Source organism: Salmo salar, chromosome ssa26 (genome assembly GCF_905237065.1).
Source record: "Salmo salar chromosome ssa26, Ssal_v3.1, whole genome shotgun sequence".
Classification (NCBI taxonomy): domain Eukaryota; kingdom Metazoa; phylum Chordata; class Actinopteri; order Salmoniformes; family Salmonidae; genus Salmo; species Salmo salar.
Genome location: NC_059467.1, coordinates 49,323,680 through 49,378,679, shown reverse-complemented (window position 1 = coordinate 49,378,679; position 55,000 = coordinate 49,323,680). Strand labels below are relative to the sequence as shown.

Sequence of the window (55,000 nt, the reverse complement as noted above, 5' to 3'; positions counted from 1 at the left end):
ATAGTAACAGTATAACTACAGTAGAGTTTACAGTTAGATGTATCAGCTACAGTAGAGTTTACAGTTAGATGTGTTATTTACAGTAGAGTTTACAGTTAGATGTATCAGCTACAGTAGAGTTTACAGTTAGATGTATCAGCTGCAGTAGAGTTTACAGTTAGATGTGTTATTTACAGTAGAGTTTACAGTTAGATGTGTTATTTACAGTAGAGTTTACAGTTAGATGTATCAGCTACAGTAGAGTTTACAGTTAGATGTATCAGCTGCAGTAGAGTTTACAGTTAGATGTGTTATTTACAGTAGAGTTTACAGTTAGATGTATCAGCTACAGTAGAGTTTACAGTTAGATGTGTTATTTACAGTAGAGTTTACAGTTAGATGTATCAGCTACAGTAGAGTTTACAGTTAGATGTATCAGCTGCAGTAGAGTTTACAGTTAGATGTGTTATTTACAGTAGAGTTTACAGTTAGATGTATCAGCTACAGTAGAGTTTACAGTTAGATGTATCAGCTACAGTAGAGTTTACAGTTAGATGTATCAGCTACAGTAAAGTTTACAGTTAGATGTATCAGCTACAGTAGAGTTTACAGTTAGATGTATCAGTTGCAGTAGAGTTTACAGTTAGATGTGTCAGTTGCAGTAGAGTTTACAGTTAGATGTGTGAGTTACAGTAGAGTTTACAGTTAGATATATCAGCTGCAGTAGAGTTTACAGTTAGATGTGTTATTTACAGTAGAGTTTACAGTTAGATGTATCAGCTACAGTAGAGTTTACAGTTAGATGTATCAGCTACAGTAGAGTTTACAGTTAGATGTATCAGCTACAGTAAAGTTTACAGTTAGATGTATCAGCTACAGTAGAGTTTACAGTTAGATGTATCAGTTGCAGTAGAGTTTACAGTTAGATGTGTCAGTTGCAGTAGAGTTTACAGTTAGATGTGTGAGTTACAGTAGAGTTTACAGTTAGATATATCAGCTACAGTAGAGTTTACAGTTAGATGTGTCAGTTGCAGTAGAGTTTACAGTTAGACGTATCAGCTACAGTAGAGTTTACAGTTAGATGTATCAGTAACAGTAGAGTTTACAGTTAGATGTATCAGCTACAGTAGAGTTTACAGTTAGATGTGTCAGCTACAGTAGAGTTTACAGTTAGATGTGTCAGTAACAGTAGAGTTTACAGTTAGATGTAACAGTATAGTTTACAGTTAGATGTGTCAGCTACAGTAGAGTTTACAGTTAGATGTATCAGCTACAGTAGAGTTTACAGTTAGATGTATCAGCTACAGTAGAGTTTACAGTTAGATGTGTCAGCTACAGTAGAGTTTACAGTTAGATGTGTGAGTTACAGTAGAGTTTACAGTTAGATGTATCAGCTACAGTAGAGTTTACAGTTAGATGTGTCATCTACAGTAGAGTTTACAGTTAGATGTGTCAGTAACAGTAGAGTTTACAGTTAGATGTAACAGTATAGTTTACAGTTAGATGTATCAGCTACAGTAGAGTTTACAGTTAGATGTATCAGCTACAGTAGAGTTTACAGTTAGATGTATCAGCTACAGTAGAGTTTACAGTTAGATGTGTCAGCTACAGTAGAGTTTACAGTTAGATGTGTCAGTTGCAGTAGAGTTTTAGATTTGGGAACAAAGCCTCAGTCTCAACATGAAGTCATTTCCTTGTTGTGTCTGCAGTATGTTCTTGTCTATTCTTCTGAGTTTATCCAAACTTCTTTACCAGAGGAATTTTTTAGTTTCCCGAAATGTTCAATTGACAAAGAGCGAGTCAGAAAAGTGATATTATTTAGAGACAGGCTGTGGACAGGATATCTTGTGAGACTGATGCCTATTTCCTGTGTAGGAGTTGGAGACAGGAGTAGTGGATCTCCTCATCCCCTCCCCCAACGCCACAGCTGAGGTGGGCTACAACAGAGACAGGTGAGGACTGGCTAGGACACCGACAGAGACACACAGTACCACATTACTGACCTGCTGTCTCATTAGCAGTCACCATATAGAGACAGTACCACATTACTGACCTGCTGTCTCATTACCAGTCACCATATAGAGACAGTACCACATTACCAGTCACCATATAGAGACAGTACCACATTACCAGTCACCATATAGAGACAGTACCACATTACTGACCTGCTGTCTCATTACCAGTCACCATATAGAGACAGTACCACATTACCAGTCACCATATAGAGACAGTACCACATTACCAGTCACCATATAGAGACAGTACCACATTACTGACCTGCTGTCTCTTTACCAGTCACCATATAGAGACAGTACCACATTACCAGTCACCATATAGAGACAGTACCACATTACCAGTCACCATATAGAGACAGTACCACATTACCAGTCACCATATAGAGACAGTACCACATTACTGACCTGCTGTCTCATTACCAGTCACCATATAGAGACAGTACCACATTACCAGTCACCATATAGAGACAGTACCACATTACCAGTCACCATATAGAGACAGTACCACATTACCAGTCACCATATAGAGACAGTACCACATTACCAGTCACCATATAGAGACAGTACCACGTTACCAGTCACCATATAGAGACAGCGCCACATTACTGACCTGCTGTCTCATTACCAGTCACCATATAGAGACAGTACCACATTACCAGTCACCATATAGAGACAGTAGCACATTACCAGTCACCATATAGAGACAGTACCACATTACCAGTCACCATATAGAGACAGTACCACATTACCAGTCACCATATAGAGACAGTACCACATTACTGACCTGCTGTCTCATTACCAGTCACCATATAGAGACAGTACCACATTACCAGTCACCTTATAGAGACAGTACCACATTACCAGTCACCATATAGAGACAGTACCACATTACTGACCTGCTGTCTCATTACCAGTCACCATATAGAGACAGTACCACATTACTGACCTGCTGTCTCATTACCAGTCACCATATAGAGACAGTATCACATTACCAGTCACCATATAGAGACAGTACCACATTACCAGTCACCATATAGAGACAGTACCACATTACCAGTCACCATATAGAGACAGTACCACATTACCAGTCACCATATAGAGACAGTACCACATTACTGACCTGCTGTCTCATTACCAGTCACCATATAGAGACAGTACCACATTTGACCTGCTGTCTCATTACCAGTCACCATATAGAGACAGTATCACATTACCAGTCACCATTTAGAGACAGTACCACATTACCAGTCACCATATAGAGACAGTACCACATTACCAGTCACCATATAGAGACAGTACCACATTACCAGTCACCATATAGAGACAGTACCACATTACTGACCTGCTGTCTCATTACCAGTCACCATATAGAGACAGTACCACATTACCAGTCACCATATAGAGACAGTACCACATTACCAGTCACCATATAGAGACAGTACCACATTACCAGTCACCATATAGAGACAGTACCACATTACTGACACGCTGTCTCATTACCAGTCACCATATAGAGACAGTACCACATTACCAGTCACCATATAGAGACAGTACCACATTACCAGTCACCATATAGAGACAGTACCACATTACCAGTCACCATATAGAGACAGTATCACATTACCAGTCACCATATAGAGACAGTACCACATTACCAGTCACCATATAGAGACAGTACCACATTACTGACACGCTGTCTCATTACCAGTCACCATATAGAGACAGTATCACATTACCAGTCACCATATAGAGACAGTACCACATTACCAGTCACCATATAGAGACAGTACCACATTACCAGTCACCATATAGAGACAGTACCACATTACCAGTCACCATATAGAGACAGTACCACATTACCAGTCACCATAGGGAGACAGTACCACATTACTGACCTGCTGTCTCATTACCAGTCACCATATAGAGACAGTACCACGTTACCAGTCACCATATAGAGACAGTACCACATTACTGACCTGCTGTCTCATTACCAGTCACCATATAGAGACAGTACCACATTACCAGTCACCATATAGAGACAGTACCACATTATGACCTGCTGTCTCATTACCAGTCACCATATAGAGACAGTACCACATTACCAGTCACCATATAGAGACAGTACCACATTACCAGTCACCATATAGAGACAGTACCACATTACCAGTCACCATATAGAGACAGTAGCACATTACTGACCTGCTGTCTCATTACCAGTCACCATATAGAGACAGTACCACATTACCAGTCACCATATAGAGACAGTACCACATTACCAGTCACCATATAGAGACAGTACCACATTACCAGTCACCATATAGAGACAGTACCACATTACTGACCTGCTGTCTCATTACCAGTCACCATATAGAGACAGTACCACATTACCAGTCACCATATAGAGACAGTACCACATTACCAGTCACCATATAGAGACAGTACCACATTACCAGTCACCATATAGAGACAGTACCACATTACTGACACGCTGTCTCATTACCAGTCACCATATAGAGACAGTATCACATTACCAGTCACCATATAGAGACAGTACCACATTACCAGTCACCATATAGAGACAGTACCACATTACCAGTCACCATATAGAGACAGTACCACATTACTGACCTGCTGTCTCATTACCAGTCACCATATAGAGACAGTACCACATTACCAGTCACCATATAGAGACAGTACCACATTACCAGTCACCATATAGAGACAGTACCACATTACCAGTCACCATATAGAGACAGTAGCACATTACTGACCTGCTGTCTCATTACCAGTCACCATATAGAGACAGTACCACATTACCAGTCACCATATAGAGACAGTACCACATTACCAGTCACCATATAGAGACAGTACCACATTACTGACCTGCTGTCTCATTACCAGTCACCATATAGAGACAGTACCACATTACCAGTCACCATATAGAGACAGTACCACATTACCAGTCACCATATAGAGACAGTACCACATTACCAGTCACCATATAGAGACAGTACCACGTTACCAGTCACCATATAGAGACAGTACCACATTACTGACCTGCTGTCTCATTACCAGTCACCATATAGAGACAGTATCACATTACCAGTCACCATATAGAGACAGTACCACATTACCAGTCACCATATAGAGACAGTACCACATTACTGACACGCTGTCTCATTACCAGTCACCATATAGAGACAGTATCACATTACCAGTCACCATATAGAGACAGTACCACATTACCAGTCACCATATAGAGACAGTACCACATTACCAGTCACCATATAGAGACAGTACCACATTACTGACCTGCTGTCTCATTACCAGTCACCATATAGAGACAGTACCACATTACCAGTCACCATATAGAGACAGTACCACATTACCAGTCACCATATAGAGACAGTACCACGTTACCAGTCACCATATAGAGACAGTACCACATTACTGACCTGCTGTCTCATTACCAGTCACCATAGAGACAGTATCACATTACCAGTCACCATATAGAGACAGTACCACATTACCAGTCACCATATAGAGACAGTACCACATTACTGACACGCTGTCTCATTACCAGTCACCATATAGAGACAGTATCACATTACCAGTCACCATATAGAGACAGTACCACATTACCAGTCACCATATAGAGACAGTACCACATTACCAGTCACCATATAGAGACAGTACCACATTACTGACCTGCTGTCTCATTACCAGTCACCATATAGAGACAGTACCACATTACCAGTCACCATATAGAGACAGTACCACATTACCAGTCACCATATAGAGACAGTACCACATTACTGACCTGCTGTCTCATTACCAGTCACCATATAGAGACAGTCCCACATTATGACTCTGTGTTATGGGCCACTACAGAGGTATAGTCTATGACTCTGTGTTATGGGCCACTACAGAGCTATAGTCTATGACTCTATGTTATAGGCCACTACAGAGGTATAGTCTATGACTCTGTGTTATGGGCCACTACAGAGCTATAGTCTATATGACTTTGTGTTATGGGCCACTACAGAGCTATAGTCTATATGACTCTATGTTATGGGCCACTACAGAGCTATAGTCTATGGCTCTGTGTTATGGGCCACTACAGAGCTGTGACTCTATGTTATGGGCCACTACAGAGCTATAGTCTATGACTCTGTGTTATGGGCCACTACAGAGGTATAGTCTATGACTCTGTGTTATGGGCCACTACAGAGCTATAGTCTATGACTCTGTGTTATGGGCCACTACAGAGCTATAGTCTATATGACTCTGTGTTATGGGCCACTACAGAGGTATAGTCTATGACTCTGTGTTATGGGCCACTACAGAGCTATAGTCTATGACTCTGTGTTATGGGCCACTACAGAGCTATAGTCTATGACTCTGTGTTATGGGCCACTACAGAGCTATAGTATATGACTCTATGTTATGGGCCACTACAGAGGTATAGTCTATATGACTCTGTGTTATGGGCCACTACAGAGCTATAGTCTATATGACTCTGTGTTATGGGCCACTACAGAGCTATAGTATATGACTCTGTGTTATGGGCCACTACAGAGCTATAGTCTGTGACTCTGTGTTATGGTCCACTACAGAGCTATAGTCTATATGACTCTGTGGTATGGGCCACTACAGAGCTATAGTATATGACTCTGTGTTATGGGCCACTACAGAGCTATAGTCTATATGACTCTGTGTTATGGGCCACTACAGAGCTATAGTCTATATGACTCTGTGTTATGGGCCACTACAGAGCTATAGTCTATGACTCTGTGTTATGGGCCACTACAGAGCTATAGTCTATGACTCTGTGTTATGGGCCACTACAGAGCTATAGTCTATGACTCTGTGTTATGGGCCACTACAGAGGTATAGTCTATATGACTCTGTGCTATGGGCCACTACAGAGCTATAGTCTATGACTCTGTGTTATGGGCCACTACACTCAGGTCAACCCTAAACCTCCCTCCTTCCCCCAGGTTCCTGCTGAGCCCGTCAGCCTGTCTGGATGAGCAGCTCCTCCAGTTTAAGTTCCTGGGCATCCTGATGGGGGTGGCTATCCGGACCAAGAAGCCCCTGGACCTGCACCTTGCCCCCCTGGTGTGGAAGCAGCTGTGTTGTATTCCTCTGGTCCTGGAGGATCTGGAGGAGGTGGACCTGCTCTATGTTCAGACACTCAACAGCATTCTTCACATTGAAGACAGCGGCATCACAGAGGATAATTTCCATGAGGTAATTGTTTTATTCAGTCTTTTTTTCTTCAACTAAAGGTCAGGAGCTATGATATTGGTATGAGGAGGAGAGGGAAAGAGACAGAAAGAGAGACAGAGAAGCTTGGAGGAGAGTGATGGTTCACATCCATTCAGTTTGGATTCAATACTGGAACTGACATAGATGGGGAGATTTGACTTGGACACTAGCCTAGAAAAGGTTAGGTCCCTCAGTGTGGTGATAATATGGTATGGTGGTAACATGGTATGGTGAGGTCCCTCAGTGTGATGATAATGTGGTATGGTGATAATATGGTATGGTGATAATATGGTATGGTGATAATATGGTATGGTGGTAATATGGTGTGGTGGTAATATAGTATGGTGATAATATGGTATGGTGATAATATGGTATGGTGAGGTCCCTCAGTATGGTGATAATATGGTGTGGTGATAATATAGTATGGTGATGGTATGGTGGTAATATGGTATGGTGATAATATGGTATGGTGGTAATATGGTATGGTGATAATATGGTATGGTGATAATATGGTATGGTGAGGTCCCTCAGTATGGTGATAATATGGTGTGGTGATAATATGGTATGGTGATAATATGGTATGGTGAGGTCCCTCAGTATGGTGATAATATGGTGTGGTGATAATATGGTATGGTGATAATATGGTGTGGTGATAATATGGTATGGTGATAATATGGTATGGTGGTAATATGGTATGGTGATAATGTGGTATGGTGAGGTCCCTCAGTATGGTGATAATATGGTGTGGTGATAATATGGTATGGTGAGGTCCCTCAGAATGGTGATAATATGGTGTGGTGATAATATGGTGATGGTATGGTGGTAATATGGTATGGTGGTAATATGGTATGGTGATAATATGGTATGGTGATAATATGGTATGGTGAGGTCCCTCAGTATGGTGATAATATGGTATGGTGGTAATATGCTATGGTGATAATATGGTATGGTGGTAATATAGTATGGTGATAATATGGTATGGTGTTAATATGGTATGGTGATAATATGGTATGGTGAGGTCCCTCAGTATGGTGATAACATGGTATGGTGGTAATATGGTATGGGGATAATATGGTATGGTGATAATATGGTATTGTGGTAATATGGTATGGTGAGGTCCCTCAGTATGGTGATAATATGGTATGGTGATAATATGGTATGGTGATAATATGGTATGGTGGTAATATGGTATGGGGATAATATGGTGTGGTGATAATATGGTATGGTGGTAATATGGTATGGTGAGGTCCCTCAGTATGGTGATAATATGGTATGGTGATGGTATGATGGTAATATGGTATGGTGGTAATATAGTATGGTGATAATATGGTATGGTGAGGTCCCTCAGTATGGTGATAATATGGTGTGGTGATAATATGGTATGGTGATAATATGGTATGGTGGTAATATGGTATGGTGATAATATGGTATGGTGAGGTCCCTCAGTATGGTGATAATATGGTGTGGTGATAATATGGTATGGTGAGGTCCCTCAGTATGGTGATAATATGGTGTGGTGATAATATGGTGTGGTGATAATATGGTATGGTGATGGTATGGTGGTAATATGGTATGGTGGTAATATGGTATGGTGATAATATGGTATGGTGATAATATGGTGTGGTGATAATATGGTATGGTGATAATATGGTATGGTGAGGTCCCTCAGTATGGTGATAATATGGTGTGGTGATAATATGGTATGGTGATAATATGGTATGGTGGTAATATGGTATGGTGATAATATGGTATGGTGAGGTCCCTCAGTATGGTGATAATATGGTGTGGTGATAATATGGTATGGTGAGGTCCCTCAGTATGGTGATAATATGGTGTGGTGATAATATGGTGTGGTGATAATATGGTATGGTGATGGTATGGTGGTAATATGGTATGGTGGTAATATGGTATGGTGATAATATGGTATGGTGATAATATGGTGTGGTGATAATATGGTATGGTGATAATATGGTATGGTGAGGTCCCTCAGTATGGTGATAATATGGTATGGTGATAATATGGTGTGGTGATAATATGGTATGGTGATGGTATGGTGGTAATATGGTATGGTGGTAATATGGTATGGTAATAATATGGTATGGTGGTAATATGGTATGGTGATAATATGGTATGGTGAGGTCCCTCAGTATGGTGATAATATGGTGTGGTGATAATATGGTATGGTGAGGTCCCTCAGTATGGTGATAATATGGTGTGGTGATAATATGGTGTGGTGATAATATGGTGTGGTGGTAATATAGTATGGTGATAATATGGTGTGGTGATAATATGGTATGGTGAGGTCCCTCAGTATGGTGATAATATGGTGTGGTGATAATATGGTGTGGTGATAATATGGTATGGTGATGGTATGGTGGTAATATGGTATGGTGGTAATATGGTATGGTGGTAATATGGTATGGTGATAATATGGTATGGTGATAATATGGTGTGGTGATAATATGGTATGGTGATAATATGGTATGGTGAGGTCCCTCAGTATGGTGATAATATGGTATGGTGATAATATGGTGTGGTGATAATATGGTATGGTGATAATATGGTATGGTGGTAATATAGTATGGTGGTAATATGGTATGGTGATAATATGGTATGGTGGTAATATGGTATGGTAATAATATGGTATGGTGGTAATATGGTATGGTGATAATATGGTATGGTGAGGTCCCTCAGTATGGTGATAATATGGTGTGGTGATAATATGGTATGGTGAGGTCCCTCAGTATGGTGATAATATGGTGTGGTGATAATATGGTGTGGTGGTAATATAGTATGGTGATAATATGGCATGGTGGTAATATGGTATGGTGATAATATGGTATGGTGGTAATATGGTATGGTGATAATATGGTATGGTGGTAATATGGTATGGTGATAATATGGTATGGTGAGGTCCCTCAGTATGGTGATAATATGGTGTGGTGATAATATGGTATGGTGATGGTATGGTGGTAATATGGTATGGTGATAATATGGTATGGTGATAATATGGTATGGTGGTAATATGGTATGGTGAGGTCCCTCAGTATGGTGATAACATGGTATGGTGGTAATATGGTATGGGGATAATATGGTATGGTGATAATATGGTATTGTGGTAATATGGTATGGTGAGGTCCCTCAGAATGGTGATAATATGGTATGGTGATAATATGGTATGGTGATAATATGGTATGGTGGTAATTTGGTATGGTGATAATTTGGTATGGTGATAATATGGTATAGTGAGGTCCCTCAGTATGTTGATAATATGGTATGGTGGTAATATGGTATGGGGATAATATGGTGTGGTGATAATATGGTATGGTGGTAATATGGTATGGGGATAATATGGTATGGTGGTAATATGATATGGTGATAATATGGTATGGTGAGGTCCCTCAGTATGGTGATAATATGGTGTGGTGATAATATGGTATGGTGAGGTCCCTCAGTATGGTGATAATATGGTATGGTGATGGTATGGTGGTAATATGGTATGGTGGTAATATAGTATGGTGATAATATGGTATGGTGGTAATATAGTATGGTGATAATATAGTATGGTGGTAATATGGTATGGTGATAATATGGTATGGTGATAATATGGTATGGTGAGGTCCCTCAGTATGGTGATAATATGGTGTGGTGATAATATGGTATGGTGATGGTATGGTGGTAATATGGTATAGTGATAATATGGTATGGTGATAATATGGTATGGTGATAATATGGTATGGTGAGGTCCCTCAGTATGGTAATAATATGGTGTGGTAATAATATGGTGTGGTGATAATATGGTATGGTGGTAATATAGTATGGTGATAATATGGCATGGTGATAATATGGAATGGTGGTAATATGGTATGGTGGTAATATGGTATGGTGGTAATATGGTATGGTGATAATATGGTATGGTGAGGTCCCTCAGTATGGTGATAATATGGTGTGGTGATAATATGGTATGTTGATGGTATGGTGGTAATATGGTATGGTGAGGTCCCTCAGTATGGTGATAATATGGTATGGTGAGGTCCCTCAGTATGGTGATAATATGGTGTGGTGATAATATGGTGTGGTGATAATATGGTGTGGTGATAATATGGTATGGTGAGGTCCCTCAGTATGGTGATAATATGGTGTGGTGATAATATGGTGTGGTGATAATATGGTATGGTGAGGTCCCTCAGTATGGTGATAATATGGTATGGTGATAATATGGTGTGGTGATAATATGGTATGGTGATAATATGGTATGGTGAGGTCCCTCAGTATGGTAATAATATAGTGTGGTGATAATATGGTGTGGTGATAATATGGTATGGTGGTAATATGGTAGGGTGAGGTCCCTCAGTATGGTGATAATATGGTATGGTGATAATATGGTGTGGTGATAATATGGTATGGTGATGATATGGTATTGTGGTAATATGGTATGGTGAGGTCCCTCAGTATGGTGGTAATATGGTGTGGTGATAATATGGTATGGTGGTAATATGGTATGGTGATAATATGGTAGAGTGATAATATGGTATGGTGATAATATGGTGTGGTGATAGTATGGTGTGGTGGTAATATGGTGTGGGGAGGTCCCTTGCAATTCCCAGGTCTAACTGGTACACTGTGTTTCTCTCGCTAACCCCCCCCCCTCCCCACCCACCCATCCTCACCATTCTGGCTCTTATTGATACACAATGGCCAACCTTGGTTCCCCCCGGCACACACACACACACACACACACACACACACACACACACATAACCACTGCACTGTGGCTCTACTGGGCTGGACCGAGCTCGCTCTCTCACACAGACACACACACACACACACACACACACACACACACATACTGGAATGCAAGGGTTCTGTTGATGCAGCACATCCTGTCTGGGGATTGGCCAATTGGCCTGCCTCCCAGGAAGGACCACAGCCAGGATAGATAGAGGGAGTTCAGAGAGGGGGAGGGGGGAAAGAGGGAGGGGGAGGGGGAAAGAGGGAGGGAGAGAGAGACATGGCCTCCCAGTCTTGTGGAAGGACCACAGCCAGGGAAAAGAGAGGAGTGATGGAGGAGAGGAGGGAGGGAGAGAGAGAGAGATGGCCTCTCAGGCCCACAGTCTCCTAGCCAAGAGAGGGAAAGATGGAGAGCGGGAGGAGAGAGAGAGAGAGAGAGAGAGAGAGAGAGAGAGAGAGAGAGGAGAGAGAGAGAGAGAGAGAGAGAGAGAGAGAGAGAGAGAGAGAGAGAGAGAGAGAGAGAGAGAGAGAGAGAGAGAGAGAGAGAGAGAGAGAGAGAGAGAGAGAGAGAGAGAGAGAGAGAGAGAGAGAGAATAAAGAGGAAGGGAATGTGTGTCTCCTGATCTGACAGGATTCTAAATCAACTCTCTACAAATAGAATTGACCCCAACTTGAGTTCAGATGATGTGATGTTTTACTGTTGTGTTCCCCCCTCTAGATGATTCCTCTGGATTCGTTCGTGGGTCAGAGTGCGAACGGTAAGATGGTTCCTATTATCCCCGGTGGAAACAGCATCCCTCTGACCTTCTCCAACAGGAAAGAGTATGTAGCCCGGGCCATCGAGTACCGCCTGCACGAGATAGACAGACAGGTACGACACACACACACACACACACACACACACACACACACACACACACACACACACACACAGGAGTATCGCCTGCACGAGGTAGACAGACAGGTACGACACAAACAACATCATTGGACTGGCAGCACGAGAGACAGACGGACGACACAGATAACACCATCGAGTATCGCCTGCACGAGGTAGACAGACAGGTACGACACAGATAACACCATCGACTACCGCCTGCACAAGATAGACAGACGGTTACGACACAGATAACATCATCGAGTACCGGCAGCACGAGATAGACAGACGGGTACGACACAGATAACACCATCGAGTACCGCCTGCACAAGATAGACAGACGGGTACGACACAGATAACACCATCGAGTACCGCCTGCACGAGATAGACAGACGGGTACGACACAGATAACACCATCGAGTACCGCCTGCACAAGATAGACAGACGGGTACGACACAGATAACACCATCGAGTACCGCCTGCACAAGATAGACAGACGGGTACGACACAGATAACACCATCGAGTACCGCCTGCACGAGATAGACAGACGGGTACGACACAGATAACACCATCGAGTACCGCCTGCACGAGATAGACAGACGGGTACGACACAGATAACACCATCGAGTACCGCCTGCACGAGATAGACAGACGGGTACGACACAGATAACACCATCGAGTACCGCCTGCACAAGATAGACAGACAGGTACGACACAGATAACACCATCGAGTACCGCCTGCACAAGATAGACAGACGGGTACGACACAGATAACACCATCGAGTACCGCCTGCACGAGATAGACAGACGGGTACGACACAGATAACACCATCGAGTACCGCCTGCACGAGATAGACAGACGGGTACGACACAGATAACACCATCGAGTACCGCCTGCACGAGATAGACAGACGGGTACGAGAGGCAGCACACCAGAGCGACTGACGGCTGATGATCGTCCTATCGCCTCGTGTTTTGTTAATTTCCCGTGGATTCTTCATGTTTGCCGCAGTTCATTAACTTCCAGCGGGTGATGACTAACACACCGTGGCCACCTGCTGCTTTTAGTACATTCCTCTCCGTGGTGTCTTCTCTACAAGACATTATCAAGCTCTCTGCCCTGCTGCTTTTAGACGTTCCTCTCCGTGGTGTCTTCTCTACAAGACATTATCAAGCTCTCTGCCCTGCTGCTTTTAGACGTTCCTCTCCGTGGTGTCTTCTCTACAAGACATTATCAAGCTCTCTGCCCTGCTGCTTTTAGACGTTCCTCTCCGTGGTGTCTTCTCTACAAGACATTATCAAGCTCTCTGCCCTGCTGCTTTTCATTTCAGAGAAACTCAGCAGGCCTCTCCTCCACTCTGAAACTTTAGATAGATAGATAGATAGATAGATAGATAGATAGATAGATAGATAGATAGATAGATAGATAGATAGATAGATAGATAGATAGATAGATAGATAGATAGATAGATAGATAGATAGATAGATAGATAGATAGATAGATAGATAGATAGATATTGAATTCTTGGATTAAGACGAGGCACTGCGCTCTTTTATAACAGAAACTCAATACTGAATTGGTTTTAAGATGAAGAATCATGCCTGGAATTTTTCTAAGAAATCTTAACACCCAGCTTGGTTGGCATGGGAACAACTATATTTATAATTGTAGAAACGTCATGGTTCAGTAAATAACTAGACTGGATTTATAATTGTAGAAACGTCATGGTTCAGTATATAACTAGACTGGATTTATAATTGTAGAAACGTCATGGTTCAGTAAATAACTAGACTGGATTTATAATTGTAGAAACATCATGGTTCTGTATATAACTAGACTGGATTTATAATTGTAGAAACGTCATGGTTCAGTACATAACTAGACTGGATTTATAATTGTAGAAACATCATGGTTCTGTATATAACTAGACTGGATTTATAATTGTAGAAACGTCATGGTTCAGTATATAACTAGACTGGATTTATAATTGTAGAAACGTCATGGTTCAGTACATAACTAGACTGGATTTATAATTGTAGAAACATCATGGTTCAGTATATAACTAGACTGGATTTATAATTGTAGAAACGTCATGGTTCAGTACATAACTAGACTGGATTTATAATTGTAGAAACATCATGGTTCAGTATATAACTAGACTGGATTTATAATTGTAGAAACATCATGGTTCAGTATATAACTAGACTGGATTTATAATTGTAGAAACGTCATGGTTCAGTACATAACTAGACTGGATTTATAATTGTAGAAACATCATGGTTCTGTATATAACTAGACTGGATTTATAATTGTAGAAACGTCATGGTTCAGTATATAACTAGACTGGATTTATAATTGTAGAAACATCATGGTTCAGTACATAACTAGACTGGATTTATAATTGGAGAAACATCATGGTTCAGTATATAACTAGACTGGATTTATAATTGTAGAAACATCATGGTTCAGTACATAACTAGACTGGATTTATAATTGTAGAAACGTCATGGTTCAGTATATAACTAGACTGGATTTATAATTGTAGAAACATCATGGTTCAGTACATAACTAGACTGGATTTATAATTGTAGAAACATCATGGTTCAGTACATAACTAGACTGGATTTATAATTGTAGAAACGTCATGGTTCAGTGTATAACTAGACTGGATTTATAATTGTAGAAACATCATGGTTCAGTATATAACTAGACTGGATTTATAATTGTAGAAACGTCATGGTTCAGTGTATAACTAGACTGGATTTATAATTGTAGAAACATCATGGTTCAGTACATAACTAGACTGGATTTATAATTGTTAGACTCTAAGGTGTTAGAGTACGGTACATTTCTCTGTTAGCTCACCTGTGTGTTTAACTCTCAACTGGAATCTCTTGTCCCCTCTCCCCCCCTCTCTCTCTCCTCCCTATCCCTCTCTCCCTCCCTATCCCTCTCTCCCTCCCTATCCCTCTCTCCCTCCCTATCCCTCTCTCCCTCCCTATCCCTCTCTCCTCCCCCTCCCTATCCCTCTCTCCCTCCCTATCCCTCTCTCCCTCCCTATCCCTCTCTCCTCCCCCTCCCTATCCCTCTCTCTTCCTCCCTATCCCGCTCTCCCTCTCCCCTATCCCTCTCCCTCCCTATCCCTCTCTCCCTCCCTATCCCTCTCTCCTCCCCTCCCTATCCCGCTCTCCCTCTCTCTCCTATCCCTCTCTCTCCCCCTATCCCTCTCTCCCTCCCTATCCCTCTCTCCTCCCCTCCCTATCCCTCTCTCCCTCTTTCCCTCCCTATCCCTCTCTCTCCCCCTATCCCTCTCTCCTCCCTATCCCTCTCTCCTCCCCTCCCTATCCCTCTCTCCCTCTTCCCTCCCTATCCCTCTCTCTCCCCTATCCCTCTCTCCCTCCCTATCCCTCTCTCCTCCCCCTCCCTATCCCTCTCTCCCTCTTTCCCTCCCTATCCCTCTCTCTCCCTCTATCCCTCTCTCTCTCCCTATCCCTCTCTCTCCCAATATCCCACTGTCTCTACCCTTATCCCTCTCTCTCTCCCCTTCCCTCTCGTTCCCCCTCTCTCTCTCTCTTTCCCTCCCCTCCCCTCTCTCCTTCCCCCTCCCTCCCTCCTCCTACCCCCCCTTCTCTCTCCCAGGTGGCGGTGGTGCGTGAGGGCATGTCCTGGATCGTCCCTGTCCCTCTCCTCTCCCTCCTCACAGCCAAACAACTGGAACAGATGGTTTGTGGGATGCCAGAGATCAGTGTGGACGTGCTCAAGAAGGTAGTCCTTTACTCTTTTGTCCTCCGTTTCTTTGCATCTCTTTCATTTCATTGTTTTGCTGTAAAGTGTTGTGATTTCAATATGCACTTTAAATAAAGATTGACTGACTGGCTGATTGACTGACTGATTGCTTGACTGATTGGCTGACTGATTGGCTGACTGATTGGCTGACTGATTGACTGACTGACTGACTGACTGACTGATTGACTGACTGATTGCTTGACTGATTGGCTGACTGGCTAACTGACTGATTGGCTGACTGACTGATTGGCTGACTGACTGACTGACTAACTTTTTGACTGACTGACTGATTGGCTGACTGATTGATTGACTGACTGATTGACTGAATTATTGACTGACTGATTGACTGAATTATTGACTGATTGACTGACTGTTGTATTGATGTCTGTATTAATGGCTGTATTAATTCCAGGTAGTGTGGTACCGTGAGGTAATGTCTGTATTAATTACAGGTAGTGTGGTACTGTGAGGTAATGTCTGTATTAATTACAGGTAGTGTGGTACCGTGAGGTAATGTCTGTATTAATTCCAGGTAGTGTGGTACCGTGAGGTAATGTCTGTATTAATTACAGGTAGTGTGGTACCGTGAGGTAATGTCTGTATTAATTCCAGGTAGTGTGGTACCGTGAGGTAATGTCTGTATTAATGGCTGTATTAGTTACAGGTAGTGTGGTACCGTGAGGTAATGTCTGTATTAATTACAGGTAGTGTGGTACCGTGAGGTAATGTCTGTATTAATTACAGGTAGTGTGGTACCGTGAGGTAATGTCTGTATTAATTACAGGTAGTGTGGTACTGTGAGGTAATGTCTGTATTAATGGCTGTATTAGTTACAGGTAGTGTGGTACCGTGAGGTAATGTCTGTATTAATTACAGGTAGTGTGGTACCGTGAGGTAATGTCTGTATTAATTACAGGTAGTGTGGTACCGTGAGGTAATGTCTGTATTAATTCCAGGTAGTGTGGTACCGTGAGGTAATGTCTGTATTAATGGCTGTATTAGTTACAGGTAGTGTGGTACTGTGAGGTAATGTCTGTATTAATTACAGGTAGTGTGGTACTGTGAGGTAATGTCTGTATTAATGGCTGTATTAGTTACAGGTAGTGTGGTACCGTGAGGTAATGTCTGTATTAAATTACAGGTAGTGTGGTACCGTGAGGTAATGTCTGTATTAATTACAGGTAGTGTGGTACCGTGAGGTAATGTCTGTATTAATTACAGGTAGTGTGGTACCGTGAGGTAATGTCTGTATTAATTACAGGTAGTGTGGTACCGTGAGGTAATGTCTGTATTAATGGCTGTATTAGTTACAGGTAGTGTGGTACTGTGAGGTAATGTCTGTATTAATTACAGGTAGTGTGGTACCGTGAGGTAATGTCTGTATTAATGGCTGTATTAGTTACAGGTAGTGTGGTACTGTGAGGTAATGTCTGTATTAATTCCAGGTAGTGTGGTACCGTGAGGTAATGTCTGTATTAATGGCTGTATTAGTTACAGGTAGTGTGGTACCGTGAGGTAATGTCTGTATTAATTACAGGTAGTGTGGTACCGTGAGGTAATGTCTGTATTAATTACAGGTAGTGTGGTACCGTGAGGTAATGTCTGTATTAATTACAGGTAGTGTGGTACTGTGAGGTAATGTCTGTATTAATGGCTGTATTAGTTACAGGTAGTGTGGTACCGTGAGGTAATGTCTGTATTAATTACAGGTAGTGTGGTACCGTGAGGTAATGTCTGTATTAATTACAGGTAGTGTGGTACCGTGAGGTAATGTCTGTATTAATTACAGGTAGTGTGGTACCGTGAGGTAATGTCTGTATTAATGGCTGTATTAGTTACAGGTAGTGTGGTACTGTGAGGTAATGTCTGTATTAATTACAGGTAGTGTGGTACTGTGAGGTAATGTCTGTATTAATGGCTGTATTAGTTACAGGTAGTGTGGTACCGTGAGGTAATGTCTGTATTAATTACAGGTAGTGTGGTACCGTGAGGTAATGTCTGTATTAATTACAGGTAGTGTGGTACCGTGAGGTAATGTCTGTATTAATTCCAGGTAGTGTGGTACCGTGAGGTAATGTCTGTATTAATGGCTGTATTAGTTACAGGTAGTGTGGTACCGTGAGGTAATGTCTGTATTAATTACAGGTAGTGTGGTACCGTGAGGTAATGTCTGTATTAATTACAGGTAGTGTGGTACCGTGAGGTAATGTCTGTATTAATTACAGGTAGTGTGGTACCGTGAGGTAATGTCTGTATTAATGGCTGTATTAGTTACAGGTAGTGTGGTACTGTGAGGTAATGTCTGTATTAATTACAGGTAGTGTGGTACCGTGAGGTAATGTCTGTATTAATGGCTGTATTAGTTACAGGTAGTGTGGTACTGTGAGGTAATGTCTGTATTAATTCCAGGTAGTGTGGTACCGTGAGGTAATGTCTGTATTAATGGCGTATTAGTTACAGGTAGTGTGGTACTGTGAGGTAATGTCTGTATTAATTACAGGTAGTGTGGTACCGTGAGGTAATGTCTGTATTAATGGCTGTATTAGTTACAGGTAGTGTGGTACCGTGAGGTAATGTCTGTATTAATTACAGGTAGTGTGGTACTGTGAGGTAATGTCTGTATTAGTTACAGGTAGTGTGGTACCGTGAGGTAATGTCTGTATTAATTACAGGTAGTGTGGTACCGTGAGGTAATGTCTGTATTAATTACAGGTAGTGTGGTACCGTGAGGTAATGTCTGTATTAATTACAGGTAGTGTGGTACCGTGAGGTAATGTCTGTATTAGTTACAGGTAGTGTGGTACCGTGAGGTAATGTCTGTATTAGTTACAGGTAGTGTGGTACCGTGAGGTAATGTCTGTATTAGTTACAGGTAGTGTGGTACTGTGAGGTAATGTCTGTATTAATTACAGGTAGTGTGGTACCGTGAGGTAATGTCTGTATTAATGGCTGTATTAGTTACAGGTAGTGTGGTACCGTGAGGTAATGTCTGTATTAATTACAGGTAGTGTGGTACCGTGAGGTAATGTCTGTATTAATTCCAGGTAGTGTGGTACCGTGAGGTAATGTCTGTATTAATTACAGGTAGTGTGGTACCGTGAGGTAATGTCTGTATTAATTCCAGGTTGTGCGGTACCGTGAGGTAGAAGAGCATCACACCCAGGTCCAGTGGTTCTGGCAGACCCTAGAGGACTTCTCCAACGAGGAGAGGGTGCTGTTCATGCGCTTTGTCTCAGGACGCTCCAGGCTCCCCGCCAACACCGCTGACATCTCCCAGAGGTTCCAGATTATGAAGGTGGACAGGGTAAGACAAACACCGCTGCCAGCGCGCACACACACACACACACACACACACACACACACACACTGGTGCGTTCCCCCAGGCTAAATGCCAATGAGCATCATTATGACTACATTAAACTCAGCCATAGAACAATCATGACTAGATCGGTTGGTGAAATAAAAGTTTAGGCTTTGAGAAATAAAGAAAAGGTGAGAAACAAGTTGGTGGGTTTTCATGTTGGTTTGAAGGGGTTATGACTGGCTGCTGACCTTTCAGAGGAGTTTCTACCAGCTGGGTCAGTCTCCTGACTACAGCCAGACCTGTACCTAGATCTTTATACTGACCCTCTCTCTCTGTCTGTTCCTTCCCCTCTCTCTGTCTCTCTGTTCCTTCCCCTCTCTCTGTGTTCCTCTCTCTGTGTTCCTCTCTCTCTGTTCCTTCCCCTCTCTCTGTGTTCCTCTCTCTGTCTCTCTCTCTCTGTTCCTTCCCCTCTCTGTGTTCCTCTCTCTGTGTTCCCCTCTCTGTGTTCCTCTCTCTGTGTTCCTCTCTCTGTCTCTCTCTCTCTCTGTTCCTTCCCCTCTCTGTGTTCCTCTCTCTGTGTTCCCCTCTCTGTGTTCCTCTCTCTGTGTTCCTCTCTCTGTCTCTCTCTCTGTCTGTTCCTTCCCCTCTCTCTGTGTTCCTCTCTCTGTCTCTCTCTCTCTGTTCCTTCCCCTCTCTCTGTGTTCCTCTCTCTGTCTCTGTTCCTTCCCCTCTCTGTGTTCCTCTCTCTGTCTCTGTCTCTCTCTGTTCCTTCCCCTCTCTGTCTCTCTGTCTCTGTCTCTGTCTGTTCCTTCCCCTCTCTCTGTGTTCCTCTCTCTCTCTCTGTCTATCTGTCTCTGTTCCTTCCCCTCTCTCTGTGTTCCTCTCTCTGTCTCTCTGTCTCTGTTCCTTCCCCTCTCTCTGTGTTCCTCTCTCTGTCTCTCTCTCTCTGTTCCTTCCCCTCTCTCTGTGTTCCTCTCTCTCTCTCTCTCTCTCTGTCTCTGTTCCTTCCCCTCTCTCTGTGTTCCTCTCTCTGTGTTCCTCTCTCTGTCTCTGTCTCTGTTCCTTCCCCTCTCTCTGTGTTCCTCTCTCTGTCTCTGTCTCTCTCTGTTCCTTCCCCTCTCTGTCTCTCTGTCTCTCTCTCTGTCTGTTCCTTCCCCTCTCTCTGTGTTCCTCTCTCTGTCTCTGTTCCTTCCCCTCTCTGTGTTCCTCTCTCTGTCTCTCTCTCTGTTCCTTCCCCCCTCTCTGTGTTCCTCTCTCTGTGTTCCTCTCTCTGTCTCTGTCTCTGTTCCTTCCCCTCTCTCTGTGTTCCTCTCTCTGTCTCTGTCTCTCTCTGTTCCTTCCCCTCTCTGTCTCTCTGTCTCTGTCTCTGTCTGTTCCTTCCCCTCTCTCTGTGTTCCTCTCTCTCTCTCTGTCTCTCTGTCTCTGTTCCTTCCCCTCTCTCTGTGTTCCTCTCTCTGTCTCTCTGTCTCTGTTCCTTCCCCTCTCTCTGTGTTCCTCTCTCTGTCTCTCTCTCTCTGTTCCTTCCCCTCTCTCTGTGTTCCTCTCTCTCTCTCTCTCTCTCTGTCTCTGTTCCTTCCCCTCTCTCTGTGTTCCTCTCTCTGTCTCTCTCTCTCTGTCTCTGTTCCTTCCCCTCTCTCTGTGTTCCTCTCTCTGTCTCTCTGTCTCTGTTCCTTCCCCTCTCTCTGTGTTCCTCTCTCTGTCTCTCTCTCTCTCTCTCTGTTCCTTCCCCTCTCTCTGTGTTCCTCTCTCTCTCTCTGTCTCTGTTCCTTCCCCTCTCTCTGTGTTCCTCTCTCTGTCTCTCTGTCTCTGTTCCTTCCCCTCTCTCTGTGTTCCTCTCTCTCTCTCTGTCTCTCTGTCTCTGTTCCTTCCCCTCTCTCTGTGTTCCTCTCTCTCTCTCTGTCTCTCTGTCTCTGTTCCTTCCCCTCTCTCTGTGTTCCTCTCTCTGTCTCTCTCTCTCTGTTCCTTCCCCTCTCTGTGTTCCTCTCTCTGTCTCTCTCTCTGTTCCTTCCCCTCTCTGTGTTCCTCTCTCTGTCTCTCTCTCTGTTCCTTCCCCTCTCTGTGTTCCTCTCTCTGTCTCTCTCTCTCTGTTCCTTCCCCTCTCTGTGTTCCTCTCTCTGTCTCTCTCTCTCTGTTCCTTCCCCTCTCTGTGTTCCTCTCTCTGTCTCTCTCTCTCTGTTCCTTCCCCTCTCTGTGTTCCTCTCTCTGTCTCTCTCTCTCTGTTCCTTCCCCTCTCTGTGTTCCTCTCTCTGTCTCTCTCTCTCTGTTCCTTCCCCTCTCTGTGTTCCTCTCTCTGTCTCTCTCTCTCTGTTCCTTCCCCTCTCTGTGTTCCTCTCTCTGTCTCTGTCTGTTCCTTCCTCTCTCTGTGTTCCTCTCTCTGTCTCTGCCCCTCCCCCGCTCTCTCTCTCTCTCTCTCTCTCTGCCCCCCCTTCTCTCTCTCTGTCCCCCCTTCTCTCTCTCTGTCCCCCCTTCTCTCTCTCTGTCCCCCCTTCTCTCTCTCTGTCCCCCTTCTCTCTCTCTGTCCCCCCTTCTCTCTCTCTGTCCCCCCTTCTCTCTCTCTGTCCCCCCTTCTCTCTCTCTGTCCCCCCCTTCTCTCTCTCTGTCCCCCCCCTTCTCTCTCTCTGTCCCCCCTTCTCTCTCTCTGTCCCCCTCCCCTCTCTCCCCCTCTCAGCCGTATGACAGCCTGCCGACCTCCCAGACGTGTTTTTTCCAGCTGCGCCTGCCTCCTTACTCCAGCCAGACGGTGATGTCAGAGAGACTCCGCTATGCCATCAACAACTGTCGCTCCATCGACATGGACAACTACATGCTGTCACGCAACGTAGACAACGCCGAGGGCTCGGACACGGACTACTGACCAACCACAGTCTACCCAGAACCAGATGCACCGTCAAAACAACACACTTTCACAGACCCTCACCACGCGCACACACACACACACACACACTGAGACCCAGGAAAGAGCGGGCCTGGATGGAATAAAGACTGTCCTCTCCTCTCACAGAGCGTCACACAGCAGAGACCCAGAAGGGAAGGTTGATCTACAGCAACAACAGAGAGCGTTAAGTGACCTGTACAGAAGGTCGGGTCACTACTAAACACACCATTATATTCCATGTTGCTCTACTACTCTCAACACATTAGACATAATGGATGGATTTGATTCAATGTTTTTATTTTTCATCTTGTGGTTTTATTAGTACGTTTTTTAAAGCAATCTAAAAACAGAAGCAGTTCATTGAGTATTATTATTATTATTTAGTTTATTTTTTCATCGCTTCATTTCTTTCTTTTTTAGCATGGAGGTACGTTTATTTAGGCTTTGGGAAAATGTGTATAGAGTATTCATTCACCCCAAGTGAACAAGAAAAAATGATGTTGTACATTGTGTATAATGTTTCATTAGGAAAATGTTTTACATAAATATCCATATTTATTTTTGTTTTCATTTTTAAATTGCCTATGCCGGGTTTCCTAAAGCAGGAAGAAGAAAAAAACTCAATAAAATGCTTCAGAACGGACTTGTTAGTTTATTCTGTGATCAATAGTGGGGTCTTGGAAGTGGTCGATTTAGAAATTACAAACCATTAAACCAACATGAAATCCTAATATTATAATACAAAACATTATGGAGAACACTTTGTTTCGCAGAAAACAAATATCATCACATGTCTTTTTATGAAGTATAACATGTCACAAAAGGCCACCTTTTAGGGAGGTAAAGTAAATAAACCTTGAACATTGTCCAAAAATATTTACACAAAGGAAAACTCCTTCCCATCGTTTGAGTCAGAAGACATTGTTCAACAATGTGTATGTTGTTCACACATGAACCAGTTTACAATCAGATATTGTTGTTTACATCGCATGGTATCTAGTATCTGGTGTGAAATCAGTTATTGTTGTTTACATCGCATGGTATCTAGTATCTGGTGTGAAATCAGATATTGTTGTTTACATCGCATGGTATCTAGTATCTGGTGTGAAATCAGTTATTGTTGTTTACATCGCATGGTATCTAGTATCTGGTGTGAAATCAGATATTGTTGTTTACATCGCATGGTATCTAGTATCTGGTGTGAAATCAGATATTGTTGTTTACATCACATGGTATCTAGTATCTGGTGTGAAATCAGATATTGTTGTTTATATCACATGGTATCTAGTATCTGGTGTGAAATCAGATATTGTTTACATCGCATGGTATCTAGTATCTGGTGTGAAATCAGATATTGTTGTTTACATCACATGGTATCTAGTATCTGGTGTGAAATCAGTTATTGTTGTTTACATCACATGGGATCTAGTATCTGGTGTGAAATCAGTTATTGTTGTTTACATCACATGGGATCTAGTATCTGGTGTGAAATCAGTTATTGTTGTTTACATCACATGGGATCTAGTATCTGGTGTGAAATCAGATATTGTTTACATCACATGGTATCTAGTATCTGGTGTGAAATCAGATATTGTTTACATCGCATGGGATCTAGTATCTGGTGTGAAATCAGTTATTGTTGTTTACATCACATGGTATCTAGTATCTGGTGTGAAATCAGTTATTGTTGTTTACATCACATGGTATCTGGTGTCAGCTATGATTCCCACATTGACTTCATCCCAGATGGCACCATTTGGGACCCAGTCATTATCTGGTGTGTAGAAGGATTATCAGAGGTAATGGTTAACTGGATAGAACAGGAAATGACTGGTAGGAGGTACTGGGGCTGTTGTATTTTCCCTCACACTGTAGCTAAGGCTCTCTGTGGAAGACTGTCTCTCTCTGTCTGTCTCTGTCTGTCTCTCTGTCTGTCTCTCGGGCTGTCTCTCTGTCTTCATAGTCTGTCTCTCTCTGTCTTCATAGTCTCTCTCTCTCTCTCTCTCTGTCTACATAGTCTCTCTCTGTCTTCATAGTCTCTCTCTCTCTGTCTACATAGTCTCTCTCTCTGTCTGTCTGTCCTCAAGATAACATGGAGACTGGTGTTCCTCTCCTTTACCCAACACCCTTTCTGTTTTACACCTCCCTCTCTCTCTCTCTCTCTCTGTCTCTGTCTCTCTCGTCTCTCTCGTTCTCTCTCTCTCTCTCGCTCTCTCTGTCTCTGTCTCTCTCGCTCTCTCTCTCTCTCTGTCTCTCTCTCTCTCTCTCTCTCTCTCTCTCTCTCTCTCTCTCTCTCTCTCTCTCTCTGTCTCTCTCTGTCTCTCTTCTCTGTCTCTCTCTCTCTCTCTCTCTCTCTCTCTCTCTCTCTGTCTCTGTCTCTCTCGCTCTCTCTCTGTCTCTCTGTCTCTCTCTCTCTCTCTCTCTCTCTCTCTCTCTCTCTCTCTCTCTCTCTCTCTCTCTCTCTCTCTCTCTCTCTCTCTCTCTCTCTCTCTGTCCTCAAGATAACAAACCAAATCAAGGTTAGTTTTGTTTGTTATTTTGAGGACAGACAGACTAACCTTGGTTTTGTTTGTTCTATCTCCTCTCGTCCATGTCTCAGTGTCTTACTGCAGATAGTATGATCACATGATGGATCACATGATGGATCACATGACACACAGCTCATAAAGGGACAGCCACTGTCGCGTCCCGCCCAGACAGCGACCTTTGCCCTCTGCTGTATTGGAGAGCCTGTTGTGGAAAGATACAGCTCTGTCTCTCCCGGGTTAACTCTGTTCCCAGATCAGTCCTTATCTTCTCCGTGGAACATGTCTGGGTCCAGCTGTTACGACCGGCTGCTCTCCACACCACCACCAGGACCATCACCTCCCGTGTTTCTGGGTCCAGCTGTTACGACCGGCTGCTCTCCTCACCACCACCAGGACCATCACCTCCCGTGTTTCTGGGTGCGATGATGCTCTCCTTGGACTGGAGCAGCCTCTCCAGGCAGGGCGAGCTGATCTTCCCCGACGGAGGCCCTCGTCGGTGGGCTCGGGGTCTGACTCTGTAGGGCTGGGTCTGGAGGTGGGGGTCCACAGGGCTCCCCTGGAGGTCAGTGCTGGAGGAGACGGCGTCGTCTTGGGTCTGTTCCTGGTCCTCGGCTGGGCGGTTGGATCCCAGGGAGCAGGCGGAGGAGGGTCTGCCCAGGCCTGGTGGCTCTTGCTGGGCTGTCTCTGTCTCTGTCTCTGTCTTGGCGGAGCAGATGGGGGCAGTGTGGAGACATTTGAGATGAGTGGCAGAGGAGTTGGGGAAGGCGCCAGGTAGAGGTCCGTCGGAGGCTCGCAGGGCTGGGTGGTGGTCACCCTCTGGGGGGGAGACGACGGGAGGAGAGGCTGGAGGTGGTGGGTGGGCTGGGGCATGGTATTGCTGTGGAGAGTCAGAATGGAATAGGTTGGGTTTGTATCCCTTTGTCCCCCATGAACAACTGACTACAAAGAAGAGTAGAATAGCATTCTGCCATTCTTCCTTAAGAGACGACATGACATCCTGACTGAGTATAATTCTGTCTCCTGCTTTCTAATGGAATTGTAGACCCCAGAGTATCTAGTGATTACATCATAACTTCAGTTGTCTAACATCTTCTGAGGGTGAGAACAGAACAAACAGAACACAGTCAGTCTGGCACGAGAGGGGAAAATGAGGAACCTTGTTTTTCCTTCTCTCCTACTTCTCCTCCTCCCTCTCCTCCCTTCTCTCTACTCCCTCTACTCCTCCTCCCTCTATTCCTCCTGCCTTCTCTCCTCCTCCCTTCTCTCCTCCTCCCTTCTCTCCTCCTCCCTCTACTCCTCCTCCCTCTACTCCTCTCTTCTCTCCTCCTCCCTTCTCTCCTCCTCCCTCTACTCCTCTCTTCTCTCCTCCTCCCTTCTCTCCTCCTCCCTTCTCTCCTCCTCCCTCTACTCCTCCTCCCTCTACTCTCTCCTCCTCCCTTCTCTCCGCCTCCCTCTACTCCTCCTCCCTCTATTGCCTTCTCTCCTCCTCCCTTCTCTCCTCCTCCCTTCTCTCCTCCTCCCTCTACTCCTCCTCCCTCTACTCCTCTCTTCTCTCCTCCTCCCTTCTCTCCTCCTCCCTTCTCTCCTCCTCCCTCTACTCCTCCTCCCTCTACTCCTCTCTTCTCTCCTCCTCCCTTCTCTCCTCCTCCCTCTACTCCTCCTCCCTTCTCTCCTCCACTTCCAGACCTCTACCTGTCCTCTACATTCCTCTGTTGTTCTCAGTCCATTGTCTTATGGAAAATGACACCTCTATAATTCCTCTCCTGTAGAGATAGATTGTAAAACCTGCTCTGCCTGCTATTCTCAGGATAATGGATGTTGGGCTCCTCTCCTCCCTTCCTCCCTTCCTCCCTCAACTCCTACCTGTAGGGCTGCGTTCCAAACTGCGCTGAAAGTGGCTGCTCTCCTGTCTTCCTACTAGCGTAGCTACCACATAGAATAAGTGATTGTTGTGGACATGCATTGTAAATGAATGGTAGTGTTGTACAGTGTAGCAGTGTTGTGGACATGCATTGTAAATGAATGGTAGTGTTGTACAGTGTAGCAGTGTTGTGGACATGCATTGTAAATGAATGGTAGTGTTGTACAGTGTTACAGTGTTGTGGACATGCATTGTAAATGAATGGTAGTGTTGTACAGTGTTACAGTGTTGTGGACATGCATTGTAAATGAATGGTAGTGTTGTACAGTGTAGCAGTGTTGTGGACATGCATTGTAAATGGAATGGTAGTGTTGTACAGTGTTACAGTGTTGTGGACATGCATTGTAAATGAATGGTAGTGTTGTACAGTGTAGCAGTGTTGTGGACATGCATTGTAAATGAATGGTAGTGTTGTACAGTGTAGCAGTGTTGTGGACATGCATTGTAAATGGAATGGTAGTGTTGTACAGTGTTACAGTGTTGTGGACATGCATTGTAAATGAATGGTAGTGTTGTACAGTGTAGCAGTGTTGTGGACATGCATTGTAAATGAATGGTAGTGTTGTACAGTGTAGCAGTGTTGTGGACATGCATTGTAAATGAATGGTAGTGTTGTACAGTGTAGCAGTGTTGTGGACATGCATTGTAAATGGAATGGTAGTGTTGTACAGTGTAGCGGACATGCATTGTACCATTCTAAGTGGTATGCTGGTGTGAATACTGGAACAGAGCTCCCAACAGTCTTTCATCACAGCTCACTGTTAAAGACCTTTACCTTGTGTCTCGTAGCTGGAGTGTGGTGCTCTTCCTGGCTGTCATTGTGCTGGTCTGGGTCTGGGTCTGGGTCTCGGCGGGCTCTGACTTGAGGAAACCAGCTATGGAGCATGGCTTCCATCTTCAGGATGACACTGACGTAGCGCTCACTACAAACACATAATAGAACAGGGTTTAGAACACAGAACAGACAACAGAACAGGGTTTAGAACACAGAAAAGAGAATAGAACAGGGTTTAGAACACGTAACAGAGAAGAGAACAGGGTTTAGAAGACAGAACAGAGAAGAGAACAGGGTTTAGAACACAGAACAGAGAAGAGAACAGGGTTTAGAACACAGAACAGAGAAGAGAACAGGGTTTAGAACACAGAACAGAGAAGAGAACAGGGTTTAGAACACAGAAAAGAGAATAGAACAGGGTTTAGAACACAGAACAGAGAAGAGAACAGGGTTTAGAACACAGAACACATAATAGAACAGGGTTTAGAACACATAACAGAACAGGGTTTAGAACACAGAACAGACAACAGAACAGGTTTCAGAACACAGAATAGAGAAGAGAACAGGGTTTAGAACACAGAACAGGGTTTAGAACAGAATAGAGAAGAGAACAGGGTTTAGAACACAGAACAGATAACAGAACAGGGTTTAGAACACAGAATAGAGAAGAGAACAGGGTTTAGAACACAGAACAGACAACAGAACAGGGTTCAGAACACAGAACAAAGAATAGAACAGGGTTCAGAACCCAAAACAGAGAATAGAATAGGGTTTAGAACACAGAACAGATAACAGAACAGGGTTTAGAACACAGAATAGAGAAGAGAACAGGGTTTAGAACACAGAACAGGGTTTAGAACACAGAATAGAGAAGAGAACAGGGTTCAGAACCCAAAACAGATAATAGAATAGGGTTTAGAACACAGAACAGATAACAGAACAGGGTTTAGAACACAGAACAGATAACAAAACAGGGTTTAGAACACAGAACAGATAATAGAACAGGGTTTAGAACACAGAACAGAGAAGAAAACAGGGTTTAGAACACAGAACAGATAACAGAACAGGGTTTAGAACACAGAATAGAGAAGAGAACAGGGTTTAGAACACAGAACAGATAACAGAACAGGGTTTAGAACACAGAATAGAGAAGAGAACAGGGTTTAGAACACAGAACAGACAACAGAACAGGGTTCAGAACACAGAACAAAGAATAGAACAGGGTTCAGAACCCAAAACAGAGAATAGAATAGGGTTTAGAACACAGAACAGATAACAGAACAGGGTTTAGAACACAGAATAGAGAAGAGAACAGGGTTTAGAACACAGAACAGGGTTTAGAACACAGAATAGAGAAGAGAACAGGGTTCAGAACCCAAAACAGAGAATAGAATAGGGTTTAGAACACAGAACAGATAATAGAACAGGGTTTAGAACACAGAACAGAGAAGAAAACAGGGTTTAGAACACAGAACAGATAACAGAACAGGGTTTATAACACAGAACAGAGAAGAGAACAAGGTTCAGAACACAGAACAGATAACAGAACAGGGTTTAGAACACAGAACAGAGAAGAGAACAGGGTTTAGAACACAGAACAAAAAATAGAACAAGGTTTAGAACAGAGAACAGGGTTTAGAACACGTAACAGAGAAGAGAACAGGGTTTAGAACACAGAACAGAGAAGAGAACAGGGTTTAGAACACAGAACAGAGAAGAGAACAGGGTTTAGAACACAGAACAGAGAAGAGAACAGGGTTTAGAACACAGAACAGACAACAGAACAGGGTTTAGAACACAGAATAGAGAAGAGAACAGGGTTTAGAACACAGAACAGACAACAGAACAGGGTTCAGAACACAGAACAAAGAATAGAACAGGGTTCAGAACCCAAAACAGAGAATAGAATAGGGTTTATAACACAGAACAGACAACAGAACAGGGTTTAGAACACAGAACAGACAACAGAACAGGGTTCAGAACACAGAACACATAATAGAACAGGGTTTAGAACACAGAACAGAGAAGAGAACAGGGTTCAGAACACAGAAAAGAGAATAGAACAGGGTTTAGAACACAGAACAGAGAAGAGAACAGGGTTTAGAACACAGAACAGATAACAAAACAGGGTTTAGAACACAGAACAGATAACAGAACAGGGTTTAGAACACAGAACAGATAATAGAATAGGGTTTAGAACACAGAACAGATAACAAAACAGGGTTTAGAACACAGAACAGATAATAGAACTGGGTTCTAGTACACTACTATAGACCAGAGGCCTATTCCCTATATAGTACACTACTATAGACCAGAGTCCTATTCCCTATATAGTGGTACTACTATAGACCAGAGCCCTATTCCCTATATAGTGGTACTACTATAGACCAGGGCCCTATTCCCTATATAGTGGTACTACTATAGACCAGAGCCCTATTCCCTATATAGGGCACTACTATAGACCAGGGCCCTATTCCCTATATAGGGCACTACTTTTGTCCAGGGTGCCATTTGGGAGGCAAACAGAGTGAGAGTTGGTGATGGCATAAAGTGGATAAATGTACCACAGGTTCAGCATATTGTTATGTCTGTGTACATTCCAAACCTCCACTGATCGTATCTGTACAGTGCATTCTGTCTCTGACCTGGGCATGTTTACCTCTACAGGACAAGACGTGATGCTGTGTGCTGCCTGCTTGCTGCCTGCTTGAGTGTCTGAGCAGCTATGCTGCTGTACAGTCAGTCACACACGCTACATGTCCACACGTGGCAGCGAGCGAGGGAGGGAGGGCCCTGTTCCTTCCATTCACCGCTATAAATAGCCAGTAAGCCCCGAGGCCATTCGACTGCCTATCCATCGCCCCGTAGTGTCCTCGCTCTGTGTGTGTGTGTGTGTGTGTGTGTGTGTGTGTGTGTGTGTGTGTGTGTGTGTGTGTGTGTGTGTGTGTGTGTGTGTGTGTGTGTGTGTGTGTGTGCTCTGCTGCTTTAAGCAGCCAGTGGAATTTAACACTGTTTCAGCAACACCTCCTCCCCCTATCTATCTCTTTCGTCTGCCTATTCATTTCTATTCATCCTTCTCCTCCCCCCTCTTCTCCTCTTCCTCCTCTCATCTGCCTCCCCTTCCCTCCTTCTCCTCCTCTTCCTCCTCTCATCTGCCTTCCCTCCTCCTCCTCCTCCTCCTCCTCTCATCTGCCTCCCCTTCCCCCCTCCTCCTCCTCCTCTCCTCCTCCTCCTCTCTATAGTGGGTTCAGATTATTCTGGGATCCATAATGAGTCACCTGTTGTGAGCTGCTCTGCATGTGGTCTGATTCCTCCTCACACACATACAGATTACACCCCTGCTAGCATTACACCCCTGTTAGCATCACATACAAATTACACCCCTACTAGCATTACACCCCTGTTAGCATCACATACAGATTACACCCCTGCTAGCATTACACCCCTGTTAGCATCACATACAAATTACACCCCTACTAGCATTACACCCCTGTTAGCATCACATACAGATTACACCCCTGCTAGCATTACACCCCTGTTAGCATCACATACAAATTACACCCCTACTAGCATTACACCCCTGTTAGCATCACATACAGATTACACCCCTGCTAGCATTACACCCCTGTTAGCATCACATACAAATTACACCCCTACTAGCATTACACCCCTGTTAGCATCACATACAGATTACACCCCTGCTAGCATTACACCCCTGTTAGCATCACATACAGATTACACCCCTGCTAGCATTACACCCCTGTTAGCATCACATACAGATTACACCCCTGCTAGCATTACACCCCTGTTAGCATCACATACAAATTACACCCCTACTAGCATTACACCCCTGTTAGCATCATACAGATTACACCCCTGCTAGCATTACACCCCTGTTAGCATCATACAGATTACACCCCTACTAGCATTACACCCCTGTTAGCATCATACAGATTACACCCCTGCTAGCATTACACCCCTGTTAGCATCATACAGATTACACCCCTACTAGCATTACACCCCTGTTAGCATCATACAGATTACACCCCTGCTAGCATTACACCCCTGTTAGCATCATACAGATTACACCCCTACTAGCATTACACCCCTGTTAGTATCATACAGATTACACCCCTACTAGCATTACACCCCTGTTAGCATCATACAGATTACACCCCTACTAGCATTACACCCCTGTTAGCATCACATACAGATTACACCCCTGTCCACATAACAGTGGGTTAAAGTCTCGTTAGCATCATACAGATTACACCCCTGTCCACATAACAGTGGGTTAAAGTCTCGTTAGCATCATACAGATTACACCCCTGACCACATAACAGTGGGTTAAAGTCTCGTTAGCATCATACAGATTACATCCCTGACCACATAACAGTGGGTTAAAGTCTCGTTAGCATCATACAGATTACATCCCTGACCACATAACAGTGGGTTAAAGTCTCGTTAGCATCATACAGATTACATCCCTGACCACATAACAGTGGGTTAAAGTCTCGTTAGCATCATACAGATTACATCCCTGACCACATAACAGTGGGTTAAAGTCCCGTTAGCATCATACAGATTACATCCCTGTCCACATAACAGTGGGTTAAAGTCTCGTTAGCATCATACAGATTACATCCCTGTCCACATAACAGTGGGTTAAAGTCCCGTTAGCATCATACAGATTACATCCCTGACCACATAACAGAGGGTTAAAGTCTCGTTAGCATCATTTACATTTTACATTTTAGTCATTTAGCAGACGCTCTTATCCAGAGCGATTTACAGTAGTGAATTCATACATTTCATTTAATCTAATTTCATACTTTTTTTTAATGTTTTTTTTCTTCTCCGTACTGCCCCCCCTGTGGGAATCGAACCCACAACTCTGGCGTTGCAAACACCATGCTCTACCAACTGAGCCACAGGGATGTGTTAATAGTTGATGGTGACTCCACCACAGGTACCACAGGTACCAGCCAGCTGACTAAAACCGAGACATGTCTGTAGCTGGTTCCTCTAGGTAACTAGTTTTCCCTAGCCATTGTGCTTCTGCATCGCTTTCTCTTTGGCCTTTCAGTCTGGGTATCTACCCGGAAAGCACTTTGTGACAATGTCAAAGGGGCTTTATAATACATTTGATAGAATTTGTAGTCTCCTATGGTAGAAGTTGAAGTATCTCATCCCAATATCTTCTGGGTGACCAGTGGTGTTCTGACAAAGGCTGGACTTTCTCTAATCTCACAGAATGTACAGTACTGATGGTTTTCACACCCGTCTCTTCCTCTGGTAACAGAGAATCAAGTCTTATCCAGCCAAACCAGCTTTGAGGTGCCAACTCCTTAGTTTCCACAGAACAGATCACACATAAAGATAACTAACTAACTGCCTGCTGTTTCCCAGTCACTATAACACACATAAAGATAACTAACTAACTAACTAACTAACTAACTGCTTGCTGTTTCCCAGTCACTATAACACACATAAAGATAACTAACTAACTAACTTACTAACTAACTAAATAACTCACTAACTGCTGTTTCCCAGTCACTATAACACATATAAAGATAACTAACTAACTAACTAACTAACTAACTAACTAACTAACTGCCTGCTGTTTCCCAGTCACTATAACACACATAAAGATAACTAACTAACTAACTAACTGCTTGCTGTTTCCCAGTCACTATAACACACATAAAGATAACTAACTAACTAACTAACTGCCTGCTGTTTCCCAGTCACTATAACACACATAAAGATAACTAACTAACTAACTAACTAACTAACTGCTTGCTGTTTCCCAGTCACTATAACACACATAAAGATAACTAACTAACTAACTAACTAAATAACTCACTAACTGCTGTTTCCCAGTCACTATAACACACATAAAGATAACTAACTAACTGCCTGCTGTTTCCCAGTCACTATAACACATATAAAGATAACTAACTAACTAACTAACTAACTAACTAACTAGCTAACTAACTAACTAACTAACTAACTAACTAACTGTCTGCTGTTTCCCAGTCACTATAACACACATAAAGATAACTAACTAACTAACTAACTGCTTGCTGTTTCCCAGTCACTATAACACACATAAAGATAACTAACTAACTAACTAAATAACTCACTAACTGCTGTTTCCCAGTCACTATAACACATATAAAGATAACTAACTAACTAACTAACTAACTAACTAACTAACAGCCTGCTGTTTCCCAGTCACTATAACACACATAAAGATAACTAACTAACTGCTTGCTGTTTCCCAGTCACTATAACACATATAAAGATAACTAACTAACTAACTAACTAACTAACTAACTGACTGCCTACTGTTTCCCAGTCACTATAACACACATAAAGATAACTAACTAACTAGCTAACTAACTAACTAACTAACTAACTGCCTGCTGTTTCCCAGTCACTATAACACACATAAAGATAACTAACTAACTAACTAACTAACTGCTTGCTGTTTCCCAGTCACTATAACACACATAAAGATAACTAACTAACTAACTAACTGCCTGCTGTTTCCCAGTCACTATAACACATATAAAGATAACTAACTAACTAACTGCCTGCTGTTTCCCAGTCACTATAACACACATAAAGATAACTAACTAACTAACTAACTAACTGCTTGCTGTTTCCCAGTCACTATAACACACATAAAGATAACTAACTAACTAACTAACTGCCTGCTGTTTCCCAGTCACTATAACACATATAAAGATAACTAACTAACTAACTGCCTGCTGTTTCCCAGTCACTATAACACACATAAAGATAACTAACTAACTAACTGCTTGCTGTTTCCCAGTCACTATAACACACATAAAGATAACTAACTAACTAACTAACTGCCTGCTGTTTCCCAGTCACTATAACACACATAAAGATAACTAACTAACTAACTAAATAACTCACTAACTGCTGTTTCCCAGTCACTATAACACACATAAAGATAACTAACTAACTAACTAACTAACTGCCTGCTGTTTCCCAGTCACTATAACACACATAAAGATAACTAACTAACTAACTAACTAATTAACTAACTAACTAACTGCTGTTTCCCAGTCACTATAACACATATAAAGATAACTAACTAACTAACTAACTGCTGTTTCCCAGTCACTATAACACACATAAAGATAATAACTAACTAACTAACTAATTAACTAACAGCCTGCTGTTTCCCAGTCACTATAACACACATAAAGATAAATAACTAACTAACGAACTAACTAACTAACTGCCTGCTGTTTCCCAGTCACTATAACACACATAAAGATAACTAACTAACTAACTAACTAACTAGCTAACTAACTAACTAACTAACTGCCTGCTGTTTCCCAGTCACTATAACACACATAAAGATAACTAACTAACTAACTAACTAACTAACTAACTAACTAACTAACTAACTAACTAACTAACTAACAGCCTGCTGTTTCCCAGTCACTATAACACACATAAAGATAACTAACTAACTAACTAACTAACTAACTAACTGCCTGCTGTTTCCCAGTCACTATAACACACATAAAGATAACTAACTAACTAACTAACCGCCTGGAAACGACTCTTCCACTGAATACTGAGACATGGAACAATAGGCTGTATCCCAAATAGCACCCTATTCCCTTATAGTGCACTACTTACGGAACCATTTTGGGGAGCCTTTCCCCTCCAATAGAAAGCTGACATGAACTACTGCAGGGAGGGAGAGGAGAACAGACAGGAACTACTGTAGGTAGGGAGAGGAGAACAGACAGGAACTACTGTAGGGAGGGAGAGGAGAACAGACAGGAACTACTGTAGGGAGGGAGAGGAGAACAGACAGGAACTACTGTAGAGGAGGGAGAGGAGAACAGACAGGAACTACTGTAGGGAGGGAGAGGAGAACAGACAGGAACTAATGCAGGGAGGGAGAGGAGAACAGACAGGAACTACTGTAGAGGAGGGAGAGGAGAACAGACAGGAACTACTGTAGGGAAGGAGAGGAGAACAGACAGGAACTACTGTAGAGGAAGGAGAGGAGAACAGACAGGAACTACTGTAGGGAAGGAGAGGAGAACAGACAGGAACTACTGTAGGGAAGGAGAGGAGAACAGACAGGAACTACTGTAGGGAGGGAGAGGAGAACAGACAGGAACTACTGTAGGTAGGGAGAGGAGAACAGACAGGAACTACTGTAGAGGAGGGAGAGGAGAACAGACAGGAACTACTGTAGAGGAGGGAGAGGAGAACAGACAGGAACTACTGTAGGGAGGGAGAGGAGAACAGACAGGAACTACTGTAGGAAGGAGAGGAGAACAGACAGGAACTACTGTAGGGAGGGAGAGGAGAACAGACAGGAACTACTGTAGGGAGGGAGAGGAGAACAGACAGGAACTACTGTAGGGAGGGAGAGGAGAACAGACAGGAACTACTGTAGGGAGGGAGAGGAGAACAGACAGGAACTACTGTAGGAAGGAGAGGAGAACAGACAGGAACTACTGTAGAGGAGGGAGAGGAGAACAGACAGGAACTACTGTAGGGAGGGAGAGGAGAACAGACAGGAACTACTGTAGAGGAAGGAGAGGAGAACAGACAGGAACTACTGTAGGGAGGGAGAGGAGAACAGACAGGAACTAATGCAGGGAGGGAGAGGAGAACAGACAGGAACTACTGTAGGGAGGGAGAGGAGAACAGACAGGAACTAATGCAGGGAGGGAGAGGAGAACAGACAGGAACTACTGTAGAGGAGGGAGAGGAGAACAGACAGGAACTACTGTAGGGAGGGAGAGGAGAACAGACAGGAACTACTGTAGAGGAAGGAGAGGAGAACAGACAGGAACTACTGTAGGGAAGGAGAGGAGAACAGACAGGAACTACTGTAGGGAGGGAGAGGAGAACAGACAGGAACTACTGTAGGGAGGGAGAGGGGAACAGACAGGAACTACTGTAGGGAGGGAGAGGAGAACAGACAGGAACTAATGCAGGGAGGGAGAGGAGAACAGGCAGGAACTACTGTAGGGAGGGAGAGGAGAACAGACAGGAACTACTGTAGGAAGGAGAGGAGAACAGACAGGAACTAATGCAGGGAGGGAGAGGGGAACAGACAGGAACTACTGTAGGGAGGGAGAGGAGAACAGACAGGAACTACTGTAGGGAGGGAGAGGAGAACAGACAGGAACTACTGTAGGGAGGGAGAGGAGAACAGACAGGAACTACTGTAGAGGAAGGAGAGGAGAACAGACAGGAACTACTGTAGGGAGGGAGAGGAGAACAGACAGGAACTACTGTAGAGGAAGGAGAGGAGAACAGACAGGAACTACTGTAGAGGAAGGAGAGGAGAACAGACAGGAACTACTGTAGGGAGGGAGAGGAGAACAGACAGGAACTACTGTAGGGAGGGAGAGGAGAACAGACAGGAACTACTGTAGGGAGGGAGAGGAGAACAGACAGGAACTACTGTAGGAAGGGAGAGGAGAACAGACAGGAACTACTGTAGAGGAAGGAGAGGAGAACAGACAGGAACTAATGCAGGGAGGGAGAGGAGAACAGACAGGAACTACTGTAGGGAGGGAGAGGAGAACAGACAGGAACTACTGCAGGGAGGGAGAGGAGAACAGACAGGAACTACTGTAGGGAGGGAGAGGAGAACAGACAGGAACTACTGTAGGGAGGGAGAGGAGAACAGACAGGAACTACTGTAGAGGAGAACAGACAGGAACTACTGTAGGGAGGGAGAGGAGAACAGACAGGAACTACTGTAGGGAGGGAGAGGAGAACAGACAGGAACTACTGTAGGAAGGAGAGGAGAACAGACAGGAACTACTGTAGGAAGGAGAGGAGAACAGACAGGAACTAATGCAGGGAGGGAGAGGAGAACAGACAGGAACTAATGCAGGGAGGGAGAGGAGAACAGACAGGAACTACTGCAGGGAGGGAGAGGAGAACAGACAGGAACTACTGTAGAGGAGAACAGGCAGGAACTACTGTAGGGAGGGAGAGGAGAACAGACAGGAACTACTGTAGGGAGGGAGAGGAGAACAGACAGGAACTACTGTAGAGGAAGGAGAGGAGAACAGACAGGAACTACTGCAGGGAGGGAGAGGAGAACAGACAGGAACTACTGTAGGGAGGGAGAGGAGAACAGACAGGAACTACTGTAGGGAGGGAGAGGAGAACAGACAGGAACTACTGTAGGGAGGGAGAGGAGAACAGACAGGAACTACTGTAGGGAGGGAGAGGAGAACAGACAGGAACTACTGTAGGGAGGGAGAGGAGAACAGACAGTAGAACAGAACTAATGTAGTCTGGCTGTAAACTCTGGGCTCTAGTTAATTTTCCTTGTGGTGAGAGTTGGGGACAGAGACGGAGAGAGGAGGAGATGGGATATTTACCCCATGTTTGGGTTCTGGAGGACTCCCATTATTCTCTGGATCCGGTCCATAGCAACGCTCTCCTGGAAACTGCTAAGACCTGGGAAACAGACGGACAGACGGACAGACAGGGAAAAGTTATCATGAGCAAGGCCACCAGAGAGAGAATATGAGTTTGAAAGAGCTGCTGGTTTTCTAAGCTTCCTATTTAAAATATCAGTCCTTGGTTCAAAAAAGAGGTTGAGAAACCCTGGTGTAACTGTGACGCCACTTCCTGATCTGATCCACTAACCCCTAGCACTCTGTAGCTCTACAATATCTACCTAACCTGGCCCACTAACCCCTAGCACTCTGTAGCTCTACAATATCTACCTAACCTGGCCCACTAACCCCTAGCACTCTGTAGCTCTACAATATCTACCTAACCTGGCCCACTAACCCCTAGCACTCTGTAGCTCCAACCTGGCCCACTAACCCCTAGCACTCTGTAGCTCTACAATATCTACCTAACCTGGCCCACTAACCCCTAGCACTCTGTAGCTCTACAATATCTACCTAACCTGGCCCACTAACCCCTAGCACTCTGTAGCTCCAACCTGGCCCACTAACCCCTAGCACTCTGTAGCTCTACAATATCTACCTAACCTGGCCCACTAACCCCTAGCACTCTGTAGCTCTACAATATCTACCTAACCTGGCCCACTAACCCCTAGCACTCTGTAGCTCTACAATATCTACCTAACCTGGCCCACTAACCCCTAGCACTCTGTAGCTCTACAATATCTACCTAACCTGGCCCACTAACCCCGAGCACTCTGCAGCTCTACAATATCTACCTAACCTGGCCCACTAACCCCTAGCACTCTGTAGCTCTACAATATCTACCTAACCTGGTCCACTAACCCCTAGCACTCTGTAGCTCTACAATATCTACCTAACCTGGCCCACTAACCCCTAGCACTCTGTAGCGCTACAATATCTACCTAACCTGGCCCACTAACCCCTAGCACTCTGTAGCTCTACAATATCTACCTAACCTGGCCCACTAACCCCTAGCACTCTGTAGCTCTACAATATCTACCTAACCTGGCCCACTAACCCCTAGCACTCTGTAGCTCTACAATATCTACCTAACCTGGCCCACTAACCCCTAGCACTCTGTAGCTCTACAATATCTACCTAACCTGGCCCACTAACCCCTAGCACTCTGTAGCTCTACAATATCTACCTAACCTGGTCCACTAACCCCTAGCACTCTGTAGCTCTACAATATCTACCTAACCTGGCCCACTAACCCCTAGCACTCTGTAGCTCTAACCTGGCCCACTAACCCCTAGCACTCTGTAGCTCTACAATATCTACCTAACCTGGCCCACTAACCCCTAGCACTCTGTAGCTCTACAATATCTACCTAACCTGGCCCACTAACCCCTAGCACTCTGTAGCTCTACAATATCTACCTAACCTGGCCCACTAATCCCTAGCACTCTGTAGCTCTACAATATCTACCTAACCTGGCCCACTAACCCCTAGCACTCTGTAGCTCTACAATATCTACCTAACCTGGTCCACTAACCCCTAGCACTCTGTAGCTCTACAATATCTACCTAACCTGGCCCACTAACCCCTAGCACTCTGTAGCTCTACAATATCTACCTAACCTGGTCCACTAACCCCTAGCACTCTGTAGCTCTACAATATCTACCTAACCTGGCCCAGTAACCCCTAGCACTCTGTAGCTCTACAATATCTACCTAACCTGGCCCACTAACCCCTAGCACTCTGTAGCTCTACAATATCTACGTAACCTGGCCCACTAACCCCTAGCACTCTGTAGCTCTACAATATCTACCTAACCTGGACCACTAACCCCTAGCACTCTGTAGCTCTACAATATCTACCTAAGCTGGCCCACTAACCCCTAGCACTCTGTAGCTCTACAATATCTACCTAACCTGGCCCACTAACCCCTAGCACTCTGTAGCTCTACAATATCTACCTAACCTGGCCCACTACCCCCTAGCACTCTGTAGCTCTACAATATCTACCTAACCTGGCCCACTACCCCCTAGCACTCTGTAGCTCTACAATATCTACCTGACCTGGCCCACTAACCCCTAGCACTCTGTAGCTCTACAATATCTACCTAACCTGGCCCACTAACCCCTAGCACTCTGTAGCTCTACAATATCTACCTAACCTGGCCCACTAACCCCTAGCACTCTGTAGCTCTACATTATCTACCTAACCTGGCCCACTAACCCCTAGCACTCTGTAGCGCTAACCTGGCCCACTAACCCCTAGCACTCTGTAGCTCTACAATATCTACCTAACCTGGCCCACTAACCCCTAGCACTCTGTAGCTCTACAATATCTACCTAACCTGGCCCACTAACCCCTAGCACTCTGTAGCTCTAACCTGGCCCACTAAACCCTAGCACTCTGTAGCTCTACAATATCTACCTAACCTGGCCCACTAACCCCTAGCACTCTGTAGCTCTACATTATCTACCTAACCTGGCCCACTAACCCCTAGCACTCTGTAGCTCTACAATATCTACCTAACCTGGCCCACTAACCCCTAGCACTCTGTAGCTCTACAATATCTACCTAACCTGGCCCACTAACCCCTAGCACTCTGTAGCTCTACAATATCTATGTAACCTGGCCCACGCAGCTCTACAACAGACACTCTGAAGCCACTGGGTACAGCATATCTGGATAATAGTGGGTGGAAACAGTCTTCCTGTGTCTGATCAAGTCTTTTATCTCTCTGTCTCTCTCTCTCTACATCTCTCTGTCTCTCTCTCTCTCTCTCTACATCTCTCTCTGTCTCTCTCTCTCTCTACATCTCTCTGTCTCTCTCTCTCTCTACATCTCTCTCTGTCTCTCTCTCTCTCTACCTCTCTCTCTCTCTCTACCTCTGTCTCTGTCTCTCTCTCTCTCTACATCTCTCTCTGTCTCTCTCTCTCTCTGTCTCTCTATCTCTCTACCTCTCTCTCTCTCTACATCTCTCTCTGTCTCTCTCTTTCTACATCTCTCTCTGTCTCTCTATCTCTTTACATCTCTCTGTCTCTCTCTCTCTCTCTCTACATGTCTCTCTCTCTACATCTCTCTCTCTACATCTCTCTCTGTCTCTACCTCTCTCTCTCTCTCTCTCTCTCTCTTTTACATCTCTCTCTGTCTCTCTACCTCTGTCTCTGTCTCTCTCTCTCTCTCTCTATCTCTACATCTCTCTCTACTCTCTCTCTCCCTCTCTCTCTTTCAATTCAATTCAAGGGGTTTTATTGGCATGGGAAACATATGTTTACATTGCCAAAACAAGTGAAGTAGATAATAAACAAAATTGAAATAAAAAATAAAAATGAACAGTAAACATTACACTCACAAAACGTCCAAAAGTATAAAGGCATTTCAAATGTCATATTATGTCTATATACAGTGTTGTAACGATGTACAAATGGTTAAAGTACAAAAGGGAAAATAAATAAGCATAAATATAGGTTGTATTTACAATGGTGTTTGTTCTTCACTGGTTGCCCTTTTCTTGTGGCAACAGGTCACACATCTTGCTGCTGTGATGGAACACTGTGGAATTTCACCCAGCAGATATGGGAGTTTATCAAAATTTGATTTGTTTTCTAATTCTTTGTGGATCTGTGTAATCTGAGGGAAATGTGTGTCTCTAATATGGTCATACATTGGGCAGGAGGTTAGGAAGTGCAGCTCAGTTTCCACCTCATATTGTGGGCAGTGTGCTCTCTACCTCCATCTGTCTCTCTCTCTCTCTCTCTCTCTCTCTCTCTCTCTCTCTCTCTCTCTCTCTGTCGGTCTGTCTCTTTCCCTCTCTCTCTCTCTCTCTCTCTCTCTCTCTCTCTCTCTCTCTCTCTCTCTCTCTCTCTCTCTCTCTCTCTCTCTCTCTCTCTCTACCTCTCTCTGTCTCTCTGTCGGTCTGTCTCTTTCCCTCTCTCTCTTTCTCTCTCTCTCTCTCTCTCTCTCTCTCTGTCTCTCTGTCTGTCTGTCTCTTTCCCTCTCTCTCTTTCTCTCTCTCGCTCTCTCTCTCTACCTCTCTCTGTCTCTCTGTCTGTCTCTCTCTCTCTCTCTCTCTCTCTCTCTCTCTCTACCTCTCTCTGTCTCTCTGTCGGTCTGTCTCTTTCCCTCTCTCTCTTCTCTCTCTCTCTCTCTCTCTCTCTCTCTCTACCTATCTCTGTCTGTCTGTCTCTTTCCTCTCTCTCTCTCTCTCTCTCTCTCTCTCTCTCTACCTCTCTCTGTCTCTCTGTCGGTCTGTCTCTTTCCCTCTCTCTCTCTCTCTCTCTCTCTCTCTCTCTCTCTCTCTCTCTCTCTCTCTCTCTCTCTCTCTCTCTCTCTCTCTCTCTAACTCTCTATGTCTCTCTGTCTGTCTGTCTCTTTCCCTCTCTCTCTCAGGTTAAAAGGACTGGAGATCAGATCACTGTCTCTGTTCTATGCTTTGATCCTTCCTCCTTATGCTTCCGCTGCTGCCCCTTTGTAATTTAACAATTGTACTGTGTACCTTATGAATTAAACTACATTTTATTCCTTCCTTATACTGATGTACTCCTGTAAAACAGAATAGCTTTACTCAATTGTATCGTAAATGACGGCTGCTATCGTGAAGCAACATGGCTGTAATGTGTTTATGTCACGTTACCAAGTATGTAAAGTGGCTCTTAGCCTATAGTGAAAGAATCAACGTGACTTGTATGAATAACACATGAGGGCATGACAACAGGATGTTTCCCATTCAGCAGCCTAGTCAGCATGACTGATGAGCCTTCGGCTATCTATAGTAGTGATCTGTAGTGACGCACCACACACACACACACCATTCAGAAAATCTGTGTGTGTGTGTGTGTGTGTGTGAGTGTGTGTGTGTGTGTGTGTGTGTGTGTGTGTGTGTGTGTGTGTGTGTGTGTGAGAGGGTGTGTGTGTGTGTGTGTGTGTGTGTGTGTGTGTGTGTGTGTGTGTGTGTGTGTGTGTGTGTGTGTGTGTGTGTGTGTGTGTGTGTGTAGGGTATAGCACGGGGAGGATTGAGGGGTTAAATGAGTTCTTGGAGATTAGAGGACTCACTCACGTTCTGAGTACCTCCCAGAGCGCAGGCCTCTCAGGATGGAAGACAGGGGATGGAGGTAACGCTGGAGCTCCACACACTGAGGACAACACAGGTATCGTTTGGTTATCACTACGGCAACAGCTTCCAGGAACAACAAAATATTTACATATGACAGTTATTCAGAAAATAAGGTCATGGAATAAAACAACAACATACACAGTGATGGGTTAGCATTAGCAACTAGTATTCTCTAGCTATATAACATGAATACTGGGGGGTTAGCATTAGCAACTAGTATTCTCTAGCTATATAACATGAATACTGGGGGTTAGCATTAGCAACTAGTATTCTCTAGCTATATAACATGAATACTGGGGGGTTAGCATTAGCAACTAGTATTCTCTAGCTATATAACATGAATACTGGGGGTTAGCATTAGCAACTAGTATTCTCTAGCTATATAACATGAATACTGGGGGTTAGCATTAGCAACTAGTATTCTCTAGCTATATAACATGAATACTGGGGTTAGCATTAGCAACTAGTATTCTCTAGCTATATAACGTGAATACTGGGGGGTTAGCATTAGCAACTAGTATTCTCTAGCTATATAACGTGAATACTGGGGGTTAGCATTAGCAACTAGTATTCTCTAGCTATATAACATGAATACTGGGGGTTAGCATTAGCAACTAGTATTCTCTAGCTATATAACATGAATACTGGGGGTTAGCATTAGCAACTAGTATTCTCTAGCTATATAACATGAATACTGGGGGTTAGCATTAGCAACTAGTATTCTCTAGCTATATAACATGAATACTGGGGGGTTAGCATTAGCAACTAGTATTCTCTAGCTATATAACATGAATACTGGGGGTTAGCATTAGCAACTAGTATTCTCTAGCTATATAACATGAATACTGGGGGGTTAGCATTAGCAACTAGTATTCTCTAGCTATATAACATGAATACTGGGGGTTAGCAACTAGTATTCTCTAGCTATATAACGTGAATACTGGGGGTTAGCATTAGCAACTAGTATTCTCTAGCTATATAACATGAATACTGGGGATTAGCAACTAGTATTCTCTAGCTATATAACGTGAATACTGGGGGGTTAGCATTAGCAACTAGTATTCTCTAGCTATATAACATGAATACTGGGGGTTAGCAACTAGTATTCTCTAGCTATATAACGTGAATACTGGGGGGTTAGCATTAGCAACTAGTATTCTCTAGCTATATAACATGAATACTGGGGGGTTAGCAACTAGTATTCTCTAGCTATATAACGTGAATACTGGGGGGTTAGCATTAGCAACTAGTATTCTCTAGCTATATAACATGAATACTGGGGGTTAGCATTAGCAACTAGTATTCTCTAGCTATATAACATGAATACTGGGGGGTTAGCATTAGCAACTAGTATTCTCTAGCTATATAACATGAATACTGGGGGTTAGCAACTAGTATTCTCTAGCTGTATAACGTGAATACTGGGGGTTAGCATTAGCAACTAGTATTCTCTAGCTATATAACATGAATACTGGGGATTAGCAACTAGTATTCTCTAGCTATATAACGTGAATACTGGGGGGTTAGCATTAGCAACTAGTATTCTCTAGCTATATAACATGAATACTGGGGGTTAGCAACTAGTATTCTCTAGCTATATAACGTGAATACTGGGGGGTTAGCATTAGCAACTAGTATTCTCTAGCTATATAACATGAATACTGGGGATTAGCAACTAGTATTCTCTAGCTATATTACGTGAATACTGGGGGGTTAGCATTAGCAACTAGTATTCTCTAGCTATATAACATGAATACTGGGGGGTTAGCATTAGCAACTAGTATTCTCTAGCTATATAACATGAATACTGGGGGGTTAGCATTAGCAACTAGTATTCTCTAGCTATATAACATGAATACTGGGGGGTTAGCATTAGCAACTAGTATTCTCTAGCCTTATAACATGAATACTGGGGGTTAGCAACTAGCATTATAGCCATATCTTCTGATTAAAACAACTAGTGTTGTCTAGCCATATCTTCTGATTAAAACAACTAGTGTTGTCTAGCCATATCTTCTGATTAAAACAACTAGTGTTGTCTAGCCATATCTTCTGATTAAAACAACTAGTGTTGTCTAGCCATATCTTCTGATTAAAACAACTAGTGTTGTCTAGCCATATCTTCTGATTAAAACAACTAGTGTTGTCTAGCCATATCTTCTGATTAAAACAACTAGTGTTGTCTAGCCATATCTTCTGATTAAAACAACTAGTGTTGTCTAGCCATATCTTCTGATTAAAACAACTAGTGTTGTCTAGCCATATCTTCTGATTAAAACAACTAGTGTTGTCTAGCCATATCTTCTGATTAAAACAACTAGTGTTGTCTAGCCATATCTTCTTCAATTAATGACACATTTTATTGCCATATATTCTACTTAAAGCTACACATTATCACCCTGTTCCATTCATAGTGCTCTTTGTTTTGTTTTGAGCGCCCATAGTAGTGTACTAGTGCACTACACCCTTACTAGTACACTACTTTTGACCAGGACCGATAGGGTGTAGTGCACTGTCCAGGGAATCGGGTGGCATTTGGGCTGTGTGACCCATGTCTTATAACGGGTCTTATAAGCAGGGCGACCCTCTAGAATGACATGTAGAATTTATAGGATCTACTGTATGTGGTGACCCTTCACCTTCTGGGCAAACAGCTGATCCTTCTCAGGCTCCCCAGGTTTCGGTGTGTCTCTGTTCCTACAGCCTTCATACTGGTCTCCAGGATGACATCCATGGCTGTGTGCCCTCTTCCTGCCCTGCCCAGGCTTCCCAGTGCCACTCTGTCTACTGCTTCTATCCCAGGCTTGAGAGGAGGACGTCGGGCTCCATGACAGTCTCTGCTGCTGCTGGCCATACACAGTAGGACTATATTCCTGGGTCTCACTGGCCTCAGTGGGCCAGCTATATCCCTGGGTCTCACTGGGGCAGCGGACCCCCTCGTAGGTGGCTGGAAGGGTGCCACCACAACTAGAATCTCTGTCCCTGCTCAGTCGAGGGTCAGCATCGTTGGAGTTATCACTGTCCCCATCCCTACTGAGGCCAGAGTCCCCGAAATCTCCCGTGTCACTGCTCAGCCTATGGGGGTCCTCATGGTTGGAATTCCTGTTTAGCCTGGAGATCCTGTCCTTAGAAGAACCACAGTCAGTGTTACTGGGAGAGTCCCTTAATAATGATGATGATGATGATGATGAGGGTGGGGGTAAGGAGGATGAAGGTGCCGTCCTGGCACTGTCGACTGTGTGTCCGTCGGGGCTCAGTCCCACGCCACTGTCGTTGTCATTATCCTCACTGTCACTGGCCAGGTAGTCTATTGAGTAATCAGAGTCCGACGCAGACATCCTCCACCGGATAGCAGGGCTACGGGCTCTCATCCACTGGAGAGCATCACACACCTGCAACACAATGTACAGTACATTATCACACACCTGCAACACAATGTACAGTACATTATTATCACACACCTGCAACACAATGTACAGTACATTATCACACACCTGCAACACAATGTACAGTACATTATTATCACACACCTGCAACACAATGTACAGTACATTATTATCACACACCTGCAACACAATGTACAGTACATTATTATCACACACCTGCAACACAATGTACAGTACATTATTATCACACACCTGCAACACAATGTACAGTACATTATCACACACCTGCAACACAATGTACAGTACATTATTATCACACATCTGCAACACAATGTACAGTACATTATCACACACCTGCAACACAATGTACAGTACATTATCACACATCTGCAACAAAATGTACAGCACATTATCATTCACCTGCAACACAATATACAGTACATTATCATTCACCTGCAACACAATATACAGTACATTATCACACACCTACAACACAATGTACAGCACATTATCATTCACCTGCAACACAATATACAGTACATTATCATACACCTGCAACACAATGTACAGTACATTATTATTTACCTGCAACACAATATACAGTACATTATCATGCACCTGCAACACAATATACAGTACATTAGTATGCACCTGCAACACAATATACAGTACATTAGTATGCACCTGCCTGCAACACAATATACAGTACATTATTATGCACCTGCAACACAATATACAGTACATTATGCACCTGCAACACAATGTACAGTACATTATTATGCACCTGCAACACAATATACAGTACATTATCATGCACCTGCAACACAATGTACAGTACATTATTATTTACCTGCAACACAATATACAGTACATTATCATGCACCTGCAACACAATATACAGTACATTAGTATGCACCTGCAACACAATATACAGTACATTATTATCACCTACCTGCAACACAATATACAGTACATTATTATGCACCTGCAACACAATATACAGTACATTATGCACCTGCAACACAATGTACAGTACATTATTATGCACCTGCAACACAATATACAGTACATTATCATGCACCTGCAACACAATATACAGTACATTATCATGCACCTGCAACACAATATACAGTACATTATTATGCACCTGCAACACAATATACAGTACATTATCATGCACCTGCAACACAATATACAGTACATTATCATGCACCTGCAACACAATATACAGTACATTATTATGCACCGAAAACACAATATACAGTACATTATCATGCACCTGCAACACAATGTACAATGTAGAAAACCTAGTTCATGGGCAAGAGAAAAACACTTTTTAATTTGTTGAATGTAAGGGTTAAAAATAAACTAGGCGGGGTGCGAGTTTCGTAAAATATATATATATATATATATATACACTGCTCAAAAAAATAAAGGGAACACTTAAACAACACAATGTAACTCCAAGTCAATCACACTTCTGTGAAATCAAACTGTCCACTTAGGAAGCAACACTGATTGACAATAAATTTCACATGCTGTTGTGCAAATGGAATAGACAACAGGTGGAAATTATAGGCAATTAGCAAGACACCCCCAATAAAGGAGTGGTTGTGCAGGTGGTGACCACAGACCACTTCTCAGTTCCTATGCTTCCTGGCTGATGTTTTGGTCACTTTTGAATGCTGGCGGTGCTTTCACTCTAATGGTAGCATGAGACGGAGTCTACAACCCACACAAGTGGCTCAGGTAGTGCAGCTCATCCAGGATGGCACATCAATGCGAGCTGTGGCAAGAAGGTTTGCTGTGTCTGTCAGCGCAGTGTCCAGAGCATGGAGGCGCTACTAGGAGAAAGGCCAGTACATCAGGAGACGTGGAGGAGGCCGTAGGAGGGCAACAACCCAGCAGCAGGACCGCTACCTCCGCCTTTGTGCAAGGAGGAGCAGGAGAAGCACTGCTAGAGCCCTACAAAATGACCTCCAGCAGGCCACAAATGTGCATGTGTCTGCTCAAACGGTCAGAAACAGACTCCATGAGGGTGGTATGAGGGCCCGACGTCCACAGGTGGGGGTTGTGCTTACAGTCCAACACCGTGCAGGACGTTTGGCATTTGCCAGAGAACACCAATATTACCATTGGCGCCCTGTGCTCTTCACAGATGAAAGCAGGTTCACACTGAGCACGTGACAGACGTGACAGTGTCTGGAGACGCCGTGGAGAACGTTCTGCTGCCTGCAACATCCTCCAGCATGACCGGTTTGGTGGTGGGTCAGTCATGGTGTGGGGTAGCATTTCTTTGGGGGGCCGCACAGCCCTCCATGTGCTCGCCAGAGGTAGCCTGACTGCCATTAGGTACCGAGATGAGATCCTCAGACCCCTTGTGAGACCATATGCTGGTGCAGTTGGCCCTGGGTTCCTCCTAATGCAAGACAATGCTAGACCTCATGTGGCTGGAGTGTGTCAGCAGTTCCTGCAAGAGGAAGGCATTGATGCTATGGACTGGCCCACCCGTTCCCCAGACCTGAATCCAATTGAGCACATCTGGGACATCATGTCTCACTCCATCCACCAACGCCACGTTGCACCACAGACTGTCCAGGAGTTGGCGGATGCTTTAGTCCAGGTCTGGGAGGAGATCCCTCAGGAGACCATCCGCCACCTCATCAGGAGCATGCCCAGGCGCTGTAGGGAGGTCATACAGGCACGCGGAGGCCACACACACTACTGAGCCTCATTTTGACTTGTTTTAAGGACATTACATCAAAGTTGGATCAGCCTGTAGTGTGGTTTTCCACTTTAATTTTGAGTGTGACTCCAAATCCAGACCTCCATGGGTTGATAAATTGGATTTCCATTAATTATTTTTGTGTGATTTTGTTGTCAGCACATTCAACTATGTAAAGAAAAAAGTATTTAATAAGATTATTTATTTCATTCAGATCTAGGATGTGTTGTTTAAGTGTTCCCTTTATTTTTTTGAGCAGTATATATATATATATATATATATATATATATATATATTTAAGCAACTCAGTCCAGCTTTAAATTTAGTCCTGAAAGTTCTAATAGTAGAATGTACAAGGTGACATTTCTATACTGGGTATAACATCATCAGTTCCTCTTGTCATGTTAGTCATTGTACACATTAGAGAGATATTTAGAACTAGTCAGGAATGTCCAGATCAATCAGCCCATGTCACTCTTTTTATTCACTTTTTTTAGCCCATAGATATTGTTGTAGTTTTTGAGTCACTCAAATATCACATGAATACACATTACATGGCTAAAATGTATAGAATTGAAAGAAAATGTGCTTTAAAACGGCAACATTTTCCTTGCATCCCATGACAAAATGTGTAGAATTGCAAGAAATAATATTTAAACCTGCAAAATTGTCTCTCAAACAAGAGGGGTGTGAATCAATCAATGTCAGAGTTTGGTTTTCATTGCATCTCCTTTTGGTATTTGGTAACAATTAGGCAGGTGACATTTTATCTAAATTGAGGTGAGTGCTAATGATCATGTTTAGTCTAGCGTTCATCCACCTCTGGCCTGCTCGCCTCCCTACCTCTGAGGAGGCACAGTTCCCACTCAGCCCAGTCAAAACTGTTCGCTGCTCTGGCACCCCAATGGTGGAACAAGCTCCCTCACGACGCCAGGACAGCGGAGTCAATCACCACCTTCCGGAGACACCTGAAACCCCACCTCTTTAAGGAATACCTGGGATAGGATAAAGTAATCCTTCTAACCCCCCCTTAAAAGATTTAGATGCACTATTGTAAAGTGGTTGTTCCACTGGATATTATAAGGTGAATGCACCAATTTGTAAGTCGCTCTGGATAAGAGCGTCTGCTAAATGACTTAAATGTAAAATGTAAATGTAAATGTAGTGTGTTCCTTTATTAGCTGATCAGAACAGTCTACTAGCATGTTATACCAGTAGATTTTGCTCTTCAGCCTGTTCCTCCTCCCGATCAAAAAGCCTGTGACGTGTCTGATAATCAATCGATGTGATTTTGTTTCATTGAATCTCTGTCTGTATATTTGTTTAATTGATCTCTGACTGGACAAGTGGAAGTGGTACAGCTCATGTATTCGTTTGCTCATCGATCACAGATCAGAAACATTCAGCATGCAATAATGTAGCTTAAATCTATAGTATTATTTATCTATTGACTCGTAGTGGCCTTGTATATAGAGGTTATTTTCCTATCTTCCCAACCCACTGAAACCAACCAGAATCCTGACTCCTGTCTCGTATGAACATTCCTAACTGTATTCTGGTATCTGTAGGTTACATTATCAAATCACGTCTCGTTTTCGCATGTCAAAATACCCCTATAACATTTAAGCCACGTCTCTGCGCTGTATTTGCTCGGTGCCCATATGACAGCTTCGGGTATAGAATATGATCAACAAACAGTATGACAGTAGCTGTCTGGTAGATATAGATGTATTTATGTTTTGTTACATAGTTGGTCCCTGTTAAGATACGTTGATATTCGTGAACTGATCTGTAGGCCTCTCTGTATAATCATCAACTCGATTTAGCCAAATAGGAGATATTCTGTAACTCGTTGGAGGTTATCTAGCAAGTTTAGCAACTTTGGTCACTTGACTTTAGTTTGATTGCCATGACAAGGTTTGTATGATTCGCCAACGGTCCAGCATACCCGAGGTGCGCTGTGTGACAGCCTCACAGGCCTGCTGCTGAAACGCCTTCAATCTATTCAGGAATCTGTCAAAGCTCGGAATTTATCAACGGCCGCAAGTTACAACTATATCATTGGCAATCAAAGTTACTCTAACACTAAATATCACTTTCACTTGCTGTGAAATCTTTACATAGTGGCGCAGCAACAATCTTATTTGTGGAGAAACCCTGGCATCGTGACCATATCTTGGTTTTAAACACTTTAAATAAGCACTTACGATTTTTTTGTTGCGGTATTCCCCGGGACTCTCGGGATAAATATAAATTATTCCCAGTATAGAAACTTGGTAGATTTTCGGGAAAATCTCAATGATGAATCTCAATTGAAAGTGCATTTTATTCCAAGACTAGGTTTCCTCTGGCTCTGGGAAACCGGTCCTGTGATTCATATAGGAAACCACCAGCTTCCACGTGTTTAACATGCGTTATGCCATTAAATTAAAGCAAAGGTTAGGTTAGTACACAAAATAGGCGAGTTAAATGACTTTATGGGACACAAGCTTTCCAAATCATTACACAGGGCACTTTATTATATAATTCTAGCAGGTTATTATGTAAGATGTTTACTGTTCTCTCTCTCTCTCTGCGATAACGAAAACACATGCATGTCCTTCTACATTTGTTCCTACATTTCTCCTAAAACCCACATTTCAGACCCAGATACATTCAGAATCCACTTCCTTGGAGGGACCAGCTCTAACAGACAGATAAATATATTACACCATTGTGGATATCCAGGTTAAAATGGTTTTCAGGCAAAGCCAGTGGGAATTATACTGGTCACTGATAACAGATTAGTATCCTGGCTGGAGCATTCTGAAAAAATTCCTCTGTATAAAAGCACGTGTTATAAAATGGTTATGAAGGCGTAATTATGTTTGTAATGCTAGTGAATATTATGTTGATGTCTTAACGGAAGTCGAGAGTCCTTTTAATGTAAAATGCTTCTACACATGGCTAAGGTGAAATGCCTTCACTGGGCAACACAGATACGTATCGACTACTCTACCATTTTACAATGGAATAAACAGTGGGAGTTATGCTTGAATATCAAGGTAAACCAATGCCTAGGATACAGCTCGTACTGATCCATCGATATCAAGTCAATCCACTGAAACGATAGAATAGATCCTGTACATAGATCGTGGCCTGTCTGGATAAAGTATATCTACAAGTCCGTCCGTAAAGGATCACTGTGTAACATTACGTAATAAAGAAAAGCCCAACACCGCCGACAACACATTGGTTTTTAACTTATTTCACATGTTCATTAAACACCGGACACCGACAAGAAAACACACCTATAAACATCTAATTCTATTCCAGTTCTATTGGGAATTTATATTAGAGCAGTTAAAATGATTTAAGACTTACTAAACGGTATAGTATATCACACATTAATAGACAAAGACAACTCGGTTTAAATCTAATTTGCCCAGATAAAATAGTGTAGAAACATCGCTACAAAAGCTCATTGCTACAATGTAACCAACATGAATGAAAGAATAGTCGTCACCCAAGTCGATACTATGTATTAATCCCTCTGAGCGCAACCCTGGACGCGTCACCACACGCAGAAATAACACTCTCACCTCACACATTAGTTCCACAACCTCTCCGACAAGATATGTGACAAACTACTGTACAATGAAAGCTTGTTGTAGTCCAAAAGCAAATGGATGAAAACAGAAGACTACTAGGTTTATCATCCAACTCTTGTAGTGGGCTGTACAACACGTGTGTTTTCTAGATCAGTCCAGCCTCGTCGCTTATGTCAGCGCCAGTGCGCTCATCTGCCGTGACACAGGGTCTCATAGCGTCCTGACTTACCGGAACAAGTGACTATATCGGCTTCCCCCGGGGTCTGCTATGAGCGGTGAGATCAGGACCCTGGGCTCATGGCTGGGCTCCCCCCCAGGTCGGTGTAGGGATGCGGTGAATGTCGTGATGGAGTAACGGACACCCCGTGCAGCCTCTCCTACGGCAACGTGTCTGAGAGGGAGGGTATAAACAAACTGGGCTCTCCGATTTGTGCTTTTCGCTACAATATCTGACAAATAGACATTGCGATAGAGGCCCGACGTAAGGCGATAGGCGAGAACAGTTTACATATTTACATCAAATGGAAATGATCAAAGCACGTGGTCACGCGGAATACTTTCGTGGTAGTAAGAAATAACATAATTAACTTCGAGCTGACTCCAGATCGGTCCACAGATGAGGGGTTTTCAATTCAATTATTTCCTTTGAAACCAATAGTCTTTATTTCTATTGTATATAATGTTTGTATAGAACTAAGATATAAGGTATATAACTATAGCCCGCTGAGAGACTATTTTATCTGTTTGGTAAGTTGCAAAAACGCCTTCATAACGCCGTCATAAGACAAACGTTACAACATGCTATTGACAGTTGAGACCTTCGTCACTATTGACGTAACTATTGTCATCCGGATTACAACACAGGCTAAATCCGTATAAACTGTCAAATAAATAAAAAAGGAAAGATATTCTCAAATTGGAACATACATAGCCATTTTTCTGTAGAAAATGTGTTCACAAAAAGCAATTCAGGACTTTTTTTTCCTTTCTTTTTTGTGCAAAATATAGATTTTTTTGTTGTTGTTGAGCGCAACAATATCACACATTCAGTTAGATTAGACAATGTCTCTTAAACAATAGTGTAAAACAGGCTCCTACATTTGAAATCATAATGTTATTTTGAGAATCCACAGACTGAATAGACACAGACGAGGCAGCAGATAGGAGATCTGGTTGGTAGAGCGACAGACAGCCGTGGCAGTGGGGGACAAGGCAGCAGATAGGAGATCTGATTGGTAGAGCGACAGACAGCCGTGGCAGTGGGGGACAAGGCAGCAGATAGGAGATCTGATTGGTAGAGCGACAGACAGCCGTGGCAGTGGGGGACAAGGCAGCAGATAGGAGATCTGATTGGTAGAGCGACAGACTGCCGTGGCAGTGGGGGACAAGGCAGCAGGTAGGAGATCTGATTGGTAGAGCGACAGACAGCCGTGGCAGTGGGGGACAAGGCAGCAGATAGGAGATCTGATTGGTAGAGCGACAGACTGCCGTGGCAGTGGGGGACAAGGCAGCAGGTAGGAGATCTGATTGGTAGAGCGACAGACTGCCGTGGCAGTGGAGGACAAGGCAGCAGATAGGAGATCTGATTGGTAGAGCGACAGACTGCCGAGGCAGTGGGGGACAAGGCAGCAGATAGGAGATCTGATTGGTAGAGCGACAGACTGCCGAGGCAGTGGGGGACAAGGCAGCAGATAG

The 55,000-nt window shown here is 43.5% G+C and overlaps 2 protein-coding genes and 1 long non-coding RNA gene across 19 annotated transcripts in view; 1 reads left to right on the top strand and 2 right to left on the bottom strand.

The window, feature by feature from the left end:
- LOC106595038 (probable E3 ubiquitin-protein ligase HERC1) overlaps positions 1–23,480 on the top strand; it is a 290,635-nt gene extending 267,155 nt beyond the window's left edge. For all 14 annotated transcript variants that reach the window (XM_045708500.1, XM_045708507.1, XM_045708508.1 and 11 more), the window contains exons 79-84: positions 1,855–1,931; positions 6,995–7,247; positions 12,715–12,867; positions 16,512–16,637; positions 19,783–19,962; positions 22,631–23,480. In XM_045708500.1, coding sequence (XP_045564456.1) covers positions 1,855–1,931; positions 6,995–7,247; positions 12,715–12,867; positions 16,512–16,637; positions 19,783–19,962; positions 22,631–22,816 — 975 coding nt within the window. In that variant the 3' untranslated portion in view covers positions 22,817–23,480. The remainder of the gene's footprint in view (positions 1–1,854; positions 1,932–6,994; positions 7,248–12,714; positions 12,868–16,511; positions 16,638–19,782; positions 19,963–22,630) is intronic.
- A 1,731-nt stretch (positions 23,481–25,211) lies between these two features.
- LOC106593074 (uncharacterized) lies at positions 25,212–54,012 on the bottom strand. 2 transcript variants are annotated; one of them, XM_045708497.1, is made up of 6 exons: positions 53,297–53,517; positions 46,244–46,996; positions 43,548–43,623; positions 38,477–38,555; positions 28,062–28,209; positions 25,212–26,242 (listed from the first exon to the last, which is right to left on the bottom strand). In XM_045708497.1, exons 1-6 carry the CDS (start codon positions 53,303–53,305, stop codon positions 25,727–25,729), a joined length of 1,581 nt encoding a protein of 526 aa, XP_045564453.1. In that variant the 5' UTR covers positions 53,306–53,517; the 3' UTR covers positions 25,212–25,726. The 2 variants fall into 2 exon arrangements, with proteins under 2 accessions (XP_045564453.1, XP_045564454.1); XM_045708498.1 differs by lacking the exon at positions 53,297–53,517 and adding an exon at positions 53,535–54,012 and having other exon boundaries at positions 25,214–26,242.
- On the bottom strand, positions 38,564–41,312 carry LOC123730764 (uncharacterized). Of its 3 annotated transcripts, XR_006762192.1 has the most exons (6): positions 40,973–41,312; positions 40,741–40,838; positions 39,774–40,704; positions 39,346–39,737; positions 38,918–39,015; positions 38,564–38,881 (listed from the first exon to the last, which is right to left on the bottom strand). It is a non-coding gene; the product is annotated as an uncharacterized lncRNA (long non-coding RNA). The 3 variants fall into 3 exon arrangements; XR_006762190.1 differs by having other exon boundaries at positions 40,741–41,312; XR_006762191.1 differs by having other exon boundaries at positions 39,774–40,655; positions 40,741–41,312.
- Positions 54,013–55,000: the final 988 nt, after the last annotated feature.

Bases quoted from the DNA above. Each gene is read 5' to 3' on its own strand.
- LOC106593074 (XM_045708497.1), bottom strand. The intron at 28,210-38,476 runs GTAAATATCCCA...ATGTGTTTGTAG, and splicing joins CTCCAGAACCCAAACATGGG to TGAGCGCTACGTCAGTGTCA. The intron at 26,243-28,061 runs GTAAAGGTCTTT...GACTCTCCACAG, and splicing joins CTCCAGCTACGAGACACAAG to CAATACCATGCCCCAGCCCA.